At 44.9% G+C, this 72,089-nt stretch overlaps 3 protein-coding genes across 3 annotated transcripts; 2 read left to right on the plus strand and 1 right to left on the minus strand.

Annotated features, from left to right (window-relative positions):
- Positions 1-9,385: 9,385 nt before the first annotated feature.
- Positions 9,386-11,201, minus strand: LOC123405045. The gene is made up of 6 exons (XM_045098907.1): positions 11,126-11,201; positions 10,633-10,743; positions 10,439-10,534; positions 10,067-10,168; positions 9,554-9,969; positions 9,386-9,472 (listed from the first exon to the last, which is right to left on the minus strand). The coding sequence occupies exons 1-6, from the start codon at positions 11,199-11,201 to the stop codon at positions 9,386-9,388; spliced, it is 888 nt and encodes a 295-aa protein (XP_044954842.1).
- Positions 11,202-13,488: 2,287 nt separating this feature from the next.
- Positions 13,489-18,178, plus strand: LOC123403188 (F-box/FBD/LRR-repeat protein At1g51370-like). The gene is made up of 3 exons (XM_045097141.1): positions 13,489-14,560; positions 14,683-14,826; positions 17,601-18,178. The coding sequence occupies exons 1-3, from the start codon at positions 13,541-13,543 to the stop codon at positions 18,009-18,011; spliced, it is 1,575 nt and encodes a 524-aa protein (XP_044953076.1). The 5' UTR covers positions 13,489-13,540; the 3' UTR covers positions 18,012-18,178.
- Positions 18,179-51,470: 33,292 nt separating this feature from the next.
- On the plus strand, positions 51,471-54,912 carry LOC123406306 (calnexin homolog). Its single transcript, XM_045099793.1, has 6 exons — positions 51,471-51,624; positions 51,720-51,789; positions 52,844-53,973; positions 54,157-54,228; positions 54,318-54,434; positions 54,523-54,912. Exons 1-6 carry the CDS (start codon positions 51,544-51,546, stop codon positions 54,658-54,660), a joined length of 1,608 nt encoding a protein of 535 aa, XP_044955728.1. The 5' UTR covers positions 51,471-51,543; the 3' UTR covers positions 54,661-54,912.
- Positions 54,913-72,089: the final 17,177 nt, after the last annotated feature.

The raw sequence follows: 72,089 nt of genomic DNA on the forward strand, positions 1-72,089 counted from the left end.
CCAGAAGGTTTTATCGATCCTAAAGATACTAACAAGTATGCAAGCTCCAGCGATCCTTCAATGGACTGGTGCAAGCATCTCGGAGTTGGCAAATACACTTTGATGAGGTGATTAAAGATTTTGGGTTTGTACAAGGTTTATGAGAAACTTGTATTTCCAAAGAAGTGAGTGGGAGCACTATAGAATTTCTGATAAGTATATGTGGTTGACATATTGTGGATCAGAAGTAATGTAGAATTTATGTAAAGCATACAAGGTTGTTTGAAAGGAGTTTTCAAAGGAATACCTGGATTGCGCTACTTGAACGTTGAGCATCAAAGATCTATGGAGATAGATCAAAACGCTTAATATAAGTTTCAACAAGATGCATGCCTTGACATGTTTTTGAAGGAGTTCAAAATAGATCAGCAAAGAAGGAGTTCTTGGTTGCGTTGTAAGGTGTGAATTTGAGTAAGACTCAAAACACGACCACGGCAGAATAAAGAGAATAGACGAAGGTCGTCTTCTATGCCTTAGCCGTAGACTCTAAAGTATGCCATGCTGAGTACCGCACCTGATGTGTGCCTTGCAGCAAGTCTGTTAAGAGGTACACAGAGTGATCCAGGATTGAATCACTGATCAGCGGTCAAAGTTATCCTTAGTAACTAAATAGACTAAGGAATTTTTCTCGATTACAGAGGTGGTTAAAGAGTTCTTCGTAAAGGGTTACGTCGATGCAAGCTTTGACACTAATCCAATAACTATGAGTAGTGAAACGGATTCGTATAGTAGAGTAGATATTTGGAGCATTTCCGAATAGCACGTAGTAGCAGCATCTATAAGATGACATAAAGATTTGTAAAGAACGCACGGATCTGAAAGTTCCAGAACCGTTGACTAAAACCTCTCTCACGAGCAAGACGTGATCAGACCCCATAACTATATGGGTGTTGGATTCGTTAGAATTACATGGTGATGTGAACTAGATTATTGACTCTAGTGCAAGTGGGAGACTGTTGGAAATATGCCCTAGAGGCAATAATAAATTAGTTATTATTATATTTCTTTGTTCATGATAATCTTTATTATCCATGCTATAATTGTATTGATTGGAAACACAATACTTGTGTGGATACATAGACAAAACACTGTCCCTAGTAAGCCTCTAGTTGACTAGCTCGTTGATCAAAGATGGTCAAGGTTTCCTGGCCATAAGCAAGTGTTGTTACTTGATAACGGGATCACATCATTAGGAGAATCATGTGATGGACTAGACCCAAACTAATAGACATAGCATGTTGATCGTGTCATTTTGTTGCTACTGTTTTCTGCGTGTCAAGTATTTGTTCCTATGACCATGAGATCATATAACTCACTGACACCGAAGGAATGCTTTGTGTGTATCAAACGTCGCAACGTAACTGGATGACTATAAAGATGCTCTACAGGTATCTCCGAAGGTGTTCGTTGAGTTAGTATGGATCAAGACTGGGATTTGTCACTCCGTATGACGGAGAGGTATCTCGGGGCCCACTCGGTAATACAACATCACACACAAGCCTTGCAAGCAATGTGACTTAGTGTAAGTTGCGGGATCTTGTATTACGGAACGAGTAAAGAGACTTGCCGGTAAACGAGATTGAAATAGGTATGCGGATACTGACGATCGAATCTCGGGCAAATAACATACCGAAGGACAAAGGGAATGACATACGGGATTATATGAATCCTTGACACTGAGGTTCAAACGATAAGATCTTCGTAGAATATGTGGGATCCAATATGGGCATCCAGGTCCCGCTATTGGATATTGACCGAGGAGTCACTCGGGTCATGTCTGCATAGTTCTCGAACCCGCAGGGTCTGCACACTTAAGGTTCGACGTTGTGTTATGCGTATTTGAGTTATATGGTTGGTTACCGAATGTTGTTCGGAGTCCCTGATGAGATCACCGACGTCACGAGGGTTTCCGGAATGGTCTGGAAACGAAGATTGATATATAGGATGACCTCATTTGATTACCGCAAGGTTTTCGGAGTTACCGGGAATGTACCGGGAATGACGAATGGGTTCTGGGTGTTCACCGGGGGGCAACCCACCCCGGGGAAGCCCATAGGCCTTGGGGTGGCACACCAGCCCTTGGTGGGCTGGTGGGACAGCCCAAGAAGGCCCTATGCGCCATAGGAAGAAAATCAAAGAGAAAAAAAAAGAGGAGGTGGGAAAAAGGGGAAGGACTCCACCTTCCAAACCTAGTTGGATTCAGTTTGGAAGGGGAGGACTCCCCCCTTTGGCTCGGCCGAACCCCTTGGGGGTCCTTGGACCCCAAGGCAAGGCTCCCCCTCTTCCCCCTATATATACGGAGGTTTTAGGGCTGATTTGAGACAACTTTGCCACGGCAGCCCGACCACATATCTCCACGGTTTTACCTCTAGATCGCGTTTCTGCGGAGCTCGGGCGGAGCCCTGCTGAGATTAGATCACCACCAACCTCCGGAGCGCCGTCACGCTGCCGGAGAACTCATCTACCTCTCCGTCTCTCTTGCTGGATCAAGAAGGCAGAGATCATCGTCGAGCTGTACGTGTGCTGAATGCGGAGGTGCCGTCCGTTCGGCACTAGATCGTGTGAGTGATCGCGGGACGGTTCGCGGGGCGGATCGCGGGACGTGAGGACGTTCCGCTACATCAACTGCGTTCACTAACGCTTCTGCTGTGCGATCTACAAGGGTACGTAGATCGGAAATCCCCTCTCGTAGATGGACATCACCATGATACGTCTTCGTGCGCGTAGGAAAATTTTTGTTTCCCATGCGACATTCCCCAATAGTGTCTAACATGGTGTTAACCAAATTAGTTAGAGTACGGTTCTTTCTTTCGGCTACCCCATTTGATTGAGGTGAATAGGGATACTTCCTCTCTTGGATTGTACCATGTTCCGCACAGAAGGAATCAAATCCATTTGAGAAATACTCTCCACCATGATTGGAACTAAGCCTCTTGATCTTTCGATCCAGTTGGTTTTCCGCTTCAGCTTTATAGATCTTGAAATAGTTCAAAACCTCATCCTTAGATTTCGGAAGATACACCTGGCAGTATCTAGTGGAGTCATCAATTAACATCATGAAATATTTCTTTCCACCTTTTGTCGAAATACCATTCATTTCACATAGACTGAATGTATGGGCTCTAGTGGTGCAAGATTTCTCGTTTCAGTAGTCGTGTGAGACTTACGATGTTGTTTGACTTGCACACAAACTTGACACTTAGATCCCTTGACAGTGGTAAAACTTGGGATTAAGATCAATTTGGCTAGTCGTGACATGCAACCAAAATCAACATGACAGAGACACGAATGCCACATATTTGATTCACTATTGTTGCAAACATGATTAACAACTTTATTGCAAACATCTGCCAAGGATAAACGAAACAGGCCTCCTCACTCATAGCCTTTACCAACAAAATTTCCATACTTGGATATTACAAATTTATTCGACTCAAATACAAGCTTGTAGCCATCTCTACATAGAAGAGATCCGCTAACAAGATTTTTATTGACGGAGGGGACATAATGCACGTTCTTCAGCCGCACGACCTTCCCCGAAGTAAACTTCAGATTGACCGTGCCAACACCACGAACAAAAGCACTTGAACCGTTCCCCATCAACATGGTGGAAGTCCCTGCGGTCTGATAAGACGAAAACATGGAAATATCACCGCATACATGCACGTTGGCACGTGTGTCAATCAACCAATCGGGAAAATGGCATACTGAAAGGATAGTGGGAAATATACCATACCCAGCATCCTCCATGCCAGTGTCACCAATGAAAATATTAGCGGTCTTGCCGCCTTTCCCATGTTGACGCTTGTCATAACGGTTAGGGCAGCTTGGTGCCCAATGATCAAGATCTCTGCACACATGACAAACACCTTTTTTCTTGTCATTCTTCTTCTTGAAGTTGGTGTACTATACAACCTTGTTCTTCCCATTGAACTTTGTTTTACCATCAAACTTGCCCTTGTCCTTGAAATTGTGGGGCTGGAAGTTTTTCTTCTGTACCAGATTGGCACTAGATCCTCCCTCAATACCTCGAGCACGTATGTCTTTTGCTCTCGCCTTTTCTTCCACATCAAGAGTACCAATGAGATCCAGAACGGAAAACTCCTGCCTCTTATGCTTCAGTAAGGTAGCAAAGTTCCTCCACGAAGGAGGAAGTTTAGTGATGATGCCTCCAACAACAAACTTGTCCGGTAGCATGCAGTTGAAGTGCTCAAGTTCTCTAGCAAACGAGTGTATCTCGTGAGCTTGCTCAACCACGGAGCGCTCTTTAGTCATCTTGTAGTCATAGAATTGTTCCATGATGTACAACTCAGTGCTAGCATCCGAGACCCCAAACTTGGCCTCGAGTGCATCCCACATATCTTTTACATTATCAATTGACGCATAAGCATCAATTATGTTCTCACTAAGAACACTCAAGAGAGCAACCTTAAACAAGGTATCCATTTTCTGAAAAGCTAGTTCCTATTGAGCATCATGATCTCCTTCAGGTTTGCTAAGAGTGGCGTCATAGCAGCTCATGGTTTGGAACCATAGAATGGATCTCACGCGCCACCTCTTATAATGGATACCCTCAAACATAGGAGGTCTCATGGAAGCAGCAAAATCACTCGGGGTAAATTGCCTACAATAAGGTTTTTGGATTGTTGAAAATATGAGTGATTTACCAAGTGATTTTACTAGAGGAAATAATAGATAAACCACAAATACCATAGCAAAGATATGATAAGCCATGTAATTATAGGAAAAATATGGAAGTTGCATTTGAAAAGATGAACAGGAACGGAACATATCTAGAAAAGAAACTACAACAAGAAGTTGAGGCATGAACTGAAACAAGACGAATACGAGAATGTACTGAGTTGCAGCTGCAGAAGCAGTGGTGTTGGTGTTTTCGTTGGACATGTTGTCGAAGAGGTGGTCGACGTCAGGGAAGAAGTCGTCGTCCAGGAAGAGGTCGTCGGTGTCCGTGATGAAAGCCAGTACTCGTGTGGAGCGCTCCCCAAAAACCTTATCGCCCTTCTCCCGTACAGGACCCAAAGAGATGGAGTTTGGGAGGCCTACTGTCTCGACCTACGTTGCACCCGCAAGCCGGGATGGGAAGAACTTAGCAGCAACACAGAGTTTGGAACCGGTGGCGAGAGGAAGTTCTGATGCGTCTCTCTTGAGGGGAGCGACCTCCCTTTTATAGGCGCAATAGAAGGAGGCGAGAGGCCAGCGATGGGAGCTGAAGCGAACGAGGGAGACGAAACGAACAGACAACAACTGAAGGGTGCAATGTTTGTGTTCAATGTCCACTACAGCAAAAATGTCCAGCTTCCGAGTGACCTTTCATATACCAGTCGTGCGTGGCAAAAATTTAGTTCGGCTCGACTCATTCCCGCAACCCGCGACGAGGCGGGCAGCGGCGGAGGAGGAGCGCGCGTGTATGTCTCTCTTGTTCTCAAGCTCGTACATGTGTGGAAACATCCTCCCTTATAAGGAGGTCCAACTCCTAAACTAGCAATGTGGGACTAAACTTTTCCACCTCTTGCCTTGCACGGATGGGCTGCGTGGGCTTCTAGGATTTATTAGGAATTTCTAAGATTATATATTGGACTGGCCCAGAAGTAGATAAAATTCCAGCAGGGGTTAGATTGCCAATAAATGCACTTTTCAATCATTTGTATCCTTAAACCAGGATTTGGTGTGATGGAGGTAGAGGGAGAAGTAACTTTTTCTGGGCCCCATCTAACTCTAACCCAAATAAGCACTTCTTGGGTGGGTTAGTTTTTTTGGGTGGGTTACATGCATCTAACCAACTCTAACCCTCCTATTTGGATGTTTTGGGGTTAGTTTAGTTCAATCTAACCAACTCTAACTCTATCCCATGGATCCAAACAGGTCCGATGCTGCAAAGGTAGACTAGCATTGCTCTTACCGCCGTTGCTGCATAGCAAATGGTTGTGCTACAATGCGGTGGTAGGCGATGGAAGGTGTCAATGTCTTGCCATCTTGCAGGACGCATGCAGGAAGAAATAATTTATTTTGAGAAATAGCGGGAAGAAATAACTGACTTTTTTTGAAGCAGTGGCCTTGTTTGGATCCTCGGGCTAGAGCTACTTTGAGCTAGTTGGGACTCAACTAGCCCTAAAAGTATCCAAACACATGGGTTGGTTTGAGCTAGATTGCAACTAATCCATTAAAAAACTATCCTTGTCGAGAGCATTGGAGCTATTTGTGGTGGGACCCATAAAAAATATTTTCTCCCATTATCCAGTGCACCTGATCCCCTATCAACTCGTCCTCCTCCCGTTGCCTCCCCTTCTCCTCCATCCCGTTGCCCCTGTTCGCCCTCCATCGCTGGCCCCGTCCGACTCCATCCCGCCGACCCCGTCCGCCCCGTCTGACTCCATCCCGACGCCCCGTCCGCCTCTATCTCCTTGCCCTCGTCCTCCTCCATCCCGCCGGCCTCATCAGCCCGCCACCGCCGGCCTCATCAGCCCGCCACCGCCGTCCCCTCCGCCTTCATCCCGCCGCCCCGTCCTCCTTCATCCCATTGGCCCCGTCTACTCGCCACCGCCGGCACCTCTACCTTCATCCCGCCGCCTGTCCTCCTTCATCCCGTTGGCCCCGCCCGCCTCCATCCTGTTACCCCCGTCCGCCTCCATCACGTCGTCGCCGTCCGCCTCTATCTCGTCGCCCCCGTCCTCCACCATCTCACCGTCCTTGTCCGCCCGCCACCGTCGGCCCCTCCGCCTCCATCCCGTCGCCCCGTCCTCCTTCATCCCATTGGCCCCGTCCGCCTGCCACCGTCAACCCCTCCGCCTCCATCCCGCTGCCCCGTCCTCCTTCACCCCGTTGGCCTCGTCCACCCGCCATCGCTGGCCCCATCCGCCTCCATCCTGCATCCCCGTCCGCCTTCATCCCGTTGCCCCCGTCCGCCCTTCATCGTCGGCCTCGTCTGCCTGCCACCGCCGGCCCCGTCCGCCTCCATCCCGTCGCCCCGTCCTCCTCCATCCCGTCGGCCTCGTCTGCATGCCACCGCCGGCCCCGTCCGCCTCCATCCCGCCGCCCCCGTCCTTCTCCATCCCACTGGCCCCATCCGCCCGCCATCGCCGGCCCCGCCCGCCCGCCCCCGCCGGCCCCATCCGCCTCTATCCCGCCGCCCCTCCCATTCCCATCCATCTGCCCCCATCTTCGACGCGCAAGGAGGAGGCCACACAAAGAGTCAGCCACACCAAATCCGGCTAGAAAGAGGGAGAAAGTGCATTTATTGTCAATCTAACCCTGTCATCCAAACTCCACCGAAGGTTAAAGTTAATTCAGGATTAGTCTAGCGTTAGAAACTAACTCTAACCTCTAGCTAAGTTAGAGTATCCAAACAGGACCAAGAAAGAAATAATTACTTCCTCCGTCCCATAATATAAAAATGTTTTTGACACAAGTATAGTGTTAAAAATATTTTTATATTATGAAACGGAGGGATTATTATTTTAGGCAATCTTACAAACATTTTATTAAGTCGTCACAACATTTACAGGGAAGAAATAACTAACTGACTTTTCCCGTGAAAAAAAGACAGATCCATGGACCCGTAAGGCCTCGTTTGGTTGCACGGGATTGGGGAGGTTTTGGGAGGGAGGGATTTCAGGGGATTGGGTGAATCCCTTCCTTCCACCGAATCCTCTCAAATCCCCTCGAATCCCCTCAAATCCTCTCAAATCCTCTCAAATCCTTTCTATGTACAAAGGGATTCGTACACAGGAATACACTAATAATTAAAAATGTAATTTTTAAAACTTCAGATCAAAAGAGAAACATCACATGATAAAATCACTATATATAAGTGGATTCCAAAACCATGAATGGTCCACAAGAACACATCACATGATAAAATCTACTAATTTAACATAGGAGTCACATGATTGGCAGCTAGGCCTTGCAGGCACCGGACTATCCGGAGGATGGTCATTCGTTCATTACAGGCTTGTTCTCGTTGGCTTGAACCTCTGGTCCTTCGGCTTCTGCTCTTCCATCTTTCTGCCATCAGGAAAGCAAAGGGAATTAGTCACTTGAATTCAACATTCATCAAATTTATTGCATTTTGTCAGCCGTCAAAGTTCGATGCAAATGGGTCATTCAGAAATGCATTTCGCAACAGTGTTACTGCTAAGTACCAGCAGTACGGACATATATAGCATGAAGATATCAGCAAATATCAAGTATCAACAAATGAACATATATAGCATGAAGATATCTTGTAAAAACATCTTATATTATGGGACGGAGTACGTACATACTACCGTACTGAACTGAATTTGCGAGGTTAAATTCAGAACCATGTCTAGCTACTATGTGTACTGCATCCACTCGTAAAGTAAGTAGCTAGCTAGTTGGTCACTCTCTCAGATTTAAGCGGCCATGACGACCTTTGGTGGCTGCTATAATATTAATCCATGAACAGAACCTGGAATTACTTAACAGTCTACTAAGATACATCTGGACCACTTAAAAATATCCCTTCATCCAGGCACACACACAAAAAAATTGAGATCAAGGATCATTGATAGCGAGTAGATATGTTAAACCAGCCCACACATCAACATTATGTATTGTTTAGTCAGTCCATATACAACTTACCAGCTAAGATATGTATATATGTATATATATTATATATGTATATATATACATATACATATATATATATATATATACATATATATATATATGTATATATATAGCAGAATGTGAGTGTGATAACAATGTGCGATATTTGTAGCATGAAACAGTACAACTTTGCATGGTATGTTAAATTATTGTACTCACAATGTCGCAAGTGAAGGTTGGCCTAAACCTGGTGGTAAGCTTCCGGTCAAGGAATTAGAGCTCAAGTTCCTGGTCAGGCAGATCATAAGTTCATAACATTTATTAATGTCCAACACGGAGAGATCACAAATTGTAAACTGCAGAAGTATAATAACACCATTTTCTATAGCTTGAAACCAAGTATTTTCAAAACAATTTGAGCACATATAAAAATATGAAATGGTAAACAAGTTAAACTTGATACGATATATCTGGAACACAGAAGTATCAATTGAACAGGTTCTGTTCATGGATTAATATTATAGTCATCATCTGCAGTAGCTATCAAGCACAACAGCTATCAAGCACAACAGCTACCAAGCACAGCAGCAACAGCAGCAGCTATCAAGCACATCAGCTACCAAGCACAGCAGCAGCAACAGTGGAGTATTTTTTTCCAAACACATAATCTGGCTAAGACTAGCAGACACATAATCCAGCCAACCAAGTAATTGAAAGTAAACACACAAGAGTATGAAGAACATAGAGAAATCTTACCTTAGATACCCCGAGGTAAGTCTGCCATTTCGCTCCGAAGGAACATGGCGGAGCTCACTTCATCTTCGGCGGCGGCATTGAGGAAAATCTCACGATTCTCAGCATTTTTGAACACCTTGTATGCAGCGGCCCTTTCTCCATGTGAGATGCTTTCCATCTTGTGCAGAACAGCAATGCACTTGGTGATGGTGAATTGTTGGGCATTTTTTGACTCTGCGAACAAAGCAGACTCCTCCTCCGCTTGCTTCCGTTTGATCTCCACATAGTTTGCCATCACTTCCACCATGGGATCATCCCACTTTTTCTTCTTGGGCTCCTTCACTAGCTTTTTATTGGAACCACCAGGAGCACCTGCTCGAGTAACATCACTTTGAGTACCATCTATTGGATCATCACTTTGAATAGCTCCACTTGGATCATCACTTTGAGCCGCATATCTTGGATCATCATACATGAGTAAATCATCTTCGCACTGATTCAGATCAAAAGAGAACCCAGTCTCATCTCTTTCAACTTCAGGATCATCGTCAATCACTTGTGTAGCCTCAATTGATGTAAAATTGTAATTACCTTCTGCTATATGTCCTGCACAAGCACCCAAGTTCTCATTAAAGGTCACATAGCAATAGAAATTCTTTATAAAGGTAAGAAAAAGGTAGCAAATGAAATCCATTAAACTCACCATCATAAAGATCACCTAGCTTGTCATACAGAGGAAATGGCTTTGTTTGAAACTTGCTTATGTCTGGACAGGACTGTATATAAGTGAAATGATTTATCAAACCTAGATCACCCGAAAACAAGAGGAAACAAGTTGCATTGTATATTATCAAACTTACAATAATCAAGTTCTGCCAAAGATGTGGGTCGGCCTCTATCATGTGTGTATGATAGTTCCAGCTAACACCACTTTGCTTTCGAGCATCCTTGATTATCCTGTATTGACTCTTCAAATCTTTTTGTTTCTCTTGGATTTGTTGTTTTGTGAAATTTGTATAGGGATATTTCTCATGGAATATTTTTGTCATTCTGTTCCAAGATTCAGCAGACCAACCATTTTGACCTCTATGATATGGATTATTGTGCTCATCAAGTAAATCTACCAGAGCCTTTTCAAGAGCCGGGTTCCACTGAGCTCTGGGCTTCTTAACTACACATAGCACAAATGTATAGAGTAAAATACTTGATCACACTCAACATGACAAGAGTTGCTATAATTCAACAAGCAGAGATGAAGCATTAACATACCTTTTGGAGTAGTCTTTTTAATTTTGGGTGTCAACTTCTTCGCACCGTGTGAAGCCTTTTTTCCAGTCACTTTCATAAGATTGTACTTTGGAGACCCCTTTGGATACATATCTGCATTCAACAAGGATTACACTGTTAGATGATGAAGACGACATAAGTTGATTAATGCATATGTATATATGATTAAAACACACACCACAATGTTGGTTATTCAGGATGATATGCCTGCCACATTTGCATTGCGATTTCATCCCTCAAAGTGTTCCCTAAGCCATTGCTCCCATAGTTATTCTCATCACCATTTGGGAGATCAACAAAATCATTTGACGCTATGTTATTGGGCTGGTTGTCAAGCCAAGTCTCGTCTCCATTATGCATCTTGATGATATTGTGAAGAACTGCAGCAGCAGCAGGAAGTTTCACTTGGTTCTCGATTGTATGTAGTGTGCCAACATGAAGAATTGGGAAGCGCTTTTTAAGAATTCCTAGGGACCTTTCCACATGGTTGTGTAGAATAGCATGCCGATGGTTGAACAATTCCATGTGGTTCTGTGGCCGAGCGCGTCCATGACCAAATTCTTTCAAATGATATCGAACACCCCGATAAGGTGCCAGAAATGACTGAGTGTTTGCATAACCCCCATCAACTAGATAAAACTTGCCTTCGGGTACTCTAAATCCTGTCATCATCGCAGACTGAAGAACTCTGGCATCTGTTGCTGAACCCTCCCAGCCACATGATATGAAAGTGATTCGTAGATCGAAGTCGCATGCAATCATGATGTTATGACTGAGGGTGCCCTTCCTATTCCAAAATGGAGCGGCAATCCCAGGTGTTGCAGTTATAGGTACATGTGAACCATCAATGGCTCCTAAACAGTTCTGAAAATAAAATGGATTGAAGGTCAACGAAGAACTTCAAGTTAGATAAGTCAAGAAATTGTGGAAGTGTTACTGATGGAACCTGGAAATAGGGATAAAATCTTGGGTCCGTTGAGATTCTTGGATGTGGCTCATCAATGCTCGGAGGCTTCAAAAAACGACTAGCTAAGAGAGGAATAATGTTGAAGAACTCGTTGATGTACTCATGGAATGTTTGACCACTATGTTGAAATTCTAACTGGAGATCTTCATAAGACGCATTGTGGGACACCATGTACAAAAAAAGGCCAACTTCTCCTCCACCTTAATTCTTGTATCCAATATCAACTTTTCTCTTCTAAGGTAAGATGTCAAAGCCCTAAAGATATGTGGCTCCATCCTATAAGCTACGAGGCAGTTTTTAATATGCCCTGTAAGAATATCATGGACACGCTTCTTTCCATATAGGATGGAGCTATGTCGTTTCTTTCTCTCGATTGTTCCTCTTTTATGCATTCGATGCAATACGAGCCAAATGAAGGACATCAAATCTTCATCATCCTCTCTTCTTCTCTTCCGAATTCAGTTGATTATTTCGGAATTCATCTCGGCACTAAAACTAGAATAAGCAAGCAACAAGCAGGATAATAAACAACGTGTAAGACAACACTAGTTGGAATGTTTGACCACTATGTTGAAATTCTATATATAATGTAGAACTCTAGTTGGGTGTCGCATTTTACACAACCGAGTCAACAATAAGTTAGCGGTGCCTAGAACTTGACTTGAAGCAAGTTTTTCATACAGACATAATAGAAAATCATAAGAGGCCAGGGAGTACCGAAGTTAGGCGTGACAACCGGATCCCAAGATGGAGGCAACTCGTCCACCCCAACAAGAACCCGAGCGGTAGGCTGTCAAAGTAAAAACAAGGTCAAGAGGAAACTCAGCTCCAAAAGAGAAAATTACTTCCCCTACTCCAAAAAGAGAAAACCGCAGCAGCAGCAGCAGAGAGGGAGTACTTTCAAGCATGACAACTTAGGATACTGAAAGATAGTAAATCATGTACTAAACCAGAGAAACTCAAGTGCTAATGCAGTCTTAGCAATGAATCATGTGTACGCGTACAGAGTACTGCCAATGAACGATTGTTTTTCAGATGTATGCAGGTATGACAGGATGAGTTTGCAGTTCGCAGTTATTTTGCAGATGTATGGAATCTGAATGCCCATTTCTGACTTAGCATATTGAACAATAGCAGAATCACAAGGAAGATGAACATGTCCAGGTTTGGCAGCCAGCCAAATGGCCTTCTCGATCAAGGTCGTCCAGTGCACTTCAGCCCTCACCACCTCTTGTCTCCTGCTAATCTGCTTTTATGACGCGTGCGGAGGGCTGTTGCTTCCGCTGTCTCTCACCTCGACACCCAACAACCACGCCGCCACCAACAACCACGCTGACGGCTCCTGCGCCAAGAACCAGCCCGCCAGCCCCACTGCCAAGAACAGCCCCAGACGCAGATCGGATGAGGGGGAGAAGGGGAGGGGCACTTACAATCGGGGAGAAATCCAGTGGGGATTTCTGGCAGGAGGAGTCAAGGAGGAGTTCTGGCAGGAGGAGTCGAGGAGGAGTTCTGGCAGGAGGAGGGGCGACGGATCCACGAGGAGGGGCGGCGGCGGCGGCTGGCAGGAGGAGGGGCGACGGATCCACGAGGGTGCCCTCGAGGGTTTTGAGACCCGTGGAAAGCGAGGACGGGGATTATTTTGAAGGGGTTAGACGGGGATTGGGCCAAGGAAACCCCGCGTGCCAAACGGGCCCTCGAGGTTTTGCGAGGTTTCTGGCCCACGAGAGGAAAATCCTCTTAAATCCTCTCCGATCCTTTGCAACCAAACGAGGCCTAAGGAACCGGCCCAACTGAAATAATGAAGCCCTTGGGCCACCACGCAATCGAGCACGATATATAAGAGCTCGGTTCCCACTCCGCTCGCCACTCAGAGAGCCCCCCAAGAATCCCCAAACCTCACCCGCTCATCCGCCGCCGTCGACCATGGCCGGGCGGGCGCCGTACACCAACCTCGACCCCGTGAGGGCGGCCGGCTTGCAGCGCATGGGCTTCGACCCGCTCGAGCTCGACCGAGCCACGGAGCAGCTGCTCACGTACGTCTGCACCAGCCTCATCCCCGACTTCCCCTTCCCCGCCACCGGGCGGCTCGTCGCCCGCCCCGTCTCCGACGGCGTAGACCGCATCAGCCGCCTCCCGCGCGCGCTCCTGTGCAACATCGTCTCCCGCCTCCCCGCCTCGGACGCCGCGCGCACGGCCGCGCTCTCCTCCCGCTGGCGCACGATCTGGCTCTCCACGCAGCCCGTCCTGGTCGACGCCTACCTCCGGAAGGACGACTATGTCTGGCCCCCCACGCCGGCCAACTCGCGCGCCATCACCGCCGTCGTCTCCCGCATCCTCGAGGCGCACCCGGGGCCCTTCCGCTGCGTCCACCTCGCCTGCAGCCACATGAACGCGTACCAGGCCCAGCTCGCGCGCTGGCTCCAGCTCCTCGCCGCCAAGGGCGTCCAGGACCTCGTCCTCGTCAACCGCCCCTGGCCGTGCGACGTGATCCTCCCCGACGCGCTCTTCACCATCAACACCCTCGTCCGCCTCTACATCGGCCTCTGGAAGTTGCCGGACACGGCCCGCCTGGGAAGTTACCGGACATTTCCCCACCTCCGCGAGCTTGGCATCTGCAGCGTCGTGATGGAGCAGGGGGACGTCGACGCCATCGTCGCCAGGAGTCCCGTCCTGGAGGTCCTGAGCATCCAGGGAAGCAACAAGGGGCTGCGTCTCCACCTCGTCAGCGAGAGTCTACGGTGCGTGCAGATCTGCGGTTCTGTTGTGGAAGACATTGCCATGGTGAAGGCTCCACTCCTCGAGCGGCTCATCCTGCATGGATGCCGGGATCTGGCTGGTGGCATGTGTACCAGGATCAGGATTCTTGATGCCCCCAATCTGCGCGTGGTCGGGTTCTTGGAGCCAGCAAACCATGTCCTCAAGATCAGAGACACCATCATAAGGGTAAATATCCTCGTCTCCTGTCTATCCAATTATGCAGTTAGCAAATAGCATGTCCCACTCCCACTGGTGGAGGTCCATGAGTTCAAATGTGTCATCTTTGGTCCTAAATTGGTTGAATTCAGGCTGGGATGAAGGAGAGCACAACCACAAGTCTCACAAGCGTGAAGATCCTCAGCTTAAATGTGCGTTTTGGGATCCGGGGTGAGGCAGAGATGGTGCCCAGGTTCCTCAAATGCTTTCCCAATGTGAAGACACTGCATATCATGGTATTTGCCTTTGCCACAGATTCATGTTGTAGTTGCTTGCATTCGTAGCAACACTTCTCATGTAGACCGTGTGTTCTGAACTTCTGATTGACCGCATAGATCTTTCAAGTCAATTATTATCAGAGCTCTTTATGGTGAATGCCGATAGTTATGCAAGCTAGTTTAAGTAATGTTACCACTTGTCTAGGAGATGATAACCTTAGCTGCATGATGACTAGGAATACCTTGTCAATTGTGTTATGTAAATACACTAGAGTTATTGCTTAAATGCAAAGAACCTACTCGCAGCTATCATGTCTTCTCTACACATTGACTAGAGTACACAACTAAATTCTGGATGCTGAGTGCTCATCTGTTTGTGTTGATTTGGTAATAAATTTTTATGGTGGAACGGAGGCACATTGTTTATTACGTCAGTAATTCCATTTTTATTGCTCTGCTTATGCCCAGATTTTTTTTTGCTTGAACACGCGTCTAATGTGTGTCTGAATTTGCATTTGAGCTGCAGCAAGCTAATAGAATTCCTGCTATAGCTATTGTGAGAGGCATGCGTTTCTTATTTCACGCTGATGAAATATACACACGTACTCTACAGTATGTTAGAAGTCTGTGTGATATAGGAGTATCACATTACCATCGCAACTATACTAGTTGCATCATTTCAGGAAAGTATCACTGATAAGTAATGTTCCAAGAACTTGTCATGACTCCCATCTAGCAATTCGTCTTAAGGAACATATCTGGTAAAATGTGCACTTAAGATCCTTCATTATAGACTGAGCTCTGCAGCCACATTTCTTGTTTTTTATGTGTGGATGATAATCATGGGAGGCCGAATGACACATCTCCCATTAATCAGATCCAGCCCTTAGTTATGCATGAGGATAGTGTAGTGTTTAATGTTGAGCACTGCCTGTAATTTATGAAACTTATATGCCGACAAGGGCACCCTGTTCAGAAAAATGTACTTCGAAATACTGTTTTTCTTTTTTTAGAAAAGGAGGATGACCCCCGGCCTCTGCATCTGGGAGATGCATGCGGCCATTTTATTGATTATTCTCGAGGACCTTACAAAGCAGTACAATAATATGCCTGAATCCACCATCTTGGCAACATCTGCCGCTACTCCTATCCATATGATGAAGGGGTGCAAGCTGGACCAAATACCCAGACCTCTCACCTAAGCCTAACATCTAAAGTCGGAGACCCTGACCGAGCCACATACCGGGTCCGGGGTACAAACCTGTCCGACGCACTCACATGTGTCGTCGCCGCCATCTTCCACTGGTCCATCTTCAGATCAGATTGAGGTACCAGCCTTGGCAGGTGCCTCCGCCATCGACGCCATCATGACGCCAAACGACGACCTCCACCTACGCGAGTCCATCTCCAAGCAGGACGGAGATCCATGCTAGGATAGGGTCGCACCACCGCCGTTGCCCACCACCCACAAGCGCCTCCCAGCCCCAAGGTTCCAAAGCGGCGCCTTCAAGAAGGCAACGGCGCCGCGAGCGCCGCCGCCGCCCAACAAAGTTAAGGCTTTCGCCTGGAAGACCTAGGGGAAGGGGAAGTGAGGGGATCAGTCCATACCGATGCCTCCAAGGAGGGGAACGGCGCCCTCAGGCGTCGCCGTAGACGTGGCCGACCATGGCTGACCAGGGATTTCGCCCGAACTAGATCCCCACCACTAGCAGCACCTCCTGTATAAAACCGGCAATCCAAGGAAGCGCGGCCCGACCAGGCTGGCCCGCACGCCGCAGGGAAGGAGGGGAGGCGCTAGATCGCGCGCACCGGCCACTGCAAAAGCCGTCGCCGGACGCCAGCGACCACTGGATCCCGCCGCCCGCGCGGCCGAGACCCCGGATCCACCCCCCGCACGGCTGCTAGCCTGCCGTGCCTCGCCAATGGAGCCGCCGCTCCAGATCCGGGACTCCGCATGCAGAGGCAGGGCAGCCTAGGCCCCGCCGCCACCATCCTTGGCGCCCCGGGCTTGCCCGGCGGCTGCCCCAGGCGGCGGCGAGGAAGGAAGGGGGAGGGGGAGGCGGCTAGGGTTGGGAGGGAGGGAGGGAGGGAGGAAGGGAGACGTGCGTCAGTGGACTGCAGTCTATGTTGTTTTCCAAACACCTAGCAACTATGGACCAATGTATCTCATCTAAATCATGGCGCTTATATTCGTACTTATTTCCACTAGATGTTACTTGATGTTCTTTCTACATCTTGCAACAGACTTTGTTATGTGGAGATTTTTTGTTCTGATTGGTTTGCATAAATTTGTCAAATCAATTATCATCAGAGGTCTTTATGATCTTTCTTTGTTCTTCTACTGTGAAAAGTGAATCTTGTATGTAGTTATGCAAGAGATGTAAGTAACTAGGGGACAAGAATAAGGTGACTGTAACATCACTAAATCAGTTATATGACTTTGCATACTTAACCGGTTGCAAATGTGACTTGAGCAGTCGCAGCATAAATGCCAAGCCTTGCCATTTATTCTCAACACACGTAGACTATATTGCAGAACAAGAATTCTTGGGGTTGCATGTTGATCTGTTTATGTTAATGGTATTTGGTTTGGTTAGATAATTTCTTGTTCCACATTTTATCATTCTGTATATTATGCCATTTCTTCCACATATCAGATCCAGCATTTACGTATGCCTAGGTATATTGCACAGTATGGCTTCACAATATATGTTGAGGCTTTCTTCGCTCTCCAAATGCGTGCACCTTCCTCAGATGCTTCCCAACTGTTGACCTATTTAATCTGTTTGCAGTCTGGAAAATGCAATCAGTCCACTGGTACGCTCAACCTCAAGTTCAAGGAGGTTCCCATGGAAATTTCCATGTCAGGCATCTCAGAGATGTATTTCCATGAGTTCCGAGGGGATGAAGGTGAGGTTGCCTTCCTCAAGTCGTTGTTCAAGAGTGCGTATGGGCTGGAGAAGGCGGCTATTATGATGGCAAATCCAAGCTTGACGCCGTTTTCACCAGATGACGCACTTTCCAAGGTGAAGAGTGAGCTCAGTATATCCCCCGGCCATGTGGTGGTGCTTGTGAGTGGAGGTCCTGAAGGAGGAAGACCGTGGAGTTTTCAGAAAGGAACTGATTTTTCATGCGAGGACCCTTTTTCAGTAGTTGCGGTCTCGCGGAGAACGGCAAAGTTTAGTGCCACTGGAGCGGCGTAATGTGCCACTGGAACGGCAAGCTTGACGGCGTAAAGTTTAGGCGGAGTATGAAGCACGCATTGTATCGGAAACTTCGGTGATCCTACTTACATTCCAAACTTTGTGTTAAACTTGTGGCCTGATTTCTGGGGGCAATCAGAAATGCGATGTACTGATATTTTGCTTGCTGTGTCACCTTGTGTTATGAGCTTCCCTAGGTTTTCTCCTTAAAATGCTTGTTGATTGATCTGACAAATTAATTGTCATGAGAGCACTACATGGTCTTTGACATGCGATGTAGTGATCATATGCTATATATATCTTTGAACTGAACGAACATATTATCTTGACCAACTATGACTCGAAAACACCAAGTGTAACACCCAAATTTTTTTAAACTTTTATTTCCTTGATCTTCTTGGAATTTAAATTTTTGACTTGACAAGAACTTTGAAGTTTTCTTGCTAATCTCCATGAGAGAAAACTTTTGATCTTCTTCTCTACCAAACAATTTCAGAAATATCCTCTTGGCCCTTTCTCAAAAATGAAATGGTTAAAAGAATATTTCTTTTATTCTTAATTTAGATTTTTCCCATAAGCCTATTTATTAATTCTTCAAAAAGAATTAATCACCATTCTGTTTTAAATATTTTTACTCCTCTCCTAGCACTAAGATTTGTTTTTGAATGTTTCCAAAGATTTGGAAGGGATGGACCCCCCAATTATTTTTATTATCAAAATGGGAATTTCTGTAATCAGTTTGTGCTCCAATTTTTTTTTCAAAGGAACCTTCTTTTTCCTTTGGAATCTTTACCCCAAACTTTGGCAGTTTGTAGTCCTTAGTATCCTCAGTCTATTCCAGCAAAAACTTTGGGTTCTCAAGTTTGAAAAATTCAAATTTGGTTTGACTGAAGTTTGACCCCAAAAACTCATTTTTGATTCAAACCTGCCTTAAACCCCTCCAAAAAATTTGGAAATTTTTGCTGCATCATTTCTTCCAATGAGAGTGCTCCCCTCAAAAATTCAGCTCCAAATTCTCCCTGCAGCTATCCTTTTCATTCTGTCGAGCACCTCATGTGCACCCTGATTGAAACTGTGTGAATTAAATTCAGACCAAACTTCAGACAGAGCGCAGCCTCCTCCCCCGTCGCCAATCTCGCCAGTAGCAGCGCAATGGCCGTCGCTCCTGTGCCTTGATCCTATCCGCAGTGTCGCCCGCAGCTTGGCCTCTTCCTCTCGTCGGTAGCTCACCGACACAGACGGCCAAAGCTCTCACAGCGGCTCTCTGCAGCCGCAGCAGCTCCCTGCTTCGATCCCGCGCCGCCCGGTACCGCCCCTTGCTCCTGCTGCCGCCGCGTGCCCCTCCTCGACAGTGTGCTCCGCGAAGGCCGTCGCCACGCACCGTGCATCTCAGAACACGGGTTCTGCAGCCGCAATGCGCAGCAATGGCCCCGTCGTCGCCGCGTTGCCACGGTCGATGACCAGCCCCTCTCTGGTAAAAAATGGAGCCCCAGTGGTGATTAGGTTCGATCCTAGCCACCTAACCTCCTGCCCAAGCTCCTGCATCGTCGGAATCGCTCACCGGAGTTAATGCCGTAGCTCGTCTCGCTGTGCCTATAAATACAGCTCTTCTCGAGTGCTTCTGACCTCGCCCAACTCTTCCCCTCTCTCCATCTCCACCTCTAGGAACCAACCGATCCAGGAAGGGGTCCTCGAGGGGCCTTCTTCCCCAGCTCCGGCCGCCCTGATCCGCTTCGGGATCCGGCCACTCCCGTGCAGTGTAAGTAGAGGTAGAACCCCCTAAGGCCTTCGTTTGCATCCGGGAGCTCCTCCCCTGCTTACCCCGTGCTCAATTTCATCGCAAAGGATCTCTGTCGTCGATCTCCTCGCGTCACCGGAGTTGCTGCCACCGGAAATCTGCTGTCGTCGACGTGAGGCTTCCCCGCAGTCCTATCCCTCTCCATCAGTCAGGCGAGTCAACGGTGAGTGCACCAGCACCCCCACCTGGCTCTCCTCTCCCTCCTAGCGTCGCCGGCGATCGCCGGAAGCTTCCGGCGCTGGTGGAGCATTCGAACCTGACAGGGGGGCCCCTCTGTGAGTGTCTCTCTCTCCCTCCAAAGCGTTTCGGTGGAAACGTATTCAGCCAGTAGCCGTTTTCCTTTCGGGGAAACGTCTTTCCCTTCGGCGTTTTGACTAAATCTCAGTCTAGCCCCTATTTCTATTAAAACTAATTACAGAATAGTCCCTAATATTGTTTTGGCTATAACTTTTGATCCATAAATTATTTTTCAGTGATTCTTTCTGCAAATTGTTCCTGGTAATGCCTAGTTTATTTTAAGATTTTTACACAACTATTTTCAGACCAATAGCTAGGCAGTATCACTTATACCCTTGTTTGATCTATACCGTAGATTCTGACACCAAAATTCCTGACGTCAACTGCACCGAGCTTGATCCCGACTACGTGGAACCAGGCAAGCATGTTTGTTACTTTTGGTGTGCTGTTTGCTAACTTAACTCATATTTATTACTCATCACCTTCATATTTCATACCTGCTATACATATACAACCATAATAAAAATATGATGATGGCAAGTGATAGTTATGAAAGGTTGTGGAATAGCCTAGTCACGTGGGACATGATAGGTTATGGCATTGTCATGGCATGAGCACAATGGTGCTGGTATAAAATTGTCAAACTCTAGTATCGACCTAGATCGAGTCTTGTCCGTGTCATACTTCTTATCGTGCTACCACAGTTCCCTAGATAATGGGTTTGCTATAGTCAGTTGTAGACCTATTATCAGTCACACACCATTAGAGGGGCCGGTATGAAGGTATCCATTGGCCTGGACTAAATCCAGTCATCCGGTCAAGGGGCATGGGTGTTTCCGGTCTGGAACCGGAAGGGAGGGCACTCCCCGTGAGCGCGTGATATAAATACTGTTGATCCCATGCTAGTCGAGGTCGGAGCCTCCCCGTTTTATGGTTTTACCTTCGCAGCGTAGTCCGGTGAATCCGGGCTTCGCGGAGGTAAAGTGGGTGTGTGCTGATTCTGAGTGTCCACTTCTAAAATGTTGTATGCGGGATTAGTCATATTGACTATTGAAAACCGTGGGCTATGGGTAAAGAGTACACCCTCTGCAGAGTCAAAACTATTCGAGTAGCCGTGTCCCGGTCAAGGACGTTGTTTGACGAGTCAAGTGTCGGTCCTAGAGTCGGTCTTTGGAGTATAAGTGGTATAAATAATAATGGATGTGTTGAACCATATGATGATGTTGGACATTGTCATATCATGTATTATTGCTCTAGACTAACCCTTATGATTTTATTGTTGGATATCCATGGGACGGTTCTACCTCTTGGGTATTCAATATTATTTCTTATAAGCCCTTTATGAGGTGTCGCTAAGACGCCCGACTGTAGCATTGTTTTTATTATTTCTTATAAGCCCTTTATGAGGTGTCGCTAAGACGCGTGACTGTGGCATTATTTTTATTATTTCTTATAAGCCCTTTATAAGGTGTCGCTGAGACGCCCGACTACAGCACGTTGTTTTATTTTATCCATGCATGTACTGTGGTGTCGGAGAGACGCCCGTTCGAGGCTTATTATTTGTTTCACTTATGTATGCCCTGTGTGTGGTGTCGCTCAGACGTCCGACGATGGTTTATTTTATTTTCCGTTACGGATATCTTGGGAGGACTGACGCGTGATTTATCCACTAATTTATTTACTTTTGGCACTTATATTGTGGATACAACTTGACTCTAACCATGTATAATAAAATCAACTGCATGCATCTCATCTTTTGTGCAAACTTTTTGCGAGTACTTCTCGGAGTACTCACTGTCTTGTTGTTCTGGCCAGATATGAATGAAGGATACCTCATGGATGAAGAGTTCGATAGCGAGTCCGATGTCTAGAAGAGTCCTAGTCAGTCTTGCGATCCTGGAGTCTGTCGCTGTTTTTTTTCCACCGCTTCCGCCACCTCGAATAAATCGTTGAGCTTCACTCTAAGGCTTAACGCGTAGTAGTACTTGTCATGTCACATTACTCTGATGTGACATGCCCCCTTTATTTTCGCGAGTAGTAGAGTCGCCCCAAGACCACTGTAAAATTTCCATCTATCCTAAGACTTGGATATGTTGTAATAATTTGTAGAGCAACCCTCGCTCTACCTGTATAATATGAAGTACTAATGGTTTTCTGCATCAAGTTGAGTCTGTCAGTGGGAAATATTTTCTTCACTAAGGACGCACATGGCTGATTTCCAATTAAATCATTTATTTGGAAACCGGTCATGACAAACTTGGTATCAGAGCCAGGCTGACTGTAGGAAACCCCTAGGTACGATCGCTGACCGGATTAGTTGTTTTATTTCCTGCTGGTGTTAGCAATTTTCTGTTAGTCAACATATATTTATGTTTTGACTATATGATTTTTTTTTGTTTTGTAGATGGCTGGCAATGGTTGCCCTTCGCAGGTGTTCGCCAACGAGCCAACGGGATTTTCACGACTGCTTTCAGTCATCGCAAAGATCGTGATTGGGCCGGCGGTCCGCACCGAGTACACGTTTTACCGCCACAAGATCAGCGACTCCCTGACTATGCATCAGGCGTCGGTGCATTTTATTGGTGGCCGACCAAAGTATCGTTGCCTTCGCTTCGTTGGGAGAGCCATGCCTATGGAGAGGCAAGCTATTCAGGTGGCAGCCAGGGAGGCGATTGCTCGTCTTCGGGACACTCTTCCAGCAATGAAGACTCGTCCTTATTATTATCTGACATGCCACGTGTCGTACACCAGCCACTATGCCTTTGCATGCCCCAAAGGAGAGGAAGATGATGCTCTTGGGATGCTCGTGCAGTATGTCCGAGCCTTGGAGTCAGCCTTTGATGGATTGGTGGATGACTTGGTGGCTGCTCGCATGGAGCGCCTTACTCGTCCTCACCACAGGACTGAGCTCCTTCGTCCAGCACCGCCTAGGTCATGCCCGTCTTCTTCTGCCTCATGCACTCCACCAGCACAGCTCCGCCACCAGCTGCCTACCATTGAGGAGTTCAATCAAGTTATTGCTCCTGCCCCCATTAGAGCTGCTTTGCCTGCCAGTCATGTGCGCCTCACCGTCTCGCGCAGTCCGCTTAGAGCTAATAGAGGAGGAAGTGAACTCCCCAGCTCCTCATCTGGGACTTTCTGTGGGTGAGCCAATCCAGGTTCCTTCGGACTCCTCCTAGAGATGGTGAAGCAGATCACTAGCACGCCTATATGATATGTATGATATGGATGATGTTGTGCTCCTAGACTGAAGGAAGTAGTATGTTGAGTCATGTAGGACAGGAGAAGTGCACTAGCTGAAATAACAAGTCAGACATACTAGAGTACGACCTGAGTGATATATATAATTATGATCGATGTAAGATGTACCGCGGTCCTTCTCCGGACATGACGATTATGTTATGAAAAATCTTGCAGTGTTTCCTTGGAAAATGTTTTTGAATTCTTTTCATTCGAGTTTCCTTTTCTTATTGGTTCTTGCAACATTAACCCAGCTTTGAGAAAATGAGCCGACCCTGGACACGCTCCATGCCAAGGGACAATGGAGAAAATCAATCCACTGAGACAGGGAACAACTTCACTCAAGGCCAGTCTAGCCAGCGTGAAAGCAGCCCAGCACTTTCAGAAGTCTGTCGATTATATGAGCAGAGCCAACAACAGCATCATGAAATGATGAATCAACTAATGAACATGGGAAATCAGCGTGGTCCGCATCCACAACACTCCCGACTGGCTGAACTACAAAATACACGTCCGCCAATATTTTCACATACAGACAAACCAATGGAAGCACACGATTGGCTACGTGACATTGAAATAAAGATGACGATTGCACAATGTTCAGATCATGAGAAAGTATTGTACGCTCCCCACTATTTAACTCGAGCCACAGCCTCATGGTGGGAAAACATCCTCCGCGTGCATCCAGACGAGAACAGTATCACATGGGCTGAATTCAAAGAAAGTTTGCGTGGAGCGCACATACCCAACAGTGTTATGAAAATAAAGAAGAAATAATTCGAAGACCTGAAGCAACGGAGTTCCAGCGTGATGGAATACCTGGATCAGTATAATCAACTGTCCCGATATGCAAGTGAAGACTACAAGACTGAGGAAAGAAGGATGGAGAAGTTCCTAGATGGACTTGCTCCAGCATTAAAGTGCCAACTGGTCGTTCACACGTTTCCAGATTTTAAGACACTAGTAGACAAAGCCATTATGCTAGAAGCTGAACGTCGCAGCCTGGATGACATCCGCAAACGCTGTCGTAATAATTCTACCCTAGTACGCAACCCCATGCACAAGACAAAGGACCCAAAGACTCAAGCTCCGCGTACCTCCGCACCAACCACTAGATTCAACAACAACTCTTACGTGAGGAACATAGATTTTACTCCCCGTACCAGTATCACTTGTTTTGCATGTGGAGAAACAGGACACTACGCTCGGCAATGCCCAAAGGCCAGAAATGGTGCAGCCAAGACCAACACTTCCAAGTTTGACTCAGCACCAAAGCGCAACAATTTCAACCCCAGTAACAATCACAGGAAGGGTCACGTGAATCTTGTCGCCAAGGAAGATGCCATGAACACACCTGATATTGTACTCGGTAAGTTTCGCGTCAACAAAATTCCTGCCCTGGTTTTGTTTGATTCTGGAGCTTCCCAATCGTTCATTTCGAAAAGATTTGTTCCGAAACACACCTTTTCAACCCTCCCCTTGGAAAACTCAATGACTATCAAGTCCTCGGGAGTACAGCAGACTACTCAAGAATATTGCAAGAATGTTACAATTGAAGTCAAAGATTTGGTGTTTTGGGCAAATCTTATTATTATTGAAAGCAACACAGTGGATATTATTTTGGGAATGGACTCGCTAAACACCAACAAGGGATTCATTGACTGCTTTAATCGGACGGTCACCCTCACTCATCGTCAAGGTAAAAAGGTAACTGTCGCAGCCCTACGGAGGGAAAAATCAAGCAAGGCAAGGTTAAACCAGACAAAAGCTAGTGAATTGAAAGACGTTCCAGTAGTATGTGAGTTTCCAGATGAGCTATCAGGTATGCCGCCATACCGAGAGATAGAATTTGTCATCGAGCTTGCACCCGATACAACCCCAATATATAAGAAGTCGTACCGCATGGCACCAACTGAGTTAGTCGAGCTTAAGAAACAGATAAAGGAACTATTGGACAAAGGATACATCAGACCTAGCTCTTCACCTTGGGTATCACCCGTACTGTTTGCTAAGAAGAGGGATGGAACGTTAAGGCTATGCATTGATTATCGAGCACTTAACATGGCCACTATCAAAAACAAGTACCCACTACCCAGAATAAATGATTTGTTCGATCAATTAGCTCAGGCTAAGGTATTTTCAAAGATTGATTTGAGGTTAGGATATCATCAGCTCAAGATCCGCCCATAAGACATTCCAAAGACAGCCTTTACCTCAAGATACAAACTGTACGAGTTTACAGTAATGCCTTACGGGTTAACCAACGCACCAGCTTACTTCGTGCATCTGATGAATAAAGTATTCATGAAGTAGATGGATAAGTTCGTCGTAGTCTTCATCAACGACATACTTGTATACTCCAAAAATCCTGAAGAGCATGTGGAACACCTAAGAATTGTGTTGGGAGAACTCCGCAAGCATCAACTTTACGCAAAATTCAGCAAGTGCGAATTTTGGCTTAAACGGGTCGGATTTTTGGGACACGTGATGACACAAGAAGGCATTGTCGTGGATCCAGAAAAAGGCAAGGCCGTAAGAGAATGGCCGCAACCAGCTAATGTGACAGACATACGGAGTTTCCTCGGATTAGCAGGATATTACCGGAGGTTCATTGAATTTTTTTCTACTATTGCGTGACCTATGACCCAGTTACTCAAGAAAGAAAAGAAATTTGAATGGACCGAAGCTTGTGGGAAAAGTTTCCAGGAATTGAAGAAAAGGTTGACTACAACCCCAGTACTAATTGTGCCCGACTTAAGCAAGGATTTTTAAATATACTATGATGCCTCCAGAAAAGGCCTCGGATGCGTACTTGATACGTCTCCAACGTATCTATAATTTTTGATGGTTTCATGCTATTATCTTGTCAAACTTTGGATGTTTTGCATGCTTTTAATTTATTTTCTGGGACTAACTTATTAACTCAGTGCCAAGTGTCAGTTCCTGTTTTTTCCATGTTTTTGACCCCTTTCAGAGGAGATTTTGAAACGTAGTCCAAAGGGAAGAAAATCCCCGAAAAGATTTTTTTTGGAACGGAAGAAGATCGGAGAACTTGGGAGCCAGGCCAGAGGAACTTCAGGGGCCCCACAAGCCCCCACCCCGTGGCCAGGGGGGCCGCGCCATCCAGGCTTGTGGGCCCCCGGGAGGTCCCCTGACCTAGATCTTTCGCCTATATAATCCCATAAATTCCAGGAAAAAATCAAGAGATCATCGCAATCGCTTTTCCGCCGCCGCAAGCTTCTATCTCCGCAAGATCCCATCTGGGGCACGTCCTGGTGCCCTGCCGGAGGGGGGATTCAGATACAGAGGGCTTCTTCATCAACACCATGACCTCTCCGATGATGCGTGAGTAGTTCACCATAGACCTACGGGTCCATAGCTAATAACTAGATGGCTTATTCTCTCTCTTGGATCTTCAATACAAAGTTCTACATGATCTTCATGGAGATCTATCCGATGTAATCTTCTTTTGCGGTGTGTTTTTCGAGATCCGATGAATTGTGGATTTATGATCAGATTATCTATGAATCTTATTTGAGTTTCTTCCGATCTCTCTTATGCATGATTTCATCTCCTTGTAATTCTCTTCGAGTTGTGGGTTTTGTCTGGCCAACTAGATCTATGATTCTTGCAATGGGAGAAGTGCTTGGTTTTGGGTTCATACCGTGCGATGACCTCACCCAGTGACAGAAGGGGTAGCGAGGCACGCATCATGTTGTTGCTATCAAGGGTAAAAAGATGGGGTTTTCATCATTGGTTTGAGATTATCCCTCTACATCATGTCATCTTGCTTAAAGCGTTACTTTGTTCGTCATGAACTCAATACACTAGATGCATGCTGGATAGCGGTCGATATGTGGAGTAATAGTAGTAGATGCAGAAAGTATTGGTCTACTTGTCTCGTACGTGATGCCTATATGCATGATCATTGCCTTAGATATCGTCATGACTTTGCGCGGTTCTATCAATTGCTCGACACTAATTTGTTCACCCACCGTGATATTTGCTATTATGAGAGAAGTCTCTAGTGAACACTATGGCCCCCAGGGTCTACTCCACACCATATTTTCAGCCTTACACTTTTTACTTCGTTGCACTTTCCGCCTTCAGATCTCACTTTGCAAACAATCTTGAAGGGATTGACAACCCCTTTGAAGCGTTGGGTGCAAGCTTGTTTGTGTTTGCGTAGGTACTTTGGACTTGACGAGGCCCTCCTTTTGGATCAATACCTTGGTTCTCAAACTGAGGGAAATACTTACTGCTCCTGTGTTGCATCACCCTTTCCTCTTCAAGGGAAAAACCGACGCAAACCAGAGAATTAACAAGAAGAATTCCTAAGCGCCAGGGAAGGACTTTTGTTGCCGTAGCAGAAGAATTTCGGGCACCGTTGCCGGGGAGGAAAATCAAGTCAAGGACTCATCCAAGTAGGTGTCGCAAACTCATCTCTTGCATTCACTTTGTTTGCCAGTTGCCTCTCGTTTTCCTCTCCCCCACTTCATCAATTTGCCTTTTTTGTTAGCCCTTTTCGTTCGCCCTTTTCTCTCGCTTGCTTTCTGCTCGTCTGTGTGGGATAGTCTATCCCGATGGCTAGATCCACCACTTCGAACGGTACTCCCGAGAGAGAAGTTCTCAATTTCAAACAAATTGAGGGAGAAAACTTAAAGGACGCTCGGTATAGGATTTGCAATGCTGAGAGTAGATCTACTCATAAGCAATCCACTACCGTCTTGCTTCGCAGTTTTTATGTGGGTATTTCTCCTTGGAATAGGTATATTCTTGACACCATCGTAGGTGGAAATTTCTTGGGTAGCCATACGGTTGATTCTTATGGAGCTGTGATAAATTTGGTAGGCTCACCCCCACTCATGGTTAATGGAACTACCTTAACTCTGGAACATGTGATGGGTAGGCTGGACGCTATTGAAAATAAAGTTGCTACTATTGAACTCACTGAGAATTTGGATAAAAAGATCCACAATCAAATCACTCAGTACGGATCCAAGGTGGGAATGGTTTTGAAAAATTTAAAGGAGAAGGAACCCACAGTTAACGAAAAGCTAGGTCATGATTCCGCTAGGATTGGCAAACTAGAGGATGTTATAACCAACTTGGGTTCCGCTTTTGCCGCTGTGCAGAATACTCCAAATTTTGCCCACAATAAAATCACCAAGTCTGTATTTGTTCCTAAAAGTAGTGGTGAATCATCTAGCAAGAAATATGAAAACCTCAAGATGATAAGTGATCACGCCAGTTATGGTTTGAGCACCAAAGACGACGATACGTGATTATATTGCTCCTATGCCTAGCTAAGGGCGTTAAAAAATAGCGCTTGTTGGGAGGCAACCCAATGAATTTATATTTTTTCTGTTTTTTTGCGTCCACACTTTCATAATTCTGTTGTGATTTTGTTTTTTGTGTTTGAGCCAAACAAAACCTTTGTGACTAGTCTTGGTAATGGTTGTTTGATCCTGCTGGAAAAAGACAGAAACTTTTCGCTCACGAGATGGTTTTTAATTTTTATTCAGAAAGAGGTTTTGAGTTGATTCGTTTTGATTCTGATTGATATGCTTTTTACCCATGCCATAGTAATTTTTCATATTGTTTGAGGTACCAGAAGTATACGAAGTATACAGATTTCTACAGACTGGTCTGTTTTTGACATAATTTCATCAAAACAAGCAACAAATTCAACAACAAACAGAATCTGTCGAAAATAGACCAACCTGTAGAAATCTGTATACTTCGTATACTTCTGGTACCTCAAAAACATCTGAAAATTAAGACGACCTGGGAAAAAAACATATCAATCAGCAGAAAAAAGAATCAACTTAAAAGCTCTTTCTGAATAAAAATGAAAAATCATCTCGTGACCGAAAAGTTTCTGTCTTTTTCCAGCAGGATCCTACAACCATTACCAAGACTAGTCATAAAGGCTTTGCTTGGCTCAAACACAAAAAACACAATCACAACAGAATTATGAAAGTGTGGACGCAACAAAACAAAAATAAAAAGATAAATTCATTGGGTTGCCTCCCAACAAGCGCTATTGTTTAACGCCCTTAGCTAGGCATAGAAGCGATATAATCACGTATCGTCGTCTTTGGTGTTCAAACCATAAGTGGCGTGATCACTTATCATCTTGAGGTTTTCATCTTTCTTGCTGGATGATTCACCACTACTTTTAGGAACAAAGACAGACTTGGTGATTTTATTGTGGGCAAAATTTGGAGTATTCTGCACAGCGGCAAAAGTGGAACCCAAGTTGGTTATAACATCCTCTAGTTTGCCAATCCTAGCGGAATCATGACCTAGCTTTTCGTTAACTCTGGGTTCCTTCTCCTTTAAATTTTTCAAAACCATTCCCACCTTGGATCCGTACTGAGTGATTTGATTGTGGATCTTTTTATCCAAATTCTCAATGAGTTCAATCGTAGCAACTTTATTTTCAATAACGTCCAGCCTACGCATCACATGTTCCAGAGTTAAGGTAGTTGCATTAACCAAGAGTGGGGGTGAGCCTACCAAATTTATCACAGCTCCGTAAGAATCAACGGTATGGCTACCGAAGAAATTTCCACCTACGATGGTGTCAAGAATATACCTATTCCAAGGAGAAACACCCACATAAAAAATGCGAAGCAAGACGGTAGTGGATTCCTTATGAGTATATCTACTCTGACCGTTGCAAATCCTATACCAAGCGTCCTTTAAGTTTTCTTCCTCAATTTGTTTGAACTTGAGGACTTCGCTCTCGGCAGAATCATTTTAAGTGGTGGATCTAGCCATCAGGATAGACTATCCCACATAGACGAGCAGAAAGCAAGCGAGAGAAAAGGGCGAACAAAAAGGTGAACGAAAAAGGCAAATTGGTGAAGTGGGGGAGAGGAAAACGAGAGGCAACTGGCAAACAAAGTAAATGCAGGGGATGGGTTTGCGACACCTACTTGGATGAGTTCTTGACTTGATCTTCCTCCCCGGCAACGGCGCCAGAAATTCTTCTGCTATCCCACAGACAACAGCGCCAGAAATTCACACGTTGACAGTGGCTGGGCTTGCGTTGGTTTTTCCCTTGAAGAGGAAAGGGTGATGCAGCACAGGAGCAGTAAGTGTTTCCCTCAGTTTGAGAACCAAGGTATCGATCCATAAGGAGGGTCTCGTCAAGTCCAGAGTACCTACGCAAACACAAACAAGCTTGCACCCAACGCTTCAAAGGGGTTGTCAATCCCTTCAAGATTGTTTGCAAGGTGAGATCTGAAGGCGGAAAGTGCAACGAAGTAAAAAGTGTAAGGCTGAAAATATGGTGTGGAGTAGACCCTGGGGGCCATAGTGTTCACTAGAGGCTTCTCTCAAAATAGCAAGTATTACGGTGGGTGAACAAATTACCGTCGAGCAATTGATAGAACCGCGCAAAGTCATGACGATATCTAAGGCAATGATCATGCATATAGGCATCACGTCCGAGACAAGTAGACCGATACTTTCTGCATCTACTACTATTACTCCACACATCGACCGCTATCCAGCATGCATCTAGTGTATTGAGTTCATGAAGAACAGAGTAACGCTTTAAGCAAGATGACATGATGTAGAGGGATAATCTCAAACCAATGATGGAAACCCCATCTTTTTACCCTTGATGGCAACAACACGATGTGTGCCTTGCTACCCCTTCTGTATCTGGGTGAGGTCACCGCATGGTATGAACCCAAAACCAAGCACCTCTCCCATTGCAAGAATCATAGATCTAGTTGGCCAGACAAAACCCACAACTCGAAGAGAATTACAAGGATATGAAATCATGCATAAGAGAGATCAGAAGAAACTCAAATAAGATTCATAGATAATCTGATCATAAATCCACAATTCATCGGATCTCGACAAACACACCGCAAAAGAAGATTATATCGGATAAATCTCCATGAAGATCATGGAGAACTTTGTATTGAAGATCCAAGAGAGAGAAGAAGCCATCTAGCTACTAGCTATGGACCCGTAGGTGATTGCAATCTCTGGCGATGGCTAGACGAATGCTGATGACAACAAACCTTCCCTTGCAACGGCACCAGAAGAATGCTGCTAGCACTCTCCGGCAATCGAAACTAGAAGAATGTTGTTGACGGTCCCACCAGCGCGTGGGTTCGCAGCAGTTTTCGAGGGTAGAGTATTCGACCCAAATTTGTTGGTTTACCAGACAGGAGGTGAGAGAATACTCCCAAGTATTAGCAGCTGAATTTTTCAGATTCAACCACACCTGAAAGATTAGTATCTGCAAGCAAAGCAGTAACAACAAAGTAGCGAGTAACGGTAGTGGCAAGGAACAACAGTAGTGACAGCAGTAGCAAGTAGCAAAAGTAGCAAGCAACAGTAGTAGCAACAGTAGCAGCACAGCAAGACAAGTAACAGCAGTAGCAACACTAGTAACAGCAGCAACAGAGCAAGACAAGTATGAGCAGCAGCAACAGTAGTAACAGCACCAGCAGAGCAAGACAAGTAACAGCAGTAGGACAAACTCGTAGGCAATGGGTCGGTGATTTATTTGGATGATATTCATCATACAACAGCTATAACACGGAGAGATATGTGGCTAGCTCCCGTTCATCAATGTGATGTAGGCATGCATTCCGTGTGTCGTCATACGTGCTTAGGGAAAAGAACTTGCATGACATCTATTGTCAATCCCTCCCGTGGCAGCGGGGTCCAAAAGGAAACTACGGGATATTAAGGTTCTCCTTTTAATAAAGAACCAGACCAACGCATTAGCACTTGGTGAACACATGAACTCCTCAAACTATGGTCATCACCGGGAGTGGTTCCGGTTATTGTCACTCCGGGGTTGTCGGATCATAACACATAGTAGGTAACTACAACTTGCAAGATCGGATCTAAAACACACATATATTGGTGACAACATAATAATTTCAGATCTGAAATCATGGCACTCGGGCCCTAGTGACAAGAATTAAGCATGGCAAAGTAATAGCAACATCAATCTCAGAACATAGTGGATACTAGGGATCAATCCCCATCAAAACTAACTCTATTACATGATAGATCTCATCCTACTCATCACCGCCTAGCGAGCCTACGAATAGATTACTCACGAACGACGAAGAGCTTCATGGAATTGGAGAGGGAAGAAGGTTGATGATGACGATGGCGACGATTTCCCCTATTCGGAGCACAAGACGGACTCCAGATCTGCCCTCCAGATGAAGAACAGGTGGTGGCGGCGCCTCCGTATCGCAAACGCAACGAAAACTTCTCTTTTTATTTTTTCTGGGATGAAAGGGATTTTATAGAGCTGGAGTTGGGGGCGGCAGAGCCGTGTGGGCCTCACAAGCCTTCCCACCGCCACCAGGGGGGTGGTGGCGGAGCGAGGGCTTGTGGCCCACTGGCCCACCCCCTGAGGTGGAACTTGGCGCAAATATTTTTCTTATTTTCCAAAACTGCTCCCCGTAAATTTTCAGGATGTTTGGAGAATTTTGATTTCTGCACAAAAATAACACCAAGGCAATTCTGCTGAAAACAGCGTCAGTCTAGGTTAGTTCCATTCAAATCATGCAAATTAGGGTCCAAAACAAGGGCAAAAGAGTTTGGAAAAGTAGATACGATGGAGACGTATCAACTCCCCCAAGCTTAAAACCTTGCTTGTCCTCAAGCAACTCAGTTGACAAACTAAGAGAGAAAGAAAAACTTTGACAAACTCTGTTTGATCTTGTTGTTGCAACTATGTCTAACTCATAACCAGAATTTCAGCAAGATCACAAGCTAACCACATAAGCAAATGACACAAAGGTCTCACGGTAAACTAATATCAATGGCATAATCAGCTAACGAGCAAATAATAATGAGTTTCAAATACCAACACTTTAATCAAAACAAGCATGAAGCAATATGAATAGGTCGTATCTCGCTAGCTCTTTCTGAGACCGCAAAACATAAATGCAGAGCACTTTCAAAGATCAAGGGCTGACTAAACATTGTAATTCATAGCAACGAAGATCTAGTCATAGTCACACTCAATATCAATAAAAAGCAAAGCATAAAAATGACAGAGGTGCTCTCTAATTGGTGTTTATATAAGAGGAGGATGACTCAACAGGAAAATAAATAGGCAGGCCCTTCGCAGAGGGAAGCATTGATTTGCAGAGGTGCGATAGCTCAAGCTTTGAAAACAGAGATAATAATTTTGGGTGGCATGCTTTCATTGTCAACGCAATGACCAAGAGTTCTCAATATCTTCCATGCTACTCGTGCTATAGGCGGTTCCCAAACAGAAAAGTAAAAGTTTTAACTCCCCCATCACCAATCAATCACACTCCACGGCTAGCCGAATCCTCGGGTACCGTCCATACTAACATCAATCCGGGGGGAGTCTTTTTTTACAGTTATGTTTTTGATTTAAGCGTGGAACTGGGCATTCCAATTACCGGCCCCTTTCTCGTGAATGACTGTGAATGAACACATGTCGAGGATAACACTCCTAGCATGGAAGATACCAATAGCCCTCTGTCACCACATGAGCGGTTCGGGCATGCAAAACAGATTATTTCTTGAAGGTTTAGAGAATGGCACATGCAAATTTACTTGGGACGGCAGGTAGATACCGCAAATAGGTAGGTATGGTGGACTCTCATGGAAAAACTTTTGGGTTTATGGAAGTGGATGCACAAGCAGTATTCCGCTTAGTACAAGTGAAGGCTAGCAAAAGACTGGGAAGCGACCAACTAGAGAGCGACAACAGTCATCGAGATGCAATGAGTTTGACTATCATTGAATGCAAGCATGAACAGGATATAAATCACCATGAACACGAACATCATAGATGTTATGTTGATTTTGTTTCAACTACATGCATGAACATGCGCCAAGTGAAGCCACTTGACACATTCAAAGGAGAATACCATCCTATCATACTACATCATAGTCATCTCAAAATCTATGTTGGCATTCAAGACAAACCATTATAAGCTCTCAGCTAAATAAGCATGGCATCGGAAACTATGATCTCTAAGTTGTCATTGCAAACATGGTTCTCTCACAACAAAGCTAAATCTGGGTCGACAATCTAGTCATATTTACAAAAACAAAATAGATAGAGTTCATACCAGCATTTCAGTCTCACTCACTTCATCATATATCATCATTGTTGCCTTTCATTTGCACGATCGAACGATGTGAACAATAATAAGCGCATTGGACTAAGCCAAATCTGCAGACAAACACAAAGGAGAAGACAAAATAATATGGCTCTTTGAAAGCTAAACAGGTAAGCATGCAAGAACCAATAAACATTGTAACCAATATCTTCTACCTTGACACAAAGAAAAAGAAAACTATTTACACGGGAAAGCTCCCAACAAGCAAAAGAAAGAAAAATCTTTTTGGGTTTTTTCAAAAGGTCACAAAACAAGAAAAAAATAAAACGAAAAGAAACTAGCATGGATAATACAGTGGCGAAGTGTAAACACCGGCTAACAAAGTGAAAGCATAAGCATGAATGTAAAGTCGGTGAGAACACGTACTCCCCCAAGCTTAGGTTTTTGGCCTATTTTGTTCTACTCCCATGGATGATCCTGGCGAAACCCAAAGTCATAATGGGTGTTATACGGGAGTGCTGCAGCCACTGCCTGAATAGCTGCCTCATGAAGTCGAGCAGTCGTTGCCTCCCTCTCATACTCCTCTGCCTCTCCTATGGTTATGTAGTATCTTCGTTTTACCTGAAAGTCAAAGAAAGCAGAAGCGGGAAGGGTAATATGGAAAACACGTTGCCGGTTAAATATCAAGCGGTATAGGAGGGATCCATGATCTCTCTCAAGGAACTGGTAGCGTGTTAGAGCGACACGATCAAGGTAGGCTGTACGGAGAGGAGGGTCTCCTGGACGGATGGATACTCCAAGAAAATTTGCTAAGCGTGTAGCATAAACTCCACCAAAGAAATCCCCCTCACTGGCATTATTATTCAGCCTCCTTGCTATTATAGCTCCCATATTGAAGCTCGTGTCACCTGTTACTGCGCTCTTAAGGATACTAAGGTCGGAAGCGCATAGGTGACAATGTGCACCCTTATCGTTAATGCACCTACCTATGAAGAGGGCAAGGTAGTGCAAGGCAGGGAAATGGATGCTTCCTATGGTGGCTTGCGTGATATCTCTGGTTTCTCCAACAGTTATACTCGAGACAAAGTCTCTGACCGAGGACTTAGGAGGATCATTAACACTACCCCCATCGGGTATCTTGCAAATCCTATTGAAATCCTCCAGATCCATGGTATATGATTTATCATACATATCGAACAGTATGGATGAGTCACGGCCAACTGAGAATTTAAATCTACGCACGAAAGAGGCAGTGAGCATAGCATACTGTTCACATTTATCTCAGAGGAATTCTTCTAACCCGGCATTGCGAACAAGTGTATCAAACTCATCCTTGAAGCCTGCTTCGATCATGAACTAATCGGAAGGCCATTCACATGGTTGCACCGGTACGTCCCTTAGTTGAAAAGGTTCGGGCTCCCAAAAGGAAAGACGAGGACCCTTCTTACTTGAGGAACCACCATGAAACTTCCTCCTGAACATAATTTCCTTTTGCTGAAATTTTTGAAGTTCAAGAGAAAAGTGAATAAAGACCCACCACACCTTGTAGCAACTACTCCTACTAGTGCCTAGAGACCCTATCACGCGCTAAAACTACTTGGGACCAGCTAATATCAACCTTTCAAGCTCAAGAACAGGGTCACCAAGGTAGCAAGAATACACGAAGGATAAAGCACTAGAGCAAAAACTAATTGGACCAATGGAGGAGTAATTTCCCCAAAACGGTTCGGAGAATGGTGCCTTGAGCAAGGAGATCTAAAATCACAGCCAAATGAGCAAGAACACGAGTTTGAGCTGCGAAACAACTTTTTATGGAGGTGGAAGAAGAGGCTGAGAGCTGGAATGAGTGGAGGGGGTGCCTGTGGGCCCCACAAGCTTGCACCCCGCCACCAGGGGGTAGGTGGCGGCAAGGTTGTCAGAATCGCGATTCTGAATCGGATCGGAGCTACGATGGTAGGATCGTGAATCGTAGAATCGTAACTACTAGGATCGTAGAAACTTAGATTCTATGAGCAAAATCGTAGAATCGGAGGCGCTAGTTTGGATCGTAAAGTCGTAAGATTCTAAGACTTGAGTCATGATTCTGACAACTTTGGGTGGCGGTGGCAGGGCTTGTGGCCCACTGGTTTGGCCCCCAGGCCAGCTTTCAGGCCCAAAATTTTTCAGAAATTCCAGAAAAAAATCATACTAAATTTTCAAGACCATCGGAGAACTTTTATTTTCGAGGTATTTTTCTCCGGGACGCTAAAACAGAAAACAGGAAAAACTAAACTAATTCTATCATTTTTGTTCTAAGCAACAGAAAAGGAAAACTTAAAACAGAGGTATGTGACTCCTTGATTCATCCATTTCATGGTCATCGAAAGAAATCCGTCAATGGGATTGATCAAGTCCTTATGACAAAACCTTCTCGAATCGCAAGAGAGAACGTAGAATTTTCGAATAGCCACTAAGTCACCTCAATGGGGATATGTATCTCCCCAACAAGCAAATCATACTTCATCTTGACACGAGGAATAGGGCATTCAAAGCTCCCAATGAGAATCGATGAAGTCTTTTCGATAGCATTGATGCAATGTACTCGATATCGTTTCTTCGGAAAGTGCACTGTGTGCTCATTACTGTTGACATGGAAAGTGACATTGCCTTTGTTGCAATCTATAACAGCCCCTGCAGTGTTTAAAAAGGGTCTTCCAAGGATGACAGCCATGGCATCGTCCTCAGGAATATCCAAGATAACAAAGTCTCTGAACCCATGGCTCTCTTTATTTACCATGCTTCCTAGCAGTGAAGTCATTCTTGTCGTATCTCTTAGGTTGTGGATTATCAGGATCAATCGTAGGTTCAACCTCCACATCCTCATCATCGCTAGGTTGAGCATTATTATGAACATCATTGTCCACATTGTCACCAGGTTCATGTTCATCACCTGATTGTGTTTCTGCATGAGACGCAGAAATATCATTAGGTTCTTCAGGTGTGACAGTATTTGGTGAACTGGCGTGCAGGTTTCTATCATCCTTCTTCTTCTCCTTAGGATGACTGGATGTATCAGCATTGATTCCTTGAGAATCTTGATCAATTCTCTTAGGATGACCTTCAGGATACAAAGGTTCCTGAGTCATTTTGCCTCATCTAGTAATGACTCTGACAGAGTTGTCATTCTGAGCTTGAAGTACTTGTTCTACCTGAGTAGTAATCATAGAGGCATGTTTACTCAGAAGCTTCAGATCATTGACATTTCTGTCTACACAAGCACTTAAATGGCTAAGCATACGAGTACTTTGTTCCAAATGTCTGCTAACATAATCATTGAAACTCTGTTGTTTGGCAACAAAGTTGTCAAATTCATCAAAGCATAGGCTAGCAGGTTTATCAAAAGGAATATCACTCTCATCAAACCTACGCAGAGAATTCACTTCTACTACCTGTATCGGGTTATCGAGACCATGGTTCTCTTCGATAGGTGGTAGATTTTTGACATCTTCAGATCTAATGCCTTTCTCTTGCATAGATTTCTTGGCTTCTTGCATATCTTCGGGACTGAGGAATAGAATACCTCTTTTCTTAGGAGTTGGCTTAGGAGGTGGTTCGGGAATAGTTCAAGCATTATCGTTGATCAAGATGTTATTTAGTAGAGTCTCAGCTTGTTCTACAGTTCGTTCCCTAAAAACACAACCGACACAACTATCTAGGTGGTCTCTAGAGGCACCGGTAAGTCCGTTATAGAGGATATCAAGTATCTCGTTCTTCTTAAGAGGGTGGTCAGGCAAAGCATTATGTAGCTGGACGAGCCTCCCCCAAGCTTGTGGAAGACTCTCTTCTTGGAGTTGAGCAAAGTTGTATATTTCCTGCAAGGCAGCTTGCTTCTTATGGGCAGGGAAATATTTCTCACAGAAGTAATAGACCATCTCCTGGGGACTACGCACACATCAAGGAGCAAGAGAGGTGAACCAGGCTTTAGCGTCATCCTTTAGAGAGAAAGGAAATAGCTTAAGGATATAGTAGTGGCGGATCTTCTCCTCGTTAGTGAAAAGGTTGGCTATTTCGGATAGTTTGGCAAGATGGGCTTTGACCGTCTCAGACTCATAACCGTGAAAAGGATCAGATTCGACTAGAGAGATTATCTCAGGGTCGACAGAGAATTCATAATCCTTATCGGTGGCAAAGATAGGCGAAGTGGCAAACTTCGGGTCATTTTTCATCCTAGCTTCCCGAGATTTTTCCTTCCACTTGAGAAGTAATTTCTCAGAATCATAGGCATCCTTACACGCATGAAAATCCTCAGCTATCTCTCCCTCCATAACGTAAGCCTCAGGTATATCACGCAATTCATATCTAGGAGAGTTAGATCTAGTAGGAGCAAAAGCAGGTTCTATCTCAATAGTATCGACAGTTTCAGAAGCATCACGAGCATTGGCAGTAATTCTAGCAATATGAGCATCAAGGAACACTCCTAGTGGAACATCATGCAAAGGAGTATCTCTAGCAGTATCAAGCATAGCATCATCAGGCAAAATAGCATCTCTAGCATCATCATGCAAAGCAGTATCAAGCATAGCATCTCTAGCAGTATCAGGCATAGTATCAAGCATAGTATCATCAGGCATAGTATCAAGCATAGCATCTCTAGCAGCATCAGGCATAGTATCAAGCATAGCAGCTCTAGGAGTATCAGGCATTGTATCAAGCATAGCATCATCAGGCATAGTATCAGGCATAGTATCAAGCATAGCATCATCAGGCATAGTATCAAGCATAGCATCTCTAGCAGTATCAGGCATAGTATCAAGCATAGCATCTCTAGCAGTAGTATCACAAGCATCATCAAGCACAGGCGACATGTCAAGAATTCTAGCAGGAGGTGATGTTGCAAACTTACTCATAACTGAAGGTGAATCAAGTGCAGAGCTAGATGGCAATTCCTTACCTCCCCTCGTAGTTGAGGGCAAGACTTTGGTCTTTGGATCCTTCAGATTCCTCATAGTGAACAACAGATATAAATCCCAAGTAACTTAGAGAATATAGCAATACCTCCCCGGCAACGGCGCCCAAAAATGTTGATTGCAATCTCTGGCGATGGCTAGACGAATGCTGATGACAACAAACCTTCCCCTGCAACGGCACCAGAAGAATGCTGCTAGCACTCTCCGGCAATCAAAACTAGAAGAATGTTGTTGACGGTCCCACCAGCGCGTGGGTTCGCATCAGTTTTCGAGGGTAGAGTATTCGTCCCAAATTTTTTGGTTTACCAGATAGGAGGTGAGAGAATACTCTCAAGTATTATCAGTTGAATTTGTCAGATTCAACCACACCTGAAAGATTAGTATCTGCAAGCAAAGAAGTAACAACTAAGTAGCAAGTAACGGCAATGGCAAGGAACAACGGTAGTGACAGCAGTAGCAAGTAGCAACAATAGCAAGAGACAATAGTAGCAACAGTAGCAGTAGAGCAAGACAAGTAACAACAGTAGCAACAGTAGTAACAGCAGCAGCAGAGCAAGACAAGTATCAGCAGCAGCAACAGTAGTAACAGCAGCAACAGAGAAAGGCAAGTAACAGCAGTAGGACAAACTCGTAGGCAATGGGTCGGTGATTTGTTTGGATGATATTCATCATGCAACATCTATAACACGGAGAGAGATGTGGCTAGCTCCCATTCGTCAATGTGATGTAGGCATGCATTCCATGTGTTGTCATACGTGCTTAGGGAAAAGAACTTGCATGACATCTATTGTCCATCCCTCCCGTAGCAGCGGGGTCCAAAAGGAAACTACGGGATATTAAGGTTCTCCTTTTAATAAAGAACCGGACCAACGCATTAGCACTTGGTGAACACATGAACTCCTCAAACTATGGTATCCGTAGTGCACCTTTATAGTCACCCAGTTACGTTGTGACGTTTGATACACCCAAAGCACTCCTACGTTATCCCGGAGTTGCACAATCTCACGGTCGAAGGAAAAGACACTTGGCATTAGAAAAGCTTTAACATACGAACAATACGATCTAGTGCTACGCTTAGGATTGGGTCTTGTCCATCACATCATTCTCCCAATGATGTGATCCCGTTATCAATGACATCTAATGCCCATGACTAGGAAACCATGATCATCTATTGACTAACGAGCTAGCCAACTAGAGGCTTGCTAGGGACACATTGTGATCTATTTATTCACACATGTATCATTGTTTCCTGTTAATACAATTATAGCATGAACAATAGACGATTATCATGAACAAGGAAATATGATAATAACCATTTTATTATTGCCTCTAGGGCATATTTCCAACAGTCTCCCACTTGCACTGGAGTCAATAATCTAGTTACATTGTGATGTATCGAACACCCATAACATTATGGTGTTGATCATGTTTTGCTCGTGGAAGAGGTTTAGTCAACGGGTCTGCGACATTCAGATCCGTGTGTACTTTACAAATCTCTATTACTCCACTCTGGACATGGTCCTGGATGGAGTTGTAGCGGCGTTTGATGTGCTTCGTCTTCCGGTGAAACCTGGGCTCCTTGGCTATGGCAATGGCCCGAGTGTTATCACAGAAGAGTGTCATTGGACCCGACGCGCTTGGAACCACTCCAAGGTCGGTGATGAGCTCCTTCATCCAAGTTCCTTCATGATCTGCTTCTGAAGCAGCTATGTACTCTGCTTCACATGTAGATGCTGCCACGACTTCTTGCTTGCTGTTGCACCAGCTTACTGCCCCACCATTCAAAACATATACGTATCCGGTCTGTGACTTAGAGTCATCCGGATCTGTGTCGAAGCTAGCGTCGACGTAACCCTTTACGACGAGCTCTTCGTCACCTCCATAAACGAGAAACATTTCCTTGGTCCTTTTCAGGTACTTAAGGATATTCTTGACCGCTGTCCAGTGTTCCATACCGGGATCACTTTGGTACCTCCGTACCAAACTTATGGCAAGGTTTATATCAGGTCTGGTACACAACATGGCATACATAAGAGAGCCTACGGCTGAAGCGTAGGGGACAGAACTCATCTTCTCTCTGTCTGCTGCCGTGGTCGGCGACTGAGTCTTACTCAATCTCATACCTTGCAAAACTGGCAAGAACCCTTTCTTTGAGTTTTCCATATTAAACTTCTTCAATATCTTGTCAAGGTATGTACTTTGCGAAAGACCTATGAGGCGTCTCGATCTATCTCTATAGATCTTGATGCCTAATATGTATGAAGCTTCTCCAAGGTCCTTCATTGAAAAACTCTTGTTCAAATAGGCCTTTATGCTCTCTGACATCTCTATATTATTCCCTGTCAATAATATGTCATCCACATACAGTATGAGGAAAGCTACAGAGCTCCCACTCACTTTCTTGTACAGACAGGCTTCTCCATAAACCTGTATGAACCCAAACGCTTTAATCACCTCATTAAAGCGAATGTTCCAATTCCGAGATGCTTTCACCAGCCCATAGATGGAGCGCTGGAGCTTGCACACTTTGTTAGCACCCTTAGGGTCGACAAAACCTTCTGGTTGCATCATATACAACTCTTCCTTAAGGTTCCTATTAAGGAACGCTGTTTTGACGTCCATTTTCCAAATTTCATAATCATAAAAGGCGGCAATTGCTAACATGATTCAGACTGATTTCAGCTTCACTATGGGAGAGAAAGTCTCTTCGTAGTCAATTCCTTGAATTTGTCGAAAACCCTTTGCGACAAGTCGAGCTTTATAAACGGTTACATTACCGTTTGCATCAGTCTTCTTCTTGAAGATCCATTTATTTTCTATGGCTCGCCAGTCATCGGGCAAGTCCACCAAAGTCCATACTTTGTTCTCTACATGGATCCTATCTCGGATTTCATAGCTTCAAGCCATTTGTTGGAATCCGGGCCCGCCATTGCTTCTTCATAGTTCGAAGGTTCACCGTTGTCTAACAACATAATTTCCATTACAGGGTTGTCGTACCACTCTGGTGTGGAGCGTACCCTTGTGGACCTTCGCGACTCAGTAGTAACTTGATTCAAAGCTTCATGATCATTATCATTAACTTCCTCTTCAGTCGGTGTAGGCGCCACAGGAACAACTTCCCGCGCTGTGCTACTTTCCTGTTCGAGAGGGGGTGTAATTACCTCATCAAGTTCTACCTTCCTCCCACTTACTTCTTTTGGGAGAAACTCTATCTCTAGAAAGGATCCGTTCTTAGCAACAAAGGTTTTACCTTCGGATCTAAGATAGAAGGTATACCCAATAGTTTCCTTAGGGTATCCTATGAATACGCATTTCTCCGCTTTGGGTTCGAGCTTTTCTGGTTGAAGTTTCTTCACATAAGCATTGCAGCCCCAAACTTTAAGAAACGACAACTTAGGTTTCTTGCCAAACCATAGTTCATATGGTGTCGTCTCAACGGATTTAGACGGTGCCCTATTTAAAGTGAATGCTGCAGTTTCTAATGCGTATCCCCAAAATGATAGCGGTAAGTCGGTAAGAGACATCATAGATCGTACCATATCTAATAAAGTGTGATTACGACATTCAGACACTCCATTGCGTTGCGGTGTGCGAGGCGGCATTAGTTGTGAAACGATTCCACATTTCCTTAGGTGTGTGCCAAACTCGTGGCTCAAATATTCTCCTCCACGATCAGATCGTAGACACTTAATTTTTCTGTCACGTTGATTCTTGACCTCACTCTGAAATTCCTTGAACTTTTCAAACGTCTCAGATTTGTGCTTCATCAAGTAGATATACCCATACCTACTCAAATCATCGGTGAGAGTGAGAACATAACGATAGGCACATCGAGCTTCAACGTTCATTAGACCACACACATCAGTATGTATTATTTCCAATAAGTCGATTGCTCTCTCCATTATTCCCGAGAATGGAGTCTTGGTCATCTTGCCCATGAGGCACGGTTCGCATGTGTCAAATGATTCAAAGTCAAGAGACTCTAATAGTCCATCAGTATGGAGCTTCTTCATGCGCTTAACGCCGATATTACCAAGGCGGCAGTGCCACAAGTATGTGGGACTATCATTATCAACTTTACATCTTTTGGTACTCACACTATGAATATGCGTAACATCACGATCGAGATTCATCAAGAATAAACCATTCACCAACGAAACCATAAAACATATCACTCGTATAAATAGAACAACCATTATTCTCTGACTTAAATGAGTAGTCGTCTCGCATTAAGCAAGACCCTGATACAATGTTCATGCTCAAAGCTGGTACTAAATAACAATTATTAAGGTTTAAAACTAATCCCGACGGTAGATGTAGAGGTAGCGTGCCGAGGACGATCACATTGACCTTGGAGCCATTCCCGACGTGCATCGTCACCTCGTCCTTGGCCAGTCTCCGCTTATTCCGCAGTTCCTGCTTTGAGTTGCAAATGTGAGCAATAGCACCGGTATCAAATACCCAGGAGCTACTACGAGCGCTGGTAAGGTACACATCAATAACATGTATATCACATATACCTTTAAAGTTGTCGACCTTCTTGTCCGCTAAGTATTTGGGGCAGTTTCGCTTCCAGTGACCCTTTCCCTTGCAATAGAAGAACTCAGTCTCAGGCTTGGGTCCATTCTTTTTCTTCTTCCCGGCATCTAGCTTACCGGGCACGGCAACGACTTTACCGTCTTTCTTGAAGTTCTTCTTACCCTTGCCCTTCTTGAAACTAGTGGTATTGTTGACCATCAACACTTGATGCTCTTTCTTGATTTCTACTTCTGCAGACTTGAGCATCGAGTACAACTCGGGAATGGTCTTCTCCATCCCTTGCATGTTGTAGTTCAGCACAAAACCTTTGTAGCTTGGTGGGAGAGACTGGAGGATTCTGTCAAGTATAGCATCATCCGAAAGTTCGACTCCAAGTGAAGTCAGACGACCGTGGACATTTTGAGTATGTGCTCACTGACAGAACTGTTCTCCTCCATCTTACAACTAAAGAACTTGTCGGAGACTTCATATCTCTCGACACGGGCATGAGCTTGAAAAACTAGCTTCAGCTCTTGGAACATCTCATATGCACCGTGTTGCTCAAAACGCCTTTGGAGCCTCGTTTCTAAACTGTATAACATGCCACACCTAACCAGAGAGTAGTCATCACTCCGCGTTTGCCAGACGTTCAGAATGTCCTGGGCTGTTGCGGGAGCGAGAGGGTCACCTAGAGGCGCATCAAGGACATAAGCCTTTTTAGCTGCTTCAAGGATGAGCTTCAAGTTGCGAACCCAGTCCGCATAGGTGCTACCATCATCTTTCAGCTTGTTTTTCTCTAGGAATGCGTTGAAATTGAGGTTGACGTTGGCCATCAACAATATTTATAAAGACAACTTTTAGACTAAGTTCATGACAATTAAGTTCATTTAATCAAATTAAGTATGAAACTTCCACTTAAATCGACATCCCTCTAGTCATCTAAGTGATACATGATCCATGTTGACTAACCCGTGTCCGATCACGTGAGACGGACTAGTCACCATGGTGAGCAACTTCATGTTGATCGTATTCAACCATACGACTCATGTTCAACCTTTCGGTCTCTTGTATTCAAGGTCATGTCTGTACATGCTAAGCTCGTCGAGTCAACCTAGGTGTTTCGCGTGTGTAAATCTGGCTTACACCCGTTGTATGCGAACGTTAGAATCTATCACACCCGATCATCACGTGGTGCTTCGAGACAACGATCCTTCGCAACGGTGCACACTTAGGGGAATACGTTCTCGAAATTTTAAGAGGGATCATCTTATTATGCTACCGTCGTTCTAAGCAATAAGATGAAAAACATGATAAACATCACAATGCAATCATATAGTGACATGATATGGCCATTATCAACTTTGCTCTTTTGATCTCCATCTTCAGGCATCGCATGATCATCATTGTCACCGGCGTGACGCCATGATCTCCATCATCATGATCTCCATCATCGTGTCTCCATGAAGTCGTCACGCCAACTACTACTATCACTACTACTATAGCTAACCGTTAGCAATGAAGTAAAAGTAGTAAGCACATGGCGTTGCATCTCATACAATAAATTAAGACAACTCCTATGGCTCCTGCCGATTGTCATACTCATCGACATGCAAGTCGTGAAACCTATTACAATAACATGATCATCTCATACATCATACATGCAACATCACAACTTTGGCTATATCACATCACATGTCAAACCCTGCAAAAACAAGTTAGACGTCCTCCAATTGTTGTTGCAAGTTTTACGTGGCTGATTTGGGTTTCTAGCAAGAAAGCTTTCTTACCTATGTGACAGCCACAACGATGATATGCCAAAGCTATTTACCCTTCATAAGGACCCTTTTCATCAAATCCAATCCGACTAGAGTAGGAGAGACAGACACCCGCTAGCCACCTTTATGCATGGTGTGCATGTCTGTCGGTGGAACCAGTCTCACGTAAGCGTACGTGTAAGGTCGGTCCGGGCCGCTTCATCCCACAATACCGCCGGAAAAGAATAAGACTAGTAGCGGCAAGCAATTGACAAATCATCGCCCACAACCTTTTGTTTTCTACTTGTGCATAGAATCTACGCATAGAAAACCTCGCTCGGATGCCACTGTTGGGCAACGTAGCATAAATTCAAAAAAAATCCTACGCATATTTAGATCTTCCTATGGAGAGACCAGCAACGAGAGAGGGGTGAGTGCATCTTCATACCTTTGAAGATCGCTAAGCCGAAGCGTTGCTATAACGCGGTTGATGGAGTCGTACTCGCGACGATTCAGATCGCGGTGTGATTCCGATCTAGTGCCGAACCACGGCACCTCCGCGTTCAACACACGTGCAGCCCGGTGACGTCTCCCGCACCTTGATCCAGCAAGGAGGAGGGAGAGGTTGGGAAGATCTCCGGCAGCACGACGGCATGGTGTCGATGGAGAGACGAGGTCTCCCGGCAGGGCTTCGCCAAGCACCGGCAGAGAGGAGGAGAAAGAAGAGCAGGGCTGCACCGAGGGAGAGATAAAATTGTGTCTCAAAACAGCCCCAAACCTCAACTATATATAGGGGGAGAGGGAGGGGCGCAGCCCTTAGGGTTCCCACCCCCAAGGGGTGCGGCAGCCCCCATCTGCGCCAGGAGGTGGCGGCCAGGAGGGGAGGAGGGGTGTGGCGCACCACTGGTGGGCCTTAGGCCCACCTGGCTTAGGGTTTGCCCCCCTTCCCTCTCCCCTGCGCCTTGGGCCCCTGGTGGGAGGCGCACCAGCCCACTCTGGGCTGGTTCCCTTCCACCTTTTGGCCCATGTCACCTTTTGGGGCTGGTGGCCCCTCCCGGTGGACCTCCAGAACCCTTTCCGGTGGTCCCGGTACGTTACCGGTGATGCCCGAAACACTTCCGATGTCCGAAACCATCCTTCCTATATATCAATCTTTACCTACGGACCATTCCGGAGCTCCTTGTGACGTCCGAGATCTCATCCAAGACTCCAAATAACTTTCGATAACCTCGTATAACAATTCCCTATAACCCTAGCATCATCGAACCTTAAGTGTGTAGACCCTACGGGTTCGGGAGACAGGTAGACATGACCGAGACACCTCTGTGGCCAATAACCATCAGCGGGGTCTGGATACCCATGGTGGCTCCCACTTGCTCCACGATGATCTCATCGGATGAACCACGATGTCAAGGATTCAATCAATCCCGTATACAATTCCCTTTGTGTGTCTGTATAGAACTTGCCCGAGATTCAATCGTCGGTATACCTATACCTTGTTCAATCTCGTTACCGGTAAGTCTCTTTACTCGTTCCGTAGCACGTCATCGTGTGACTAACTCCTTAGTCACATTGAGCTCACGATGATGTTCTATCGAGTGGCCCAGAGATACCTCTCTGTCGCACGGAGTGACAAATCCCGATCTCGATTCGTACCAAACCAACAGACACTTTCAGAGGTACCCGTAGTGCACCTTTATAGTCACCCAGTTACGTTGTGACGTTTGATACACCCAAAGCACTCCTACGGTATCCGGGAGTTGCAGAATCTCACAGTCGAAGGAAAAGACACTTGACATTAGAAAAGCTTTAGCATACGAACAATACGATCTAGTGCTACGCTTAGGATTGGGTCTTGTCATTCACATCATTCTTCCAATAATGTGATCCCGTTATCAATGACATCTAATGCCCATGACCAGGAAACCATGATCATCTATTGACTAACGAGCTAGCCAACTAGAGGCTTGCTAGGGACACATTGTGATCTATTTATTCACACATGTATCACTATTTCCTGTTAATACAATTATAGCATGAACAATAGACGATTATCACGAACAAGGAAATATGATAATAACCATTTTATTATTGCCTCTAGGGCAAATTTCCAGCAAGGTTATGGCCTTGTCATGGCATGAGCACAATGGTGAAGCTATAAAATTGTCAAACTCTAGTATCGACCTAGATCGAGTCTTGTCCGTGTCATACTTCTTATCGTTCTACCATAGTTCCTTGGATAATGGGTTCGGTATAGTCAGTTGTAGACCTATTATCAGTCACACACCATTAGAGGGGCCGGTATGAAGGTATCCATGGCCCTGGACTAAATCCAGTCATCCGGTCAGGGGGCATGGGTGTTTCCGGTCTAGGACCGGAAGGGAGGGCACTCCCCGTGAGCGCGCGATATAAATACTGTTGATCGCATGCTAGTCGAGGTCGGAGCCTCCCCGTCTTATGGTTTTACCTTGGCAGCGTAATCCGGGTGAATCCGAGCTTCGCGGAGGTAAAGTGGGTGTGTGCTGATTCTGAGTGTCCACTTCTAAAATGTCGTATGCGGGATTAGTCATATTGACTATTGAAAACCGTGGACTATGGATAAAGAGTACACCCTCTGTAGAGTCAAAACTATTCAAGTAGTCATGTCCCCGATCAAGGACGTTGTTTGATGAGTCAAGTGTCGGTCCTAGAGTCGGTCTTTGGAGTATAAGTGGTATTAATAATAATGGATGTGGTGAACCATATGATGATGTGGGATATTATCATATCATGTATTATTGCTCTGGACTAACCCTTATGATTTTATTGTTGGATATCCTTGGGACGGTTCTACCTCATGGATATTCAATATTATTTTTTATAAGCCCTTTATGAGGTGTCGCTAACACGCCCGACTGTGGCATTGTTTTTATTATTTCTTATAAGCCCTTTATGAGGTGTCACTGAGATGCTCAACTGTGGCATTGTTTTTATTATTTCTTATAAGCCCTTTATGAGGTGTCGCTAAGACGCCCGACTGCGGCACGTTGTTTTATTTTATTCATGCCCGTACTATGGTGTCGCAGAGACGCCCGTTCGAGGCTTATTATTTATTTCATTTATGTATGCCCTGTGTGTGGTGTCGCTCAGACGCCCGACGATGGTTGATTTTATTTTCCGTTACGGATATCTCGGGAGGACTACCACCTGATTTATCCACTAATTTATTTACTTTGTGCACTTATATTGTGGATACAACTTGACTCTAACCATGCATAATAAAATCAACTCCATGCATCTCATCTTTTATGCAAGGTGTTTGCGAGTACTTCTCAGAGTACTCACTGGTTGTTGTTGTGGCCAGATATGGATGAAGGAGACCTGATGGATGAAGAGTTTGATAGCGAGTTTGATGTCTACAGGAGTCCCAGCTAGTCTTGCGTTCCTGGAGTCCGTCACTGTTTTTTTTTTCCACCGCTTCCGCCACCTCGAATAAATCGTTGAGCTTCACTCTGAGGCTTAAAGCGTAGTAGTACTTGTCATGTCACATTACTCTGATGTGACGTGCCCTCTTTATTTTCGCGAGCAGTAGATTCACCCCAAGACAAATGTAACATTTCCATCTATCCTAAGACTTAAATATGTTGTAATAATTTGTAAAGCAACCCTCGCTCTACCTGTATAATATTAAGTACTACTGATTTTTTACATCAAGTTGAGTCTGTTAATGGGAAATATTTTCTTCACTAAGGACGCACATGGCTGATTTCCAATTAAATCATTTATTTAGAAACGGTCGTGACATCAAGTCCTTGCCAATATAAAGAGTAAGTGACATGCAAAGGCTCTTGCAGTTCTCACAAAATATATTATAGTTAATTGGTTGACATTAAAAAGGAGAGGTGTTGAACAGACCACCTCTTTTGCGTGCAAAATGTGCACTGCTAAATTTCCTGCCAAATTGGCAATGTACACTGCTACGTTTCACTTAAGAAAAAAGAAAAGCTATATAACTTTATAAAGGAAATACAAGCTTAGTTTTGTTGCATCAGAACATATCCAAAGCATGTTGGCACTTTCGGTTGATGGGGTGTATGCGCAAGATGATGGATCGGCAGCTGTTGGAATGATTTTGAGAAGACGGGATGGCTCGGTGGGTTCTGCTACATATTGGTACATATTCCCTCCGTTCCTAAATATAAGTCTTTTAAATGATTTTACTATATGTCTACATACGTAGCAAAATGACTGAATGTATATTCTAAAATATGTCTATATACATCCGTATGTGGTCCATCAGTGAAATCTTTACAAAGACTTATATTTAGGAACGGAGGGAGTATTTGATTGCAAACAAGCTCTTGAAGGCTCATTCTATCCTTTCTACTACCTTCGTCCAAGTGTATATGGCATGTACGTAGTTCTAGGTTGTTAATTTAACTAGCTAAATATATATCATATGCCATAAAAATTACATATTCAAAAACTACATCCCCGCATGAATCTAATGATATATTATTTATTACATATATTATATATTTAAATAGTTAAATTAACGACCTAGAACTACGCGCATGCCTTATACACCTGGACGGAGAGAGTAGTAATAGTTTGGATCACTCTGCTTAAGGACAGATGGTTTCGGAGATTAAGTTTATATTGATCGGTAGGGATTTTATTCCTCAGAAAATTCATAGAGATCAAAACATGGCATGCAGATTGCCTAGCTAGGTATAGTCGAACTAAATGCATCATGACTGTGTGGTTGCATCAAGGTCCTCCATGTATAGAGGAAATTTGGCCTTCAGATTGTAACCCTGTTACTATGGAATAAAATTTCTATTGAACCCACAAAGAATTAAATAACAAATCAAAAGGAGTTTATTAACATATAAATTTGAAAAACTTTTGTGGGCCCGTGACCCCGAACATGCAATCTCGCAAGAGGTCCAGCCCAGCGCAAATGAAAACACATAGACACACAGAGAGAGGTGGATTTAGGCCCCAAGCAGCTCGGACAACTGCCTGAGATGTGTAGGCAGTTTCCTTCTACCGACCGCGAGAGCGCACAACAAGGTGAGGAAACGCCTTGCCATCGCCGTTTGCCGACCGGGCCTAGCCCGCTGGCTTCCTCCAACGACGAGAGAAGAGGAAGCAGAGGAAGGGGGTGGCGACAGCTGCGGCTAGGGTTCCGCCCAAACCGCCGGCAGGGGCGACGCGGACGCTATTATATTAAAACCATGACATTTTATGCTTACATGTTAAATTCATTACTGTAATTTTGAATACTTTGTTTTTTTATAATACTTTGCTACCGAACAAGACCTTAGAGATGAGAGAGTGTTGCTTGGACTCCCCGTGGTTTTCTGGTCAGGAGCCTGATGGTTGACGGTGCATCTAAAGTGCGAAAACCCACATTTAACACGCTATTTCATACTCACTCCATTTAAAATTACTTGTAAAATAATAAATTTACCTAAATGATATTAATTTTAAGTACATTCATTTTATCATTTTACGCCTTATTCTAGACGGGGAGTATGAATAAAGCTTTTTAGTCCTGAAAAAGAAAACTCACGTTTGAACAGAAAAGAAGGTCACTCGAGTCTCGAGGAAGATCTGACAAAGTCAGTGAGAGGAAAAAAACCCGCCCAAAGCTTCCACGTGGAGCCCCCGGTGGGTCCAGGCGTCACCATGCGTACGTGGCACCATTCCGTTGGCTAACATCCCGTCTAAGCAGCCCCTGATTGGCCGGAACGACTCACGCCACGTATCGCGACACAACCTCCCCGTCCAGCACATCTCGGCCGTCGCATCCTCCACCCCGCCTCATCCCAGCCGTCCAACGTTCCTTGTCGCCCCTTCAATTACACCCGTCTCCTCCCCCGGCATCGGTCGCTTCGAAGATCGACACCAGTGGAAGTTTCTTCCGGTCCCAGAGAGATCGCGGAGGGGAGGAGGATGACGGGAGGGCGCGCGGTGCTCCTGCTGCCGCTGCTGGTGATCTCGGCGCTGTTCGCGCAGATCAGCGCGTCGGATCCGGTAATTCATCTCCCCGGCTTCGTGTCGCTGCTTCCGGTTCTTTTTTCCGCTCAATTTTGGGTGAGATTTGTGATGTTCTGCGTGGGGTTTCGCAGCTGTTCCACGAGTCCTTCGACGAGAGCTTCGACGGGAGCTGGATCGTGTCCGGCAAGGATGAGTACAAAGGTGATTCTCCCGCCTTTCCGTTGCGTGTTATTCGATCTGTGAGAGATCCGTGCTTGGGTTTAGCGGCAGGTGGCTGGGTTTCTGATCCGTTCTGTGGGATTCTCTACTGACTTCCGAGGTGCTGAATCTGATCTGCTAACGTTGTGAGGCGATTTTATGTGGAGTTCGATTCAATTGTTTAGTTGAGGTAGCGATGAGTTATCGGGAGCGATACGTTTGGCGACCGTGAGATTCAGAATATGTTTGCAGATTGTTGCCTTTGTTCCTACATATGGTGATGCGTTAGTTCAGATCCGCTACGCATCCACTGCCATGGTCTTGTTGGTGACAATAAGCGCTCCACAGTTGTTAGATTATTTGTAGTCACTAGTCAGTATATGATAGAACAATGCGGAGGAACGAAGAGTACATGCAATGTGTTTTGAGAGGTGAATTGGCTATGATGTATAGTCTTGTTCCTGCCTTTCTGCGTGATGACAGTTTAATTTGTGTAGATGAGCTGCATTTGAAACGTCGAGAAAATGCAGCAATTGTCTGCATTGTGGTAGTTGTCTTTATAATTATATCAATATCCCCATCGAGTTAATTAAAATTGTTGCTCTATGTATTGTTTCCCTGCTAGCATGTCATATGATCGATGCAAAGTGCAGCACCTCGCTCTTAACAGTGTAACATTACTAGGTGAATTATGATGGCTTGGCAACCTTGTGACCTAATTGTTTTTTGATAGGGATTCTGATGGTACAAATGGAATGGTGATTTGTGAGTATTGCGATTAGTAGATGGCTAGCTGTAAAATGATGTTCTTTGCAACTCTTGTCATACAGTTAATTCATGTTCATGCCCTGTTTTTCTCACTAAGAATTGGCATTTCTGCGTTAAACTTATGCCTCTTGTTCTTTGATTATCTGCCTTGTTTCCCATGTCTTTTCTAATGTAGGTTTTGCCTGTCTGGCAGTTGTTCATTCGACTCCATTTCCTGTCAAAATTTGTTGTTCCACTAATACTTTTAGTACTGCACTCATGTATTGTGTTAATATAATGTGCCATACAGGTGCATGGAAGCACTCGAAGAGTGATGGCCATGAAGACTATGGCCTCCTTGTTAGTGAGCCAGCCAGGAAATATGCCATAATCAAAGAGCTTGATTACCCTGTTACTTTGAAGGACAAGACAGTTGTCCTGCAGTTTGAAGTGAGGCTTCAGAATGGCCTTGAGTGTGGAGGTGCTTATATCAAGTACATCCGTCCTCAGGCTGTGGGATGGAACGCCAAGGACTTTGACAATGATACTCCATACACAATTATGTTTGGTCCTGACAAGTGCGGTTCAACAAACAAGGTTCACTTCATCCTGAAGCACAAGAACCCTAAGACTGGCAAATATGTTGAACATCACCTCAAGTCCCCGCCCTCTGTCCCATATGACAAGCTCTCTCATGTCTACACGGCTATCTTGAAGCCGGATAACGAGGTCAGAATTTTGGTTGATGGGGTGGAGAAGAGCAAAGCAAACTTCCTGTCTGCTGATGATTTTGAGCCAGCACTTATTCCATCAAAGACTATTCCTGATCCCGACGACAAGAAGCCAGAGGACTGGGATGAGAGAGCTAAAATCCCTGATCCAGATGCCGTGAAGCCTGATGACTGGGATGAGGATGCCCCAATGGAAATTGTGGATGAGGAGGCCACCAAGCCTGAAGGATGGTTGGATGATGAGCCTGAGGAAATTGATGATCCAGAGGCTGCTAAGCCTGAGGACTGGGATGATGAGGAGGATGGCGAATGGGAGGCACCGAAGATGGACAACCCCAAGTGCGAAGAGGCACCTGGATGTGGTGAATGGAAGAAGCCAATGAAGGATAACCCTGCCTACAAGGGCAAGTGGCATGCACCCCTGATTGACAACCCCAACTACAAGGGAATCTGGAAGCCCCAAGAAATCCCCAACCCTGAGTACTTTGAGCTTGACAAGCCTGACTTTGACCCAATTGCTGCTATTGGAATTGAGATCTGGACAATGCAGGATGGCATCCTGTTTGACAACATTCTTATTGCCGATAATGAGAAGGTAGCCACCTCTGTCCTGGAGAAGACATGGAAGCCCAAGTTTGATGTTGAGAAGGAAAAGCAGAAGGCTGAGGAGGCTGCAGCAGGTGCATCAGAGGGCCTTTCTGAGTTCCAGGTAATTCATTCTTCTGGTGTTTTCCAGACATTATGTTCGACATTCCTTCAGTGAAGCAAAGAACTTTCTTGACATTGTCAAACTCATGTTTTGATCCATATCTCCAGCAACTTATTGTATTGATTCCTTCTTCATATCACTGCTTGCATGTTATCGCTGACTGATTTGGTATGCACACTGCAGAAGAAGATCTTCGACATTTTGTACAAGGTCGCAGACATCCCGTTCTTGGAACCATACAAGACCAAGATCATTGTAGGGCTCAAGATCCTTTTCTTATATCCTGTGTTCAAACAGTTTGGTATCTTCTCTGAAATGACATATGATTTCTCTATGTTTCACAGGAAGTGATTGAGAAGGGAGAGACGCAGCCGAACATTACAATTTCGATTCTGGCCTCCGTCGTTGTCGTCATTGTGACTGTACTCTTCAGAACCTTGTTTGGTGGCAAGAAGCCAGTGGTATGAAATTCCTTCAGACACCTGCCATCGCTGTATACTGCTTAAAAACCTGAACCAAACGACTGATTGTAACTTCTGCTTCTATCAGGCACCTGTGAAGCCCGCTGCTGAGACCAAGAAGCCCAGTGCTGTTGTTCCTGATGCCACCGCTGGAAGCAGCGGCGACAAGGAGGAGAAAGAGGACGACAAGGATGCGCCACGCCGAAGGTCGCGAAGAGACGCATAAACTAACTCTTGGTGCCTTCGCATTTTGAAGGACTCGGCTCTAGCCTTTTTGAGAACGCCTCGAGTGTATAATCGAACCCTCTGCTGCTAGTAGCAACCTCTAGTTTTTAAGTCGCTAGAAATTTACGAGCCGGCGAAGCTCGTGTTGATCGGTTGTTTGTGTGCTGTTCTGAATCAGCTAGAAGAGACTGTTTTATTTTTCCTTTTCTTTTGTTTTATATCAGATGAAACATGAAGCTTGTGTTTGGTTGTTTGTGTGCTGTGCTAAATCAGGTAGTCCCTCCGATCCAAATTAGCTGATTCCGTAGAAACCATTTACTATTGTTTTTATTCACTTGACCTGGTTAAATCAGAAGCGAGCTTTTTGGTTCCTGCTCTAGGAGTTCAAGGTGTCTCGGTTGATCGGTCTTTGTTAGCTTTGCTTGATTGCAGCTATCTGCTTTCATTGGGCAATTGTCTCAAATTTTGTCATGAAACTCTCGTAAAATGAGGAAGGCAGCATACCTGTAAAGTCTATTTTATGGTGGGACATTTGGTTTGCCAGTGAGTATTTGTAAAACTATTACAAGTGATGAGTGCAGTTCAGTGATCATCAAGTGGAGCCAATTCCCTTCCAGATGATATCTAGGCGAACGAATTTTACTCTCTCTCTCTCTCTCTCTCTCTCTCTCTAGGCTGTGATTTCGTGCCCTTGTTTGATTTCATTTATAATGGTTTGCCCCCTCACGACTCGAGAACTGTCAGCAACGTTCATCTGTAACTCTGTTGTGAGCTCTTTAGTTCATCTGGTTTGCTTCCCCACCCCCATGGTGTGAAGCCTCGATTCAGTTTGTCGTGTCTCACATGGCCCAGGCAAAATACAGCGAGACTTTGGGAAGACGCACAAATAAAATAGCATAGATACATACGGGCAAGCGCCAGTTTCATTAGATTTCCGGCAAGCATACGCATGCAATCCCCACACTGTCAAACACATATAGGCTCGCTCTACATAGATTAAAATTAAATAATGTCACCCATTTACTTTTAGATATAAACGGCTCAGATTTTAAATTGTAAACATTACATACAGATATTAGATATGCATTTTTTCACACATATAAAATCTGTCCCGTGCAACCACTGTCACGTACTCCCTCTGTAAGCTAATATAAAAGCGTTTAATACACTAAATTAATGCTAAACGCTTTTATATTAATTTACAGAGGAAGTACATGTGAAAGACATCACATTGTGGTGTATGTGAAAAAAAAGTAATCAATTTCAGTTAGGATTGTATAATCGGATAGAAGAAGAAAAAAAGGCAGGCACGTTAGACATAACATGAGAAGGACATTACATTGTGGTAATGTGGAAAGAAAAATACATATTCAATTTCAGTTAGGATTGTACTAGGAAAATGGCCCGTACGTTGCAACGGGAGAAAATCTCATCGCACTCTTGCATTTTATGTACTCCCTCCGTTCCTAAATATTTCTTTCTACAAAGATTCAACTACGGACTACATACGAAGCAAAATGAATGAACTTACACTCTAAAATATGTCTATATACATCCGTATGCAATCCATAGTGAAATCTCTAAAAAAACAAATATTTAGAAACAGAGGCAGTATGTTTCTTCTTTAATTTTGCATGTATGTCTTAGATATCAGTTTAATTATCCCACCAATCCATAGTGAAATCTCTAAAAAGGCAATATTTAGAAACAGCGGGAGTATGTTTCTTCTTTAATTTTGCATGCATGTCTTAGATATCAGTTTAATTATCCCACCATATAGAAGGTTAATTACCCAATCATATATATAGGGAGGCGTGCTCTCTCCTCCTTCGTCGGTTTGGGCTTCCATCACATTTTTCTTTAGTTTTAGGAAATCTGCTAGTGATACTGCAAATTAGCATCAGTCGTAAAAAAATTACATACAGACCTAAAAACAAAATAGAACCAAAACAAAACATATTTTTATGAATCACACATTTTTGGGCCGCTATTTCTAAGTGTTTTTAGGTCTCCTTTTCAAATTCAGGCTCAACATTTTTCAAAACATATTTTTATGAATCACACATTTTTGGGCCGCTATTTCTAAGTGTTTTTAGGTCTCTTTTTCAAATTCATGGTCAACATTTTTCAAAACATATTTATTTTTTATTTCTACTTTTTATACACATTCTACATTTTTGGTATAAGTCAAGATTTTTTTAATGTACGTTTAACATTTTCTAAATACATGAGTATCATTTTTTTCATATTAATTTGTTATGTCTGATTTGTCCCGTAGATATTGTATTTTTGTGTGTACATTTTTCTTATACATTGGAAACATTTTCTTATGTACATTTCATATTTTTTAAATGCCTGATCAGAAAATTCAAAAAAGAATTAAAAATAATATTGTTATTTTTCCATACACATTGTACATTTTTTGTATATAATGAAATCCTTTTTTATTCAAGTTTAGCATTCCTTTGAATGCATGATTAACATTTTATCAAAGTTTGCATATAGGTGATTTTTATAATTAAAATATTCAAAGTATATCCAAACAAAGTCAAAAAAATAAGTGCTCAAGCCACACTGGGTCTGCATGTTCGAAGCATAAGGCTCCAACCAGCCGGGATGGCGGCGTAGATGCGACAATGCAGTGGATTGCCTCCTTTTGAATCAGAAGAACGGCCGACTTATAAAGGAAAAAAAACGAATCGGTTTTTCCATTTTTTGGTAGCATAGGGGGTAATTCATGCGAACTTTAGGGGCAAACTTTATGACGTACGACAGAAGCAGTAACTGATTTATTATTAGGGAAAGATAGTCGGAGAAAAAAAACAGGCACGCTACATATAACTGAACCAATCTCAGCGTGCATGTACCATTTTTTTTGCGGAGCATGTGCATGTACATAGCTAGAGGAAATTTTATTGGAAGTCTATTGTCCTAATAAAGGGATGAACTACCAGCATAGCGAACGGTTACACAACGCAGGCCCTAACCAGGCACTATTTTGGTTGATCGATCGATATTGCTTACACTGACAACTGACATCACTTATGATATGAGCAAAAAAGAATGTTCTGGCAGCAAAGCAACTTTCCATTTTTCTCTTCAGCTTTCCTCTATCACAACTCTAAATTAGGCAACTCATTTTTCATAAATTCCAACACGTGCAAATGAACGATTTTTTTGCCTTTAAGACGACATTATCTTTACTAAAAACATAAAAATATATGAAATATCAAGTAGAATATTGTAAATAAGAACAAAATGAATTAAATTGTGTATATAACTTGATAGAGATAAACTTATTGGTGGATGTATAAAAGGCCAACTAGACATCCTAAAAAAAATGCAAAGTAAATTAAAATGTAGATTAATAATTTTTATTTACATGAAGACCAATACAGAATTATACAATGTCCAAAAGTAGCTAACATTGTTGGATTTACATATGAAAATAGTATGAGCAATTTTTCAATGCATTGCTTCCAGTATGCAGTGTGGGTTTCAAATGTTAGGATAATACAGTGGAAGAAGTGGAAAAAGTGGTTAACGAGAGTATAACCGAGTCAAACTGGCGCATACATTAACCAGTTGTCATGGCAAAGTTCAAGATGGTCAGAAGCGATAATAAAATATGTTGGATGAGAAGAATTACAACTTTTAAAAGGACCACATACACATCATACGAAAGATACCCGATTTGACAGAAAAAACGACATACAGATGCCAACATATTACGTGTGAAAGTGGGCATATTATGTGACAAAATAAAATTGTTTTGAAGGTAAAATATCAGAGGTTGAAGATTTTTTTTGAAGTGTAATAAGTCATATTGATCATGTTTAACAATATGTAGAGGACTATGGTATCCCCTGCCCACCAGAGTTTAAGTCCCAAACTTAACGTTGGTGCTTGCATTTTCCTGGATTTATTCCAGGTCTTCCGGCGATGTGCTTTCAATGGGAGGATGCGTTCCCGTCGACAACGAAGGCGTCAGTGGCGACTTCGTCAATCTCAAGATGATGTGCCGGCTTAGTCTCTCGAAGATGCTCATAGGGATAGGGTGCGCGTGTGTGCGTTCACAGGGTGAGTGTACGCTTGTGTATGTGAGTGACTTCGATATACTCTGCTAAAAAAATTGTATCAAATGTGAGTAAGATAATGTTTTTCGCAACTTTTGATCAATACACATATAACAACAATTAGATTTCTTAGGCTGTTAAGAAAATGAAAAATTTAATAAGGTGAGCATGTGCGGAAGCATGCATCCTAGACTTGATCTTGCATCAATTGTAAGTGCAACTACAAAACAAAAAGGGAAGAGGAAAACATTGGGTTTAGATTTGAGCCATCAATGTTATTTTCAACCATCGCTAGAAAATTCTTAACTCTTCAATTTGAATATATACACCAATGAATTATGCAGAAGGATTAATGAAACAATCGAGAAATTAATGTGAGACTATATGGTCTCAGTTACACACTCAGGACTACAACTGTTTGGTCCTCTATTGGCACCTGTAAATATGTAAAAAGTACCTATAAAACAATATAACAAATTTAGCTATGCAAATGCATGAGTCACCCAGATAATTTGATATATATGAATTTTAAACAAAACTGATTTCAGTATGTATGTACTACCAAGTTTGAAGATGGCTAAATTTCAAAACACCTTCGACAAAGATTTGCAGTTTTAATATGTGCATATTATTTAACGTAGTAATAGATTCTCAAAACTATTTTGGAACAATTAGTCAAGTTTTTCAAATAAAAATATTTATATATCTAATAATGGATGAAAATATTAATAGCTCCTTGATGTATTACTTTACTTTATCCAAATGTTGGAATGTCCTGGAAAACATAGATTCATTTAGGACTTTTCAACACAGTGCGTCTTATAACCCATGAATTGGGGGAGAACAAAATTAAAAGACAAAACTATATCAAATAGAACAACATGCATTGAGTCTAGCCGCGCAAATGCGCAGGTTAACCCGCTAGTTTAATGTAAGGTCAACGTTTGACACAAAATATAAAAAAGACAAACAAACTAACACGAGGTAGTAGATGCCAAAGCTTTGCCATTAGTCTCCGGAATGTGAGATCGATCAGGGTGACGATGTGACTTTGAAATACACATGGGTCGCTCTCGACGAAGAAACGGTGGCCTGAGCTTGAGCTAGCCTTCTCCATGCACGAGAGCTTTAGCTGAGAACGTCACGGTGATTCTTCTGGGCACGGATCAGCTGATGGCGATGAGACCTTATTAGTTGCCCCGATTAGGTGAGGGGTTGATCATCACGTTGTAGTACACCACCACTTCTTCACTAGTTGGAAGCTGCTGCCACTCTGACACGGTCATCAATCCATCATCCATTTCTTGACGATGCATACCACCGGCACCAGTCCATGCATAAGTGGCAATCCTGATCTCGAACTAGTGTAAAGAAGGCTATCCAGAACAGGGTCCGGTAGCTGCCATGTCCGCGTCGGTCCACTCGGTGATGCTACTGGTACCTCGACTTGTGCCGTCATTTCGTGCCCCGATTCGCTCACGGTTAATCTATACCTGGCTAGCTAGCGTGGAAGCTTCACGTATCACAGTCGAGTCGATGTGGATTCCGTTCCGTCTCACGTGGAGGGGACAAAAACACGACAAGAAACAGGGAAACTCAGAAGCAGGGATCGCTATTTTTTGAATCCTATATAACATACTGCTCACGCTAGCCATCGTGCGTGCTGTAGCACTGAAAAAGATGAGGAATTGTCTCCGACGGGAACATCAATTTTTGTGTTTAATGTGCTGAAAACATCATCTTATGTCGATGAAAAATTAGCCCCGGGAAGGAATACCGACATTATCGCAGCACAGATGTACATCATGTCCCAAAAGAATGACAATCACGTTTTGCTCGGGTCCAGTTGAACCATACCGACAGATGGCCGTCCACAATTTTGTGTTTATTATATTGATCCTAGATGATTTGCAGTGACTACTACTAGGACATGTAAAAGCTGTCACTAAGGAAGTAAGGATCTAAGGATGATATTACCAAATCCAATTTAAGGAAGTGTCACTAGCTGACATTCTTAATAATTGCAATTTGTTCCTTGCTCAACTAGGCCAAAAGATGTCACTAAGAATGACACAACCATCAGCTCAAAACCAAATAAAGGATTTGTTTTAGCGTCTGAATTGTATGCCAAGAACTATAAGTGTATATGTCACAGGCATATTTACGGGTGTTACTATTATTGCTCTTTTATCTGTGAAATAATAAAAAATATATAATTAACAAAGCAATACATGATTACATTTCAGGGGTGTTATAGAAAAGGCCTAAATCACAGATCAAGGGTGTGTTTCTCAGCATTGTTTCTATGCGCATCTAAATTTAAGTGGTGACGAATGCAGCTTCAAGGCATTGGTCCTTCAAGTCACGTGCATGAAGACTCGGTTATCATGGACAGGGTTAGGCCGGCTTCAGTACGAAAAGCAGTGATAGTGACATATCGGCGTCTCATTCTTGCGGCTGTAGTGGTATGGTTCACAGATTTACATGATTTTTATTAAGTTTAGGGTGCTTGTACTTTTGGTGAGCTATTTATAACAGATGTGTGTCTTCTGCAGAAAACTAAGCTATTTCTGAAAAAAGCTTAATCATTAAGAGTATCTACAACAAGGCATTCTACCTACTCCGGAATGGATGGTACAATCAGTGACCAGTCAAAAACCCAGAGACAAACGGACGCCTCAAACGGACCTCAAACGACTGATCTGACCGGCACCCCTCGTATCCATCCCAAATATGAGGTGATTATGGAAAGGCCCATGCACGTCCGCCACGTCGGACTGATGACGGGGTTTCACACAGAATCGTCTGAAAACCCAATAGTGTGACACGCATCAACTCCGATGGGGGTGTGAACGTCTTGGGGTGTCGCTCCGGCTCGTCGCACGAGGCCAAAGACCAGCTATTTAAGCCAACCAACGTCCCCAACCCTAACCACAACCTCTTCCTTCCTCTCCATGCCACTAGCCAAGCACATTTCTCTCTGTCTCCACCTACCTATTCCCACGTCATTAGACATAGCCTGGTAGAAGAAGACCATATATGCTATGCTAACACCGGAGCACCGCTTCTAGATCAAGGAAGACATCCGGGCAAGGCGCGCCACCTGCATCGCAACCGACCTACCTCCAAACTCACAGGAGCCGTAGAAGGAGGAGGAGCTGAAGCCGGAGCTGGAGCAGTAGCCGGCTTTGATGGAGGTGGCGGATCCGGAGGAGGACGAGGCGGAGCAGCTGGAGGACGAGCTCATGCCGACACCGGGCTTCGTCATTGAGGACGCCATGGCAGTGTTTGCGGTCGCCCAAACGACGGAGATGGTGGCGCTGTAGGTCATCTTGAAGGCCATCCAAAATGATGCTTAACTCGAGCTCAACTGGCGGTTAATTTGGCAAGAACGGGCGGTGATGAACACAATTTTCATCAAACTTGACGCGAAGCAACTGCAGGAGCCGGAGTTGCAGCCGACGTCCATGTACGCGTAGCTGGACACAAACATAATGGACATCTCTCACAAGGATTAGGATATTATAGGTTATTTGATCAACGTATTACGTGGATTTTGTCATTTGCATGCTTTATATGGATTTAAGTTTTTAAATATGAGCTATCCGGATAAACAAGAGTAAATTTAAGATGTGACCGATCATTACCCTGCATGTCTGCGGACATTTAAGAGCCCGGATCTGATATCCGCGTTGTAGATGTTTTAATCCACGGTATTGATCCTATCAATACGCCTCAGATCGAACGGATGACCGAGTGGGAGCCATCCACGAGAGTTGTGGTTGAGGCCAACTCCAACGCTAAACCCTAAATCATCCGGCCATGTCCGTTTAACCCGGCAAGGTCCACTACATGTCCACCGATCCACCTCAGCGGCACATCCGCCAATTTTCATTATATGTCGAGCCGACAGACGGTTTGGTGAGACCTGTTAGGCACGTGTCGCTCACCGCCAAAGGAGCAACTTTATTGCCATCTGTCTCACTGGCATGACAATAACATAGGAGGTAGCTTGGCGGACGGCATAGAAAGAGAGGCATCCCATCCCGGAAGACGTCTCTAGCGTGACAGCTCACGACGCATTTAATGCACTTGTCCTAATCCGTCAGAGTTAGATATTTAGCACTGTAGCTTGTATTTGCACATTGTAATGACCGTTTTGCCGTAGTGGTTGAAACCCTTTGTCTATAAAATAAGGTTTGGTGTTACCTTTACAAGGGTTGAAACCCTCCTCATTTGCATGTTCTAGCTACACTTCCCGCGCACCCTTGCCGGCGCAAACGGATAGAAAGGATGGCTAGATCGCAAACCCCATCCGTATTTTTGTGTGGTTCGTATCCGTTCTGCCCCATCTTCAAACCAAAGTTGCTGTTGATTTGGCGTCAAAACGGATTGAAAACATACTTCCGTCATCTTCGTGTGGGTGTGTCCGGGCTTGGATCACTTGTCATCCTCTTGTTGGAAATATGCCCTAGAGGAAATAATAAAGTGGTTGTTATCATATTTTCTTGATCATGATTATCGTTTATTATCCATGTTATAATTGTATTGATTGGAAACTCATATACACGTGTAGATACATACACAAAAAAGTGTCCCTAGTAAGCCTCTATTGGACTAGCTCATTGATGAAAGGTGGCTAAGATTTCCTAGCCATAGACATGAGTTGTCGTTTGATAACGGGATCACATCATTAGGAGAATGATGTGATGGACAAGACCCAAACCTTAAGCACAACGTTTGATCGTATCCAGTTTACTGCTATTGCTTTCTGCATGTCAAGGTATGTGTTTTTATGACCATGAGATCATGCAAATCACCGACATCGGAGGAATGCCTTGTGTGTATCAAACATCACAACGTAACCGTGTGACTATAAAGATGCCCTACAGGTATCTCCGAGGATGAGTGTGGAGTTGTCATGGATCAAGCCTGAGATTTGTCACTCCATATGACAGAGAGGTATCTTGGGGCCCACTCGGTAATAAAACATCACAATGAGCTTGCAAGCAATGCGGCTATGGAGATAGTCATGGGATCTTGTATTATGGAACAAGTAAAGAGACTTGTCGATAATGATATTGAACTAGTTATGGAGATACTAACCATCGAATCTCGGGAAAGTAATATATCGATGGACAAAGGGAACTACATACGGGATTAACTGAATCCTTGACATCGTTGGTTAGGCTATTGATCTTCATAGAATTTGTGGGAACCAATATGGGCATCTAGGTCCCTCTATTGGTTATTGACCATAGAGGTGTCTCGTTCATGTCTGCATAGTTCTCGAACCCGCAGGGTCTGCACACTTACGCTGAAGATATATACATACTTGAGTTATTGTGTTGGTGACCGAATATTGTTTGGAGTCCTGGATGAGATCCTGGACGTCACAAGGAGCTCCAAAATGATCGGGAGGTAAAGATTTATATATGGGAAGTCATATTTTGGCTACCGGAGAAGTTTTGGGTTTTTCCGATAATGTACCAGGAATCTTCTAGAAGGTTACGGAAAGTTCCGGAGGAGTCCAGAAGTCCACCAAGGGTCCCCCACGTCCCAAGGGTTTGTATGGGCTGAGGGGAGGTGCCCTAACCTTATTGGGCTAGGCGCACAACTCCATCAAGGCCCATGCAGTTGGGAAAGGTGGAAAGTCCACCTTTGTATGGAAGGGAAGGAGGAGGACTAGGATTCCACCTCCTCCCAACTTGGGTGCGCCCTAGGGCTTGGAGGCGTTGTTCCCCACACCCCTCCACCTATATATAGAGGGGAGGGGGCGCCCCAAGAGGACACACCAAACCCTCAGCGCCCCTCTCTCTCTCCCTGGATCATTTTCTCCTCCGTTTGCAGTTTTGGTAGCGCTCGACATAGCCCTCTCGGAATAGCACCACCACCACCGCCACCATGCCATTGTGTTGTCGGAGAACTCAGATACTACTTCACCCACGCTCGCTAGATAGAGGTGGTGAAACGTGTCATCGAGCTGTACGTGTGCTAAACGCGGAGGTGCCGTACGTTCGGCACTTGATCGTGACGTTCGTGATTGGATCACGGGAAGGATCATGATTGGATCGTGAAGACGTTCGACTACATCACCGTGTTTATCAACGCTTCCTCTTAGCGATATACAAGGGTATGTAGATGCACTCCCCTTCTCGTAGCTGTTGATCTTCGTAGATAGATCTTGGTGAGTGTCGTGGGAATGATCCTGACAATAGTACGAGTGGTAGGAATGAGGGGCTGTGCCTAGCTAGGGTGGAGAGGATACACTCGGATGTACGAGTTCGGGCCCCACTCAGGAGTGGTAATGACCCTACGTCTTGAGCCTTAGAGGCTGGTGTTGGATTATAGAGTATGAGATAGTACAAAATGTTGAACCCTTGCTCACGTGCCCGGGGTGGCTTATATAGAGTGCGCCATGACTAGCGAGCCTTCATTACAAGGGCGAGTAAATGCTAATAACAATGGAAGTTACTAGTAACGAGTGCTCTAACTCTGGCGTTACTGGCAATGCACGTCTTCACTGCACTTCATATGATTGTTCAAGTTTGTGGCTGTTGTAGTCTCTTCGTCGCCCACGTCGTGCTGTAGTCCGAGTTTTGAGGGTCATCTGACTGATACGAAACACACTGAGTGAAGTCATGCGAGCCGAATGACACTGACTTGTCCGAGTAAGACCATGACTGTATAAGTGACTTTTGGGATATTGATGTCCATGAAGGGTCTTGGGCAGGCTTAGGGATGCAGGTCCGTAGGACTACCCCTAATGTACAACCCCATTAGTAGCCCCCGAATCAGTTGGGGTTTTATTGCCCGAGTGGAAGGCACTCGATTGTGCCTTTGGCACCTTAGGGGCGTCGAGGTTGTAGCTCGGGGCTACATCACTCGGGCTCTCAGTAAACCGCTATGGAATCAAGAGTGAAAGATTTCGAGTGCAGAAGCACGTTGGTTTGCCTTCAATCGGTAATAATCAAATACCTCACGAGAAGATATGCTCAATGACTCAGATGATCGTGAGATCGAGGCTTCAATCGTTCAATCGGTGGAGTAGGACGGGTCCTACACGCGCCATGACGCGGGCGATCTGATCGCCTTCTTGTGTGTCCAAATGTTTATTGTCCCATGAGTGGCAGAGTTTTTGGTTCCCCTCACTAAATGCTACGGATACGGGATCCGTTCGGGCAATGAAGGGAGGGAGCGGATTTTCCGTGATATTTTGAATCGCTGGCGTGAGCAGGGAAGCAGAATCGGTAGCGACGTGAGTAGTGGAAGTTGTGGTGGGACGCCTCGGTTTCTGCGCCTGAACTATCATTATCGTGCTAGAGGGACGCTGTCACCGGGATCCTATAGATCTTCCTCGTGGAGGCGAAATAGTCGCTGGGGTATCTTCCTGTAACATATAAATAGGCCAAGGTACTCGAAGAAAGGAATCGTGCCACAAAACCTGAGTCCCGCTTTCCTCCTTCCTTGAGCCTCACGATTGCTTCCCCCGGAGTTCTTCCACCTCGACCTGCCCAAACTGAGCATGGCAAAAGGGGCGACAACGAAAGTCGAGCGAGCCAGGAAAGGTGGATCCAGGGCAACTAGATGCCGGGGCGCTTCCTCCAAGGTGAATCCAGGTCAACTAGATGCCATCTCGGGTCTCCAAGGATCGAATATTGGACTTGGAGAGCGAGGGCTTGGTGGTTCCGGTCAGCTGGCGGCTGCCGGATGAAGGCGAGCTGGAACCTTCACCGAGAGGCAACGAGAGGGTGCTCTTCGTCACCAACATTAAAAGAGGTTTCTCCCCGCATCCGTTCTTCTGAGCTTTCCTCGACTATATTGGCACACAACTTCACGATGTTCCCCCCGACGATGTCTTGTAGATGCGTTCATATCTGTGTGTGAGAATTTCCTCGGGTGCTATCCGCATTGGGGATTATTCAAGCATCTGTTCACGTGTCGAGTGATGACCGTGAAAAGATCTTCTCAGTCGGGGAAAAAAACGCATGCAGTGCAGCTTTGCTGTGGCATAGGAATCCAACTCCATGGTAACAGTAGTTTTCCTCAGACGTCCTTTCCCGATTCGGTGAAGGGTTGGCAAGACTCCTGGTTTTACTACCAGGACATCCCAATCGGTGAGGGTCAGTCGGGCCTCCCACTTTATTCGCCTGAGCGAATGCAGTCGGCTCCCTCACTGTTTGTATTGAAGGAAGACAGGACAGATGTAGATATCTTGGTGATAGCATTGGTTGCTTTGTTGCGAAAGAACATAAATGGGACGGAACTCCTCGAAGTCTTCTTCTAGCGGAGGATCCGGCCTCTACAGGCGTGGGTTCGTCCCATGTGGATGTATAGCGGTGCGGATGATCCGACTCGCGTTGACCCAGAGGAGATCGGGGCAGAGCGGCTCGAGGAAAAGCTCAAGGCTATTACACCTATGCGAGACAATCCAAGGGACACCAGGTTGGTGCCGCCCTTATCAGCAGATCTGCCTCCGAATGAGTTAAAGCATCACGAGCTTGAACCGAGTGAATTTCTTTGTTGCTTGTTGTTTTTGTTTGTTCTGACTTTGTCACTCGACGGGCTTTCACAGGTCTAGTCAGTTCTATCATGGCAGTTGACCACACACCCATCGATGTGGCGAGTGACACCGAGCATCATGGGGACTCGAAGGGTGAAGAAGATGAAGACGGCGACGAGGAGACGGGGGAGAGCGAAGAAGAATATAGGGATGAGGCGGAGTCCTCCCAGTCTGATGAAGTTCGACCCGAGACTCACTGGAAAGCGCGTCAGGACCCAGGGGTCTGTATCGGATGCGTTAAGACTCCAAAGGTGGTGAAGCCGACCGCGTCGGCTATGCCGAACCACGGTTCCAAACGCGGTCGGAGCGAGCCGGAGGTGTCACCGGAGAAGGTTGCCAAACACCCCAAGACTACGGCCTCGAAACCCAAGAAGGATGTCCTGCCGCGCATCAAGGTCGACGTGCCAGTTGCTTCAGCGTAAGTACCTCTGCCAAATGATTTTTCCTTCTCTAGTCAAGGTATTCCGAGTGATGATAGGTCTTCTTGTTGTCTTTGTTGCAGTGCTGATACATCTACCGCTTCTTTAGAGCCGAAGACCTCCGACAAAGGGCAGACGGATGCCAACGTCGCTTCCTCTAAAGATATCCCTTGGGTTTATTTATGTGTCATTTGAGTCTTTAGGATCTAGCCACGCGATGGTGCTTTGAATGTTTGTAGATGTGTGCACGGCCACGAGTTGTGATTGAACTTGATCCCGTCGGACCTGTGGTTGTTGGAGGAGCATCCAAGCAAGGTGTGTCTCCCAACCGAGTGATTGAGTCCTCGAGTGCCCACGTTCAGGTTCCAGAGGCTCGGGAGGCTGCTTTGGTTGGAGTGTCACTCGGACCTCGTCTGTCTACCACATCATTGCTTCCTTCTATGGACCACAACCTCTTCTAGCTGCACCATATCCCGGAGGATCCCGAGGGAGCACACAAGGTGGTCCTAGCTCAAGTGGATGTAATGGTTGGGCGGCTGAAGGAAACGTACAATGCTAGTGAAGCCGTGGCGAAGAATATCCAAGTGAGTCCTTTTGTTGCATACATGTTTTTTTTTGAACTTGATCCTGAGTGGGTTTGCTATGAGGCACACCCACTAGGTGTCGTTTCAAGTGGGAGCACGGTGAGTGCACCCACTGGGTGTAGTCCCCGAGGCTACCGTTGACTGGAGCAGTCGGCGGTAATCTTAGTTCCTGTTTTGATTCGAGTAAGGAAGATAGGGTACGGGGCCTTTTTTCCTCCTCTTATTTTTTTGGTGGGGGAATGCTGAGCGCACCCACTGGGTGTAGTCCTCGAGGCTACCATTGACTGGATCAGTTGGCGGTAGTCTTAGATTTACTATATTGTATTTTGTTTGACTTGTGTGTGTTGATGATAGACTACCTGTGGGCCCGGAGGACGTGATGATGATGTGGAGAAGGATCTGCAATCCCTCCGAGTGAGTGTTGATGCTGAAAAGGCCAAGAATAAGCGACTGGAATGGGAGAAATGCACAGCTGAAGGTAAGCTTTCGCTGTCCGACTGGTTTTTGATTCGTTTGTCTTTCCTATCCGACTGAGGCTGTCTTGTCAGATCGTGTTTCTCAGAGGCTCAGGAATTCCATTTATCTAGTTACCATGAAGGACGCCCTTGAGAAGAGGGATGAAGAACTTGCATATGTTGGAAGGAGGCCAGGTAGGAGACTCACGCGACCAAAACCAAGCTTAAGATGGTCGGGACACTCGAAGAAGAGAATCGGCTTCTGAAGGCTGGCGCAGAGAAATCTGCTGCAGAACTTGCTGAGCTGAAGAAGCACTACGCCGAGTGGCAGACCAAATTTGAGAAGGTCATCACCAAGAAGGCTGAACTGGAACAGTTCATAGAGGACTTCTACAAGGAGCACTTCGAGAAGCTTAAATGTATGTTATGTGTTTGAATGATCTCTCGTTGTCGCCTTGCAATTTTCGAGTGATGTTTACTTATCTTTTTGTTTTTTGACTGAACCTAGCCTTCTCCACTAACATTGAAGAAGAGAAGACGTGAATAGAGAGGACTCTTGAAGGAGAGTGATGCCTTGGCTCTTGTCATGCCGGAAGCTCGCGTCGACTACGTATTGAGTTGCTTCAAATGGCTTCAGTCGGCCATTGGGGATATAGATCAAGAGAAGACCCCTGACAATGAACTCCCAAAGGACGACCGGACCATAGTGAACCGCGTGAAGGCCATCCCAGAGAACTCAAATCTTGGAAGAATTCATTGGCGATGGCCGGAGCCGACATCGCCCTCTCACTCGTCCGCATCCATTGCAAAGGAGTGGATGAAGAGAAGCTGAAAAATCTCCGTGTCATCAATAGTAAAAGCACCAAGGTCGAGCACTTCATGGAGATGTTTATGGCGGCCGCCACCCGGATTGCGGAAGGGCTAGATCTTGATACCTTCGTGGAAATAGTGGAATCTTCCGCCTCCGGGTGATGCTCGGAGGAAAAAAACACTTAAGTTTCAATTCGCCTCGGGATGCCGAGTGGTTTTGTGTAACCCCAAACTTTGAGTGAGCCTTGATCTCTCTCTTATATGCATGCAATTTGCTGAACTAGGTTCTGTTTATCCATATTCAAGTTTTGATCATATTTGCTTGGTTGTCTTTACTCGAGCCCACTCTTACTTGGCCGAAAGCTGGTTCGCATCCGAGTCTCCGAGTGCGGAAGTTGTCCGCACCCGGGATGATTTTTGACTTAGGCGAAAGCTGGTTCGCAGATAAGCCCCTGAGTGTGGAAGCTGTCGTCATTCGAGATGGTTTTTGACTTAGGCGGAAGGTGGTTCAAAGCTAAGTCCCCGATTGTGGAAGTTGTCCTCACTCGGGATAAATTTTGACTTAGGTGAAAGCTGCTTCACAACAAAGCCCTCAGGTGTGGAAGTTGTCCTCACTCGGGATGGGTTTTGACTTAGGCGAAAGCTGGTTCGTAGCTAAGCTCCCGAGTGTGAAAGTTGTCCTCACTTGGGATGGGTTTTGACTTAGGCAAAAGCTGATTCGCAGCTAAGCCCCCGAGTGTGAAAGTTGTCCTCACTCGGGTTGGATTTTGACTTAGGCGAAAGCTGGTTCGCAGCTAAGCCCCCGAGTGTGGAAGTTGTCCTCACTCGTGATGGATTTTGACTTAGGCGAAAGCTGGTTCGCAGCTAAGCCCCCGAGTGTGGAAGTTGTCCTCACTTAGGATAGTCTTTGACTTAGGCAAAAGCTCATTCACAGATCAGCCCCCGAGTGTGGAAGTTGTCTTCACTCGGCATGGATTTTGACTTAGGCAAAAGATGGTCCGCAGCTAAGCCCATGAGTGTGAAAATTGTCCTCACTCGAGATGGTTTTTGACTTAGGCAAAAGCTGGTTCGCAGCTAAACCGCTGAGTGTGGAAGTTGTTCTCACTCGGGATGGATTTTGACTTAGGTGAAAGCTAGTTCGCAGCTAAGCCCCCCAGTGTGCAAGTTGTCCTCACTTGAGATAGATTTTGACTTAGGCGAAAGCTGGTTCACAGCTAAGCTCCGGAATGTGGAAGTTGTCCTCCCTCGGGATGGATTTTGACTAATGCGAAAGTTGGTTCGCAGCTAAGCCGCCGAGTGTGGACGTTGTCCTCACTCGGGATGGATTTTGACTTAGGCGAAAGCTGGTTGGTAGCTAAGCCCCTGAGTGTGGAAGTTGTCCTCACCCGGGATGGATTTTGATTTATGCGAAAGCTGGTTCACAGCTAAGCCCCAAAGTGTGGAAGTTGTCCTCACTCGGGATAGTTTTTTAGTTAGGCGAAAGCTGGTTCGCAACTAAGCCCCCGAGTGTGGAAATTGTCCTCACTGGTGATGGATTTGGACTTTGGCAAAAGCTGGTTCGGAGCTAAGCCCCCTAGCGTGAAAGTTTTTCTCACTCGGGATAGTTTTTGACTTAGGTGAAAGCTCCTTCATAGCTAAGCCCCCGAGTGTGGAAGTTGTCCTCACTCGGGATGGATTTTGACTTAGGCGAAAGTTGGTACGTAGCTAAGCCCCCAACTGTGAAAGTTGTCCTCACTCGGGATAGTTTTTGACTTATGCGAAAGCTGGTTCGCAGCTAAGCTCCCGAGTGTGAAAGTTGTCCTCACTCGGGATAGTTTTTTACATAGGCGAAAGCTGGTTCGCAGCTAAGTCCCCGAGTGTGGAAGTTGTCCTCATTTGGGATAGTTTTATTCATCTTGGCGACCAAATGAAGAGCTTTCTAAATTCATAATTGTTTTAACTTTCGCGAAAGATGGTTCGCAGCTCAGTCCCGAAGCGTGGAGGTTGTCCTCACTTGGGGACGGTTTTTGTCCCTTAGGTGAAACATGTTCGCTACCAAGAAATGATTGTTCTGTTCATCTTGGCGATCGAATGAAGAGCTTGCTACATTCAGAACCATTTTAACTTAGGCGAAAGTTGGTTCGCAACCAAGTGCCCAAGCGTGGAGGTTTTCCTCACGCGGGGCCGGTTTTTGTTCCTTAGGCGAAAATAGGTTCATGTTATCCCACAGACATCAGCGCCAGAAATTTACACGTTGACGGAGACTCGGCTTGCGTTGGTTTTTCCCTTGAAGAGGAAAGGGTGATGCAGCACAGGAGCAATAAGTATTTCCCTCAGTTTGAGAACCAAGGTATTGATACAGAAGGAGGGTCTCGTCAAGTCCAGAGTACCTGCGGAAAGACAAACAAGCTTACACCCAACGCTTCAAAGGGGTTTTCAATCCCTTCAAGATTGTTTGCAAAGTGAGATCAGAAGGCGGAAAGTGCAACGAAGTAAAAAGTGTAAGGCTGAAAATATGGTGTGGAGTAGACCCTCGGGGCCATA

Source organism: Hordeum vulgare, chromosome 6H (genome assembly GCF_904849725.1).
Source record: "Hordeum vulgare subsp. vulgare chromosome 6H, MorexV3_pseudomolecules_assembly, whole genome shotgun sequence".
Lineage (NCBI taxonomy): Eukaryota > Viridiplantae > Streptophyta > Magnoliopsida > Poales > Poaceae > Hordeum > Hordeum vulgare.

What these genes read in the sequence shown, in the direction of transcription:
- LOC123405045 (XM_045098907.1), bottom strand. Translation starts at nt 11,201, where the DNA reads ATGGACGCGCTCGGCCACAGAACCACATGGAATTGTTCAACCATCGGC. An exon ending in GCTAGGTGATCTTTATGATG is followed by an intron (nt 9,970 to 10,066) that starts GTGAGTTTAATG and finishes GTGCTTGTGCAG; the next exon opens with GACATATAGCAGAAGGTAAT. An exon ending in CCATCACCAAGTGCATTGCT is followed by an intron (nt 9,473 to 9,553) that starts GTTCTGCACAAG and finishes GAGAATCGTGAG; the next exon opens with ATTTTCCTCAATGCCGCCGC.
- LOC123403188 (XM_045097141.1), top strand. Translation starts at nt 13,541, where the DNA reads ATGGCCGGGCGGGCGCCGTACACCAACCTCGACCCCGTGAGGGCGGCC. An exon ending in TCAGAGACACCATCATAAGG is followed by an intron (nt 14,561 to 14,682) that starts GTAAATATCCTC and finishes GGTTGAATTCAG; the next exon opens with GCTGGGATGAAGGAGAGCAC. An exon ending in TGAAGACACTGCATATCATG is followed by an intron (nt 14,827 to 17,600) that starts GTATTTGCCTTT and finishes ATCTGTTTGCAG; the next exon opens with TCTGGAAAATGCAATCAGTC.
- LOC123406306 (XM_045099793.1), top strand. Translation starts at nt 51,544, where the DNA reads ATGACGGGAGGGCGCGCGGTGCTCCTGCTGCCGCTGCTGGTGATCTCG. An exon ending in CATACAAGACCAAGATCATT is followed by an intron (nt 54,229 to 54,317) that starts GTAGGGCTCAAG and finishes TATGTTTCACAG; the next exon opens with GAAGTGATTGAGAAGGGAGA. An exon ending in TTGGTGGCAAGAAGCCAGTG is followed by an intron (nt 54,435 to 54,522) that starts GTATGAAATTCC and finishes TGCTTCTATCAG; the next exon opens with GCACCTGTGAAGCCCGCTGC.